General features: G+C 35.4%; 1 pseudogene; it reads right to left on the reverse strand.

Annotated features, from left to right (window-relative positions):
- Positions 1–14,313: 14,313 nt before the first annotated feature.
- On the reverse strand, positions 14,314–44,471 carry LOC120199263 (annotated as a pseudogene).
- Between the last annotated feature and the right edge of the window lie 27,618 nt (positions 44,472–72,089).

Below are 72,089 nucleotides of genomic sequence, written 5' to 3' on the forward strand. Positions count from 1 at the left end.
TTATTTTATTTCCATATTTTTTGAATTATCCTTTCACCTCACATTTATTGTTAAAGTTTACTTTTTTCCCACCTACCTATTTCACCCTATCCACTCACATCATTTTCAATCGTCTACTCACTATCTTTCCTGCGTTATTTCCTTTAACTTTTCATTTTCATCATCTTATTCTCTCATTTTCATCTATAGCCGATACCATTGTTACAAAGCAAAGCTCTCAACTTTTTTCTATTTCTTCCTTCAAACCGGTATAAAAATGGTACGAACGAGACCATTGAAAACTGATACCACTATTCATCAGTAGTTTATTAACGATGCGGTGAAAGGGAGGTTTCAAAATTCAAGAACCATAAACTCTTCTTTGAGTTGGGTTTCATCTTCACCGAGGAACACGATGGTGGCTTTACACCAGACTTTATGGATATTGTTGAGCCATTGAAATGGAAAAAGTTTGCAAGGCACCCGGGCCCCGTTAACGCATCCCTGGTTAAAGAATTTTATGTCAATATTTCCAAGATGAATCAACATGTAGTTTACATTTGAGGTAAATACATTTTTTTTATACCTTCTGTGATTAATCAATATTTTAGTTTGCAGAGAGTTATGGATCAGCATATGGATTTTGAGAAAGTTGTCGAACGTATAGCATACGATAGAGTCCTGGAGGATTTATGTTTCTTGAATACCACTTGGAATGGCTGACAGACCAGCCTTTACTCTGTTAATCGGGAACGCCTTCAACCATGCAAAGTTATGGAATCACTTCATGAAGCATAAACTCATGTCGACCGCCCACAATACAACGCACAGGGATGATGTGGTGGAATCCATTTTTCAAGAGATGCTCCCCCACATCGAACACAATTTCCTAGGTTTCCTAGATGAAAATCTACCAGTATTTGATGCAGAGGCATTCTCTGAGTTCCATGATATAGACCCCTCTGTTGTTGAGCCAGTACTAAATCTTATACCCTATTCTCCTACTCCTGATTCTCATATGGCACCACCCGAACCAGCTCCCAGTCCAATTATAGTACATGGACCTCCTTCTTCCCGATGAACTAACTGTCATATTAAGATATTGACGGGGAGTTTTAATGTTGCTCACTATTATTCAACGCCTTTAGATTCCAGTCCCACACCACTTTGAAAGAGAACAAGGCGTGGAGCTACCAACACCTCCACCGAGACACTGCCACCACCATAAAAAAAGTTGAGGTACCTCATTTTGTATTCATTTATGCATTACATAACATTGCATTTAGTTTTAGTAATTAATTAGTTTTCTTAAGCATTTAGGTTAATGTTTCCCTTAATTTTGGGGGAGGTAGTGTTCTTTGTAGAACATAGGCATGATAGTGTTAGCATAATATTATGTCATCATTAGTAAATGATAAGATAGTTAGACAAAATGTTTTGGTGATACCCGATGATGATGAACTTTTTAGACTAAAAATTGAATATAAATGAATGTTGAGAATGATATAACTAACCCTAGGGTTTTATGCTTTGTGAATTATTCTTACATGATTTGTTTGTTCTCTATACTTAAGGAATTTAGGAAATTTTAATGAAAGAACTCTGGTTAGCCTTGGCATTGAAATTTGGTAGTATACTAAAATTATAAATCAATGGGAACTCTCCTTATGCCTGAATTATGTTTAATTATGAATAAATGCTTAGGCATAGTTGTAGAGGGACACTCCTCTTTGTTGTGGCATTGCCTGGAACTCTCTTTAATAAATGACAGCCATGTGCGTCTAAGTGAATGAAAGCAATCACGGTATGACTCTACTTGACTAGCTTGGGGGTGGAAGGTATGCTCCCTTTCACCTAGAGTGTGGGATGGTAGGTGTGATGAGCTGACTCCTTTCGTAGCAGCATAAAAAAGAGTGTGTACTTAGTAAAAAGGGAGTATAAATGTGCTTAATAAATGAGTAAATGTCAGGGCAAAACTAGGGGACTCAATTAGAAATTGCCTAGATTTGTTAATTATTGGATACAATCACGCACACACACAACCACAAAGAATCTTGACTTAGGGTTGAAATTCTATTTTTTTCTTGATCGTCTTATTCTTGAAAATTGTCATGACATTTTGAATGTGATAATTATTATCTATTGCTTGCGGATAGGCAATAGTTTAAGTTTGGGGTATGATAACTCCGTAAAAATACTACTTTTAAGGCCTTTTTCACTTAAGTTATTATTTATTTAAGGGTTTATTTAGGTCATTTTAGATGCATGTAGTCTCATATAATTATATTTGTGGTTGTGTTATTTTATTTTGTTAAGGTGATGTATGAGGAGGAAGTTATGGTTGTTAGTAATGTGCAGGAAATAACGAGCAAAAGGGTGAGTTGGGAAAGAATGCCCTGCCATCACATGTTGCTGAAGAAGACTTCAAGGCCTTGGTATTTATGGCATAGAAAAGTACGAAAAGATATTTTTGCAAAAGGAAAAATGGCAAGGCATGTGTCTGATACTTGTAACACGCCTGGTGGGGACCACTACTACCTGTGGAGATATACCTAACACACAAGAAATGACTCTAGGGATATGATGGGTATTTTAAGTGCAAAATCCCAAGAATACCCTTAGATATTTTTTATTATTAAAAGATATCATAAAGGAGAGAGAAAAAAGAGGGTTACACCAACTTAGAAATCATCTTCTTCTTCATCCTCTCCACTCTTCTTCTTCCTCCATCTTTTCATGGTGATCTTCTATTAACAAGATCTAAGGAGTGGCGAGATAGGTGTCTGAGAGGAGCTAGCTAGCTAAGGCGGTTTGTGGTGGCCAAGGAAAGCTTCGCTAGTGCACGTTGAAGCCTTTTTCCTCCTTCCCTTTGCTATTTTTTCTTACTTATCATTTTTGAGTTGCAAGGAACGAATGCATTTTATGATTTATTTCATGGATTATCCAAACCCCACCATGAACTAACTTTATTTGGTTGGAGTTCACTATGGATATTTAATTTTTTTCTTTAATGAATGATGATTCTTTTTCAATGATTTTTTTATAGTGCTTAATGACTTAAGGCTGTATGAGCTCTAAGAGTAGCCATTCCTTAGGAAAATACTTAGTTCAAGAAAAACTAAGTAGCTCGTCTTTAGTGTTCGAGAGAAACTAAGAAGGATCAACATAAGTAATGGGTTTTAGATAGTAACTAGACCTAATCCACCCTTAAAACATAAGGCTAGTATTTCAATCAACTAAAAGTAGTAGTGCTTGGTCGAGAGGTTAGATGCTAGAGCAAATGTTGAGTGGTATTGTCATGACATATTATGTTGAACTGATGGGATCCTTGCACCTGCTAACACCAAGAGGTATTGCAATGGCATTTTCATCCTGTCGAGTCCCTTGACTAGAGATAACATATGCACCTTTAGTAAACTCTGTCGGGCAAGTAAAACATAGAAGTGAGACCATCCTAAGAAGATAGAATTAAGTTTCCTAAGTGATTGTTATCATTTATTCAAATCCAGTGTGTACATTTTGTTTTGTCTTTACATTTTCATTTTATTACACTACAGACAATCTATTTTGCCACGACATTTGCTTCCACATCAAACTATCATTCCATCCCCACCAACATAAATTTTACCTTGCCTCAGCATTTACATTAGTATATGCCATCGCTAACTATACTTAGATAAAGTAGTTCTTTACTTTGATTGAACTGATAAATTTCCTCCAATTCCTATGGATACGATACTCACTTATCATTGTATTACTTGTTCAAATTTGTATACTTGCATATATTTCTCGTCCATATTTAGTACTAACAAAATGCGAATAAGGACAACTTTATGTTGTCGTATATTTAAGATACTCACGATTCTCCTTACCATTCATTTGCTCGACCTAGTTCTTCTCAATCCGCTAGACCTTGAAAGCCTATGATTAATCTTATAGTTCTGTAACCCAATTAAATACTCAGTTTAGTGTACTACTTTGATAATAACTTTGTTTCGATATAACCTAGGTTCGCATATAGTCGAAGAGCATAGTGAAGCTAGTGCTCGATAGATCTCCCGAACTGATTCTTTTTCGAGGTGTGTTTTTTGTGTGTCATATACCTGTTTTAAATATATATATGAAATATCATGTGCACATGACTGTTTTGTCTAATTTTCAATGTGACTATCTGTTTTGACTTGATTTCGTATGATTTATATGTTTCAAGTCCGATTTATGATTTACTAAAGTTTTTAAGCATGTTTGTCTGATTATATTCTCTGTCAACTATTTTTATTATCTGAACTCTGATTTTTCTACTACTATTAATTATTTTCTGAAATTTATTTTCTTCAGGGTACTCTGAGATCTGGTATAAAGTCTCTCCAGGTTCAGCTCCGATCAAGCTGGTAATTCCTTATATAGGTTTAACACCGATCAGCTGGTAATTCCTTATGGACCTAAGACGACCCTTGGGTGTGCTCTTGGGCCCAGTGGGCATAGTGGTAAGACTTTATAGACCATAAGGTACTCCCTTAGGGTGGCACCTATGCTATGTGCATTGGGTAAGTCCTTACGGGCCTGAAGGCACACCCCTCAAGTGGGGAACCTACGCTTCCGCTAGGGTAAGACCTTATGGACCTAAAGTACTCCTTTAGGTTTACTCCGATGCCTTTGGGCCCAGGTAAGTCATTATGGATGCAATTATGGGGAACTGTATATGGTGTTTAATTAGTGGTGATTCTGTATTTTAAGGTAAAAACACTACTGACATTTTCATAACTTGTAAATGAAATAATTTTGGAAACTGAACTGTATTTTTTATTTATGCACTATTGGAACACAGTAAGTTCCCTAGTTCACTCCCCTAAACTCTTCCTTTTAAATACTTTTTGATAGGCGACCCAGACCTAGCACTTGGAGGATCGACTCATTCGTACAGTACATTTTGTTATAATGTTTTTATCTTTCGATTTGCCATTACTTTTGGGTTACATCTGCCTAAATATTTTGAAATACTTGTCTTACGAAGTATATTGCTTTTGTGATTGATGTTAGAATTTCAGTAATTTTGTGAAAGATGTGGTTTTACTTAGTCACTTATGGTTTTATATATTACTTGAATTAGAACTCATTATTAATAACTATGTTTTTAAAAGGTGTTTATTCATAATATGGATTTAAATTATTGAAAAATGTTTTGGAAAATTTTACTGTAATTCACTAGATCTGGTTATAACACATAGGTTAGGTCTAGGGGTTATATTCTTACCAAGGGGAATGAAAATTTAGATGAGGAAAAATACCCACTACCACCACCGGTAGAGACCGAGCAGCCCATAGCAGCTCTTCAAAAGTAGCGCGTGAAGCATATGGCAACGAAAACACCATTAAGACCAAAGTGAGGTACTTTCATTCCCATTTGCATTGCATGTAGTTCAGTTTAGCTTAGTTTTCTTGCATTGAGGACACTGCATCCTTCAAGTTTGAGGGAAGTAGTGTTCATAGTTAAGCATTTACATTTGTAGTTATCAAAGATTTTTTCTATAGCATTTTTTTTATTTAAGAACAATTTTTGGAATAAATGAATGATGCACAATGATGATAATTTTTTATGGTTGTGATCGATTGAATATATATGACTGTTGAGATTAATAAAACCAACACTAGGAATTGGTTGTTTGTACTTAATTTGATACACTATTGTATACTTTTTTTCTTAAGAATGTTATAATTTTTTATGAAAGAACTCTTGCATGCCTTAGTATGAATTTATGTTAATGAACTTAAATGATAAATGATAGCTTGAAAGTCTTAAATTAAGCTCCTTTTTGCTTATTGAATGTGTTGAATTGAGAATAAATGCTTCGGCATAACTGTAGAAGGACACTCCTCTTTCCTATAACATTGGCTAGAAACTTATTTAATAAATGGCAGCTAAAGCATATGAGCGAATGAAAGAAGTCACAGGATGACTCTACCTACTAGCTTGGTGACGAAATGTTTGCTTCAATTCGTCTAGAGTTAAGGATGGTAGTTGTGATAGGTTAACTCCCCTTGTAGTAGTTTAAAAAAATAAATAAATTTTAAGAAAATGGAAATAAACATGTGCTTAAAGGTTGAATAAAGGCTAAGGTAGAATAAAGAACTTGCCTACAATTTTTCTAACTTTGTTAAGCATAGATTGGATACAATCACGCACACACATGCAAATGACCTTGTCCTAGGGAATAGTTCTTGAACTTTTAACTCGTCTAGCATATTGAAGCCTATGTTTCTAAAGGTTGAATTTTATATCATACAATTGTTTGTGACTAAACTTTTCCATAACATTCCTTTTGTTGATTATTGATCATTGCTTGAGGACAAAAAATAGCTTAAGTTTGGGGTGTGTTAATCCTGCAAAAAGGGTATATTTCATGCCTTTTTACTTGGGTTATTAGTTGTCTCAAATCACATTTAGTTACATATAGTTTCATGTAGACCATTTATTTGCATATTGTGGTATTTGCTTGCTTGATTTTATATATTTGAGAATTGGTGTTGCTTGAGAAAGGCTTGTTTTGGTGTGGTGACATGCATGTGATTTAAGGTAACTACTTAGAGAGGACAGTTATTCTACAGCATAGTGGACGTTATTTTTGGACACACTAGAAGACAAAAGAAGAATATATTTTCAACAACCCATATTTAACACCTTGATAATTGTACCCCACACGTGAAAGGAATACTCCCTTAGGGCAGCACAAAGAATTAGGACACAAAGACCTAGGAGTTCCCACTATATAATACTAAGGACACCATATTTATGAAGAGAATAGAAAGTGTGAGATAAGAAAGAGAAAAGTGAGAGGCGGCCACTCTTCATTCTTCTATTTTTCATCGTGGTGGCCTCCATTGTTAGAGCTTTAAGTCGATAAAGGTTATTGGCCTTTGAAAGAAGCGACAGTGGTTGGGGTGGCTCATGAGAGTCCACGGTAGCTCACGACTTGGGAGTATTCTTCCTCCTTTTTTTTTGCTTGTTATTTTCGTCATCTTTTTCTGAAAATAGGTTGTATTAAACGAATGATTATGAATGTTTTCACCCAACTGTGAACTAAATTAAGTGGACTTGGGTTTATTTTGGATGAATATGTTTTACTTTAATGAATGTTGCATCATTTCTAGTGTATATACATGTTTTGTTCACTGTTTTATTACTTAGATTTGTAAGAGTTGTCGAGAGATAGCCTTTCTATTTGTTTGATGATTAATTTCAAGAAAGTTAGGCCTAGATATACGTGAATAATAGGGTGAAGTTAGGAAGTAAAACCCTAACTCGCCTCTAAGATAAGGAAAAAGTTTTCAATTATTAAAAGGAGTAGAGCTTAATCGATTTTGACTTGCTAGGGTTCAAGTTGAGAGGTATTGCTCTAGCATTATCACTGTCAAGTTAATTTCTTATTAGTGATAGCTTATAAAACTCTGTCGAGCATCAAATAAATTATAAATCATTAACATTCATGCAAGGCAAGACATAAGACTCCAAGATAAACCTAGTCGTTTAGCCTTATTGAGAGTTTCACACTTGTGAGGTATGTCGTTGTCTTATCTTGTGCATCATTTCTCAACACACAATTTTCTTACAATATTTCTTACTTTAATTGTTTATATTTTAGGTGTATTCACTTTAATTAGTTTCCCTCCAATCCCTATAGAGATGATACTCACTCACTACTATATTAATTGTTTGATGTGTATACTTGCATAGTTTGTGAACTAATTTATAGCACACCCACACACGTAACAATTCTATATGATCACCACCCCTATGACCAAACTTTATCAAAAGGATGTACCTTTTGTTTGGGATAAAAAGCATCATTGGAACTTCAAGAAGTTGAGAAAGATCTTAACTCAAGCATCAATTTTGACTCAAGCATAGTCTGGTAACGATTAGACCATGTTCAGCGATGCTTCATTGCATATGTTGGGATGTGTTCTTATAAAAGAAGGGAGAGTAGTGGCTTATTTATCCCGATAGCTCAAACTGCATAAGTTCAACTACCCCACCCATGACTTGGAGTTCGTTGTCGTGGTATTTTCTTTGAAGATTTAGAACTACCTCTTCAAAGAGAAGTGTTATATCTTCACTGACCACAAAAGCCTTAAGAATTTACTTTCATACAAGGAACTGAATCTAATACAACGTCATTTGGTTGAGCTATTAAAGGATTATGATTGTGTTATTGATTATCATCTTGGTAAAGCTAATGTAATGGTCAACACTTTGAGTCACAAGTCGATGATAGACCTTTGAGCAATGTTCGTACGATTGAGTATGACCTAAGATAGAGGACTGTTATAGGAGTTACGAGTTGAACTAGAGTTATTTAGGGAAATAAAAGAGCTACAAAGGACTGATAGATACTTAATGGCTAGAGTAGAACGAGTTCACCAATGTGAGTTACCAGATTTGAGTTAAAAGGTGGAGATGTTTGGTACTTCAAAAATTGATTACGTGTGTCGTTGAATAACCAATTTAAGGAAAGAATGCTAAGTAAGGCTCATTGTAGTCCACTCTTAGTGAACCCTAGGGGTGACAAGATGTACCAAGAACTCTGATAGTTGTATTGGTGGTCAAGCATAAAGAGAGATGTATTCGAGTTTGTGTTTATGTGTTTGATTTGCCAACAAGTTAATGTGTAACAACAAGTTCCATCAAGTTTTCTTCAGCCAATTTAGATACCACAATGGAAATGGGATAGAGTAACCATGGACTTTGTAACTGGCTTACCAATGGCGCACCAAACATACGATGCAGTCTGGGTAGTAGTGGACTGGTAGACCAAGATTGCTCATTTTGTTCTTGTGTGGATGGATTTCACCAGAGAAAGGCTAGTTTAGTTTTACATTAAGGAAATATTAAGACTTCATTGAGTATCGACATCGATTACTTATGATAGATATATGTGCTTTATTTCGATGTTTCGGAAAGTGTTTCATTAAGCTTTGAGTATGTGGTTACACTTTAGTATTGCCTTCTATACGCAAACAAATGGACATTTTGAGAGAGTGGTCTAGATTTTAGAAAATATGTTTTGGTATTGCGTTATAAATTTCATGGGTAATTGGGATGACACTCTTTTGTTGTTCAAGTTTTCGTATAATAACAGTTATCAAATCCAGTATTCATATGGATCCTTATAAAGCGTTGTATGGGTGGAAATGTAGGACTCTCTTATGCTAGACGGAGCTCAGCGAGAGGAAGTTAGTTATAGAATTTGATCCGAGAGACAAAAAAAGTTCTACTTGATTCAAGTTCGGTTAAGAGAAACGTTTCATATGTAGATGTCTTATCTAAATCTAAAGCAAAAAAGACATAGAGTTCACCATGGGCGACAAAGTGTTTTTTAAGGTATCACCTTGGAGAAAAGTTATTCATTTCAAGGAAAATTATCCCCCACGCTTCATTGAACCCTATGAATTTCTCGAGAGAGTTTGTCTCGTAGCTTACCGTTTTGATCTACCGCCTGAGATGGAACGTATCCACAACATATTTCATGTGTCCATGCTTAGGAGACATCATTTTGACCCATATCATGTCATCCTGCTAGAACATATTGCAGTGATTCATGATATTTCCTACATTAAAACATTAAGGATTTTTTTCTCGATAGGCCAAGGAGTTGAGAAATAAGAGTATTATGTTAGTTAATGTCCAATATAGGGATCATAACATCGAGGAAACAACGTGGGAAACCAAAGAATCTATATAATTTTAGTATACGTACTTATTCAGTTTAGTTAAATTTTGAGGATGAAATTCTTTTTAGGAGGGGAGAGTTATAACACCCTAAAAAAATGGGTTAGTAGCTTTAAGTAAACCTTTTGGGCTTAAAGTGTTATGGTAAACTTTTGGGAAATAATTGGGTTAAGTGTGCTTCAGAATGGGTATAAATTTAGGCCCAAATGATTATAAAAAGGATAATTTTGAATTGGGATCAAACTAAGAACCAAGGGAACAATTTATCCATAGTTTGAAACAAAAGTTGATTCCCTCTAATAGTGTATATGTTACAATTGGGGAAGGCTCTTTTCTTTGTCTTCTTTTTCATCTTTTACTTACTCTCCAAGTTGTTCAAGGTGTGAACTTTGTTATCCCTTTAACCTAGTTTGTGCTTGAATAGGTAAGAACCATATTTTACTCACCTATATCTTCACTTTAAGCCTTTAATCTTGAGGTATAGTCATGGTGGCTATGATGGGATTTTAGATGAGTTTTGTGTTTTAAAGTTAGAGAGTTCTTCCAATTTATTTCTAAGGTTTAGAAAACATGTTTCTTCTCAGATCAAGTGTGTAAGTAAGTTAGTAATCCACCTCATTGCTTTTGGTTAGTGAGAGAAGTTAAAGAAAGATCCAAGGAAAAGAACAAAGAGAAGTTGGTGCTTGAGTGATCTTGTGAACATTTTCCCAGCAGCTATAAGTAAGGTAACACACACTTAACTCACATCTACCACCTGTAGATCATTATACGTAATTTGCTTTCTTGTATGTATTCTATGAAATATTTGGGTGCATTTGGGTTTATGACGTGAACTTGGGTATTTGATGTTATTCATTCATAAAGTATTGACCTTTTATGATCCTTTAGACCCACATTAGATTTAAATAAAAAGTATAGACCTAGGGATTGTCTTAGGAGTGTTTTAAAAGGTCTTACTCGTGTGAAATAGGGTTTTTTAGGTTTAAGGCATTGGTATTATATGAACAGAACCAACACTATTAATTGATATGCTAAAAACAAGGGGTTTTATATATTGGTATCGATACCCTATTTTAGAGGTATCGGTACTAATAGTAAGGTATCAATACTCGATGTCTAGCATCAATACTAGGAGACTTTTGTGAATTCAAGTGACCTAAATTGATATTGGTACTCAGGGCAATACTGATACCATAAGGTGAGGTATCGATACTCTAACTAAGGACATTGATACTAGGGTATTTTTACGAACATTGAATATAGGTTAGTATTGATACTCCAAATAGGGGCATCAATACCGAGAAATGTTTCAAATTCCAGTGAGCCAAAATGGTACCGATACTCAGAGCAGTATTGATACCATAGTGAGAATTAGTACCGATGCTACACGAATCAGTACTGATACTTTAGAGACAGCAATAGTTGTAAACCTTATTAAAGACTAAGGGTTCGAAGGGTAGATTAAGTACAATTATGATACCTTACTAAAAGTTTACAAGTGGAACATTAATTTTGTATCAAAACGTAAGATTAGTATAAGTAAGATTCGATAAGACTTATTTCTTTGCTTAATACTCGGAAAAACAATAAGGACACCCGAGACACTTGAATTTTTTACGATCATCTAATGAATATGTATAAGATATCTAGATATACTCCCATCAGTGCTAAGGCACTTTAGTATTAGTACAAATGCACTTCCATATCAGTGCAAATGCACTTTAATACTAGTGCCAATGCACTTTAATACTAGTGCCAATGCACTTTCGTTAGTAGTTGGCAATGCCACTATATATACATACACACACATATTATTTCACTTGTGTTTGATATTTTTCTATGGCTTATACTTGACGCATTTTGGTTGCCTCAGAACTATACTTGCTAGCATACACCTTTGTTGAATGCATTTAGTATAGTTGCATTATTTGTGTGGCACTAAGTGCGTAGCTAAGCATTCAGAATTTGTTTCTATTCGCAGGTCAATAGATGCCAATTGAGGAGCTTATTTGAAAAGCGTCATAATTCTCAAATAAATATTTCTTATTCTCAAATGAAATAAATGAAATAAAATGTAATAAATAGAAGAAGGGTCAGCCCGAAGGGACTGCGGAGCTTCCAATGTTGAATTGTTTTGATCCTGTTTGAAAAGGAAAAAATAAAGAAAAGAGGAGGGTGATGAAATCAAAAGAAAAAAAGATTTCAAAGATGATGAAAAAGTAATAAAACAAGTTAAATCTTTAAAAGAAAATTAATAAGCTGAAAATAGCCTCAAATTCCAATTGATCATCGAAAGAGATTTTACTAAGGATACATGTCGGTTGCAATCTACAAGGCTCATCCCATGTAACTTACTTTTCTCTCCGGTAAACCAATATTCCCAAGTCAATCTTTGGAATTCAATAAATACTTGGACTAATCATGGATATCTTCGTTAGTACCAATACATCTTTAAGCACTGAAAAGCCCATGCTCTTATTATGGTGTCTTAATGAGAGTCAAATTCGATCTTGATTCACCTTAGCAGACCATCGGTAAGTTTGTTCATAGGAAGCTGAATTACAACCAATTGATTCTTCCTCCCAAACTGTAAATCCAAACAACATTCAAAAAAACGTAAACTTTTTAAAATAAAAGTGTAAAGAATTTTAAAGATAAGGTCGATTTAGAGTTTAGAAAATCAAGAACGTAATCCAAATATGTTAACTGCTTTTCAATTCTCACAAACATAATTGAGGGCCTTTGGCTAATAAAAAGTTTTTTTAAGAATGATAGAAATCATACTTAGCATTTTTTGAAAGAAAGTAAAAAAAACTAAAGTAAAAGAAAGAAAAAGAAATTTAATATAAACTCGAAAGGATTTTATAAAATCAAAAAGAAAATGCACATTTTCAAGTTTCACCCTAAGGGGGTATTTACAACTTAGAGAAATTACAAGAGATAAACTTCCTAAAGATAAAAGAAATATTTGGAATAAAATATCCTAAAAATAATCAAAAGTTAAATCCATAATATTTGTTTCAAATTCAAACTTAATCCCTAAATGATTTTCACTCGTCTCCCTTTTAGATAATGTTGACTGGACTACCTTCTAGAACTTATTGCTGACTAGACTGCCATAATCTGGCACAGCAGAAATAATCATGCCATATGGCATGCTCATGATTCCAAAAAATAAATAAAAAAAACTAAAAAAGTCACTCCTTTTAACGTTTTTTTAGAAAATAAGATCTTGCATGAAAATAAGCAAAAATAAACCATATCAATAACATCAAATGAATAAAGAGGAATAATTATCAATAAAATATATGCAAATCTAACCACTCATCAAATTCCCCTCATGTATTCAATGCTTGCCCTTAAGTATGCTTCAATCAAACATATTAAAAATTTTGTTTACCTTTCTTCGTCTTGCACTGTATCTAAGAAAACCATCCAATTCAAGTTCACAACAATTATCCAAATTGAAACCAAGTGAAGGCACATATATGATAAAGTTAAGAAAAATCATGACATCTCATTAATTTATCAATCTCAATACAACAAGTCTCAACACCCTCACAAGGATTCACTCATGATATTACCATAGGCCTGTAAAAAATCAAGTTTCCACCACTAAAAATGAACAAGATGCAATAATTAAAGGATCTTTAAAAAGGGTTGTATGGGGCTTAGGGAAAGGTAGGGAAAAAGACAAAAATATGGGTTTTATGAACAAAAAAAGAGGAATGCATATAATAAGTTCAATTCCACAAAATAAAAAAGGTAAGTAATGTAATCAACTAAATGTAACAAACATCAAACAATTTTTTTGTTCGAACCATAAAAGTTTTTTTCAAACTTGGTTTTTCCTTTTTTTTTTCTCTTTTTTTAAATTTTTTCTCTATTCGAACATATTTTCTTTTTTTGTTTGAACCTATTTTTTTGTGGATCATGAACATACATCAGGTAAATCATTCTCTTGTCCTGGCAACGGCAGAAAAGAGAGATACATAAGAAGGCTCAGGGTTTAAAAATGTGGTAAAAACAAAGAAGGGAAAAGGCTCAAAAATGGCTAACTAGGGGAATGAATGGGTAGGAAATTTTCTTGGGTAGAGAAGTGGGTAAATCCTAAGTGCCCCTATCATGTTAAAGCATTGAGTTCAATATGCTATCTTAATATGCATTTAATCACAAGTTCTAGAATATCAATGTAAAGTTTGGCACACTCAACCAAACAGATGATAAAAAATGTAATAATTGCTCATTTAAGCTCAAATCTCACAAGAAATTTGCATTGAGTCAATTGCATTTAAATAAATAAATTCATGGGATATTAAAAAATGTTAAAGAGAATACTAATAATGTCATTCACTATCATGTATCCTAATTCAAATAAAAGCGTGAACAAAACTCACAAAGCATTCAAGAATATTCAGCTAGACTTAGGATGTTCAACAAAAAATTTCAACATATTCAACCAAAACATACTCAATTCCAAACATATAAATAACTAAGGGAAATTTTGAATTAACTCTCTATCCCCATCACTTAAATTTTATTGTCCCAATACAAAAATTAAAGTACAAGAGAAGGAATAAAGATACTCCCCATATTTAACGACGACCTCAGTCGCACCCTCCGAGAGAGGTGCTCGGGCGGAGGTAAGAGAGGATCTTGGTTATATTGGCCTCGATCATTTGGAGACGGCTATGGAGTTTACCCATTTCTGTGTGCATATCTAGGCGAGGTACTTTCGGTGCCAATTTTGGTGCATTCCGATGGATAAAGAATCCTTCTCCTCGAAGGGTCATAATGCCAGAAGAAACGAAATACGGTGCAATAGAGGTTCCAACAAGCAATCCCATCATGTCTAAGCACTGCTCATCTAAGACATCCATAGAAAATGCATAAGTGTATTGTGTAACATCATAATTATATATACAAGAAGCAAGATGGGTAATTTAAGGTCCGAGAATAAGAGGATTGTTAGATCGGATAACGATCTCGAAAGCTCGGGCAAACCAAAAGCCCAAGTTTACCTTCCTACCAGTTAACATACATCATACAAAGAAAAGTTCAACCTTGCTCAGGGAAGAATAAGAATAGTTTCTTCCTCAGTAATTATAAGCCAAAGATTGGTGTATGTAACACAATGTCGAATAATGAATATGGAGAGCTTTATTTGTACGGGCCTTGAAGGGTTGATCAACCAAACCGATAAGTTTCGTATAAGCGGAACTCACATCAAGGTCCTATGGTATCTCAAGAAAAGCAATTAGATTATCATGATTCTTGACATTCGACACAAATCCAATAGCAAGATTCAACTTAGAAATAGACATGCAAAAATAATGTACACATAATTGGAAAGAAACAACATCAGGAGATAGTACATTAATAAAATGATGTTGTGAAAAAGTAAATGTAGCATAAAATTTAAAACAAGTTCATAAAATGTGCCACATTTAATTTGAGAATATAACATCCAACCAATGGTAGCATCTCTTAAATGTAATGTTTCTAAAGTCTGAATCGGGATATACTTACATGTCAACACTCGATTTTTCGTCCCATTATTATTATTATTATTATTATTATTATTATTATTATTATTATTATTATTATTATTATAAACACATTTTTTTCTGCAGGCCTAAGTCTAAAAAAACGTGGCCCAATTACATAACCCAAAACTCAGAGCCCAGAGACAGATCTAGCCCCGGTTCGACCTGACCTAAGACACATTTTGAAGCCTAAACTTGTTAGGATTTTCCATCTTTAGCTCCAGTCGCCTCCTCATCTCAGTCGTCGAATCTGGACCCATCCAACGGTCCAGATCAAGCAAGCTATTGCCACCGTTTTACCCACTCCCCATTCACCGTCGTTGCCACCAATTGAAGGCCCTGCAAGTGTCAAAAATCCAGGATCAATACACCAAGCAACCACAAACCAAATCAACATGAAAATCACAAATCATTTCCATTTTACAATCGTTTTGTTTCAGCAGAAAAACGACAAAGCAAAAAAATAAAACAAAATATGTAAATCGGGGCATATAAAGCCCTGAGCAAATCTGTAACAGGGCTAAAGGCTCCTTTCAAAATAAATCAATAAAAAGGAAAAAAAAAGTAGAAAGTTTTTGGCAAGGTATATATTTTTTATGTTTACAGTTTCGAAACAAGAAAAATAGCAAGGTAACCATCTCGCATTTAATAAAATTGTAACCTAGGGAGTTGAGTAGTTTACATGAGTCACCGGTTCGTCTTAGCGGCAGTCGGAACGCGAGGGAGTCGGGGAGTCGAAGGGTGTTATCGGGGTTCTTAGGGACGTTTAATTGGTTTTTTCAGCTAGGAGGGGTGTCTAGGGTTATATATCTAGATTCGGGGGTCATTTTGGGTGAGTTTGGGATTTTCGGCCACCGTGTGTGGTGGTCAAAGCTTCGGCCGGACGGCGACCAAATGAGGATTAGAGTGGTCGACAGTTGGCCGGTCGATTTGCTGAGAGAGAAAAAAGAAGGTTTTTTTAGAAAACTCAGATGAAATGAAAAAAAAGGATTTAATTGGTATATATGGAGTAAGTTAGGGGAAATTGCACTTAGATCCCCCTAACTTACGCGTGATTTTACAGAAAGGTCATCGAAGAGGACCTTTTTCATAATTTACCCTTTTATATTCATGCTTTAAAATTTTGGTTTAATCACAGTTTAGTCTATTTTTAGAGTGGTTTTCATGTTAGTTACCTGTAAGGACTATTTTTTATAATTTACCCATTTTATACGTGATATTTATTTTTGATATATTTTGTTTAGCCCATGTATGTTAGTTTTGTTTTACATTTTAATCATGTGTAGTGATTATTTAATTTTTAAAAAAATAGTTAGGGACCAATTTAGTAATTTGCAAAAATTTTACATGTTTGTACTTCTAACCCGAATATATGTTTACATGTTTGTAAAATAGTAAATTTTAGGCTAAAATTTGGAAAATTTGCGAAATAACCCCTGTATTTTTACATGTTTGTACTTCAAATCCGAATATATGTTTTTATTTATTTTAATACGGCCGTAAAATTTTAATTTAGCCCGTGTTTTATTTATTTTTCATTCCTTGTAATTTTAGCATTTAGTATTGAAACTGTTTATTTTAGTCACTTGTATATTTTATTTTGTTTTAATTTTAGCATGATTGTTTGATTATTTATGTTTTAGTCCTACTTTTATTTTAATTTTTGCATGTTGTTTGCCTATTAGTTCATTTTAGTCCTAATTAATTTCGCGTGATACCCTCATAAACATCACTTGACTCGAATCAAAATAAATTGACTAAGGGTAATATTCGATCATTTTAATAATGTTGTACAGTGATTGTCTTAACATATAAGAAAGTTCCTTTTGATAATTTTAAAATGAAAGTCTATCCCATTTAGTGACACGAATTAAATCAATTTCACTTTTAAAATTCGGGGATTGAGAAAATAACAATGCTCTTTTAATTAAATTCATCGAGAAAAAACTGTTAGATCGAATCTAAGGTCTCGTCTACTGATATTTAAATAATTGAATATCCTTATTCTCATTAAATATTGGTAAAGTAAATAATTAATTACTTGTTTATTTTGTTTTTATTTTTTTATTTTTGTATGTGTTTTCCGATAGATTTTTAAAACAATAACATTCGAATCGATATTGAGAATAGTAATATATTTTCATTTAGGTCTGACTTATAAATGGTTGCTTTAAGGTATGAGATGTCATTTATTCTCGATTGGACATCATTGGATATTATTGTTTTCACTCGAATCGTTGTTGAATTTTAAGACGAAATATTAATATCTCTTTATTTTAATTGGGGTAAAAATGATTGTTTTAATGCACAAAAGGTCATTTATTCTCGATTGAAAATAATTGGAGATGTTCTTACTTTCAATAACACCTAGACTATAACAGGTTCTTCTTGACAAGCTTAAGAAATTGAATTTGTATACCCAGAATGTAATCATATATGTATACAATAAAGCTTGAGATATCCCTCTAGAGCAATTGGTTAAACGCCCAGGCTTTATGGATATGATTCAGCTAGCCCGATAAAGGAGATTATAATATATATATATATATATATATATATATATATATATATATATAATAAAGTTGAATTCAGCTAGCTAAGTAATGGAAAATTAAATCAAATTTATTAAATAAGGAGTTTCGGTATAGATGGACTAAGGGAGTTAAGGAACACCAGTTATAGTCAATTTCACACGAGCACTCGAGAATTTCATTTTTAGATCGATATTTCTGCATTGTCTTTCTTAGAGGAGTCTAAAAAGCTTGAACAAATGGAAGATTTCAGAGAATTAAAATGGGAGTGTTCCATAAAGTCTAGCAATTGAATATGCTAGTTGCTTCATTTTGTCTGCATCCACTTAATATACCAAGATGAGAAAGAAGGGAATGTCACAAGGTTCACACGGGCGTATAAACAAATGATGATGTCTCAATGGTCGAAACCTTAGAAACTAGGAAGCCAACCTGAAGCCAACTCATCAATTTTGATACTTGTCAAAGAGCTATGACTTTGAAATATTAAAGAGATGTTAATTCTTTTGATATTCTGTGAACTCAAGTTTATGATTTGATTCAATTGTGAGCTTGAATTAAGGGGCAATATTTTACAAAAAAAATTCATTCTTTGATTTCTAAAATAAAAGAAATGAGAAAAACATTTTCAAACAGGACAGTCTCAAATGCGAAAGGTCCTTGAAGCATGTGAGGCTCATTCTACCTCTATTGGACAAAATGAATAAGTGATGTCAGAATAATGAAGCACTCCACAATCTTAAGAGCAAATGGTCCAAGAGATCAGAAGGACTAGAGGGTAAAACTTGTAACACTTCCTCATGACGTTGTCGGTAACCCATCGAGAAGTAAATGATCACCTTGTTCGAAATGGGCACATATCCAAGCGTATAGTAAAAAGGCAAGAATGTGACCAGTCAAGGATGAATTTTGGCACCCAAGTAGGGAGAAGCCATGAAAGTACCCACTTCGGGGCATGACCTGTAACACCCATAACCCGTATAATTATACCTATACAGATTATAGATGTCACTCGAATTTCTAAAACCATTTCCACTTCAAAAGTGATTTAAAATTAATTTTCTTTAAAATGGTAAATGATATTATAAAAATATCATATCATATGAATTATAATTCTTTATAAAAAAAATTAGGACAAAATACATATTTATGAACAGTATCGTGTACCGATGCATAAAAACTTCGAATAAAAAATGTGTATCGATGCACTGTGCAGTGCATCGATGTACTACTACAGTATTGCTACAGTAACTGCTATAGTAATTTCAGCAAAATATATAAAACTCATAAAATTACCATTTTGTTTCCAAATTTGTTCAACAAAAAAATTTGAACATTATTAATTACATGCCACTATCTAAGTCAACATTACATCTTAGGATGTCTTACTGATATTGAAATATACTCCTTGATGATTGATGTCGCTTTAAAGTCTTTATTCCACTACTAGCTTTTTACCTACACATGAACATCATCACACGCTAAGTATATACTTAGTGAGACAATTTAAAATAATAAATAGTGCAATACAATTCATGCATGAATTTAAAAGTCAAAAACAAATGCCATAAGATCATTTTACATGCCTATCCAATATTTTACCATGATCAAAATGATATAAAAATTTCTTACGATTTATCCCATAAGCTTATAAGCTTATTTTACCAATATACTTGCCATTATTCCATAAGCTCATAAGTTTATTTACAGGCTTACCATTTATTAAGCAATAAACCATAACCTAAAGCATTGTATGAGGAACTCGGAATAGGAGTCAAATATTGCACCGAAGTGCTAAGGTCGAGCATCGCTCACCTAATGATGCACCGTAGTGCTAAGGTCGGGTTTTACCCACCTGACGTGTATTATGTATCTTATTTGACACTATAGTACTACTTATTTCTACAGCTGCTAAACTCTATGGCATGCCATTAATACCACTGATCCACAATAACATACTTCGGCATATACTCAATTTTATTTGATTCATCCATGGCAAAGTATATTATCATAATTTAACAATGGGGCAGTTTATACCCAAAATCATTCATAGTAAAATATCATATTTTTCATAATCAATGCATTCTGATTTTATACCGTGACATTTCAATGTCATGTCAAAGTTATAAAAATGACATTTATCATGCTGATATAAACAAGGTCGACTTATCGCAAGTCTTCCTAATGATGTATACAACATCCATGTATAATGTCATGCATGTATTGCACTCACCTTGATACTTTATAATTTCCAAATATTTGTGCCTCACTATTGTCCACAATAAACCCACTTGACTTGCTTCAATCGCAAATCAATCATAATCTGTATAATTCACAAATTTATAATGATAAATATGTTAGTATTGTACTAACATAAACATATCCCAAAATAACTCCATAATATACTTGGAAATCATTATCTATCAAAATACTTATCTCTTAATAATTCCTTTTAACATTGGAAAACAACTTTTTCAATTTACACAAAATGATCCTTCACCATTTAATCACTTAGCTTCTTAATACCAAAAATTCCAACATTGAAATTATTACCATTCAAATTCTTTTACAAAGGCATAATTACATTTAAGTACCCCAACTATGTGAATGTTGTACTTAAATCACCAATTTTTTCAAACTTCCAAAATAGTCATATTTCACATCTAACACTCATTTCAATTCCAAAAAAGTATTTTCCAGTGTAGTACATCAACTATTAGACAGTTATACAACCATTCACAACTTTTTCTAAAATTATGAATTGATCCCTTAACTTTTTGAAAATTACAAAATGGTCTTCAATTTTTTTTAAGGCCTGTAGAATACTTTCTACATCAAATCCAGACCTTATATAATTTTTCCATAATTTTTTCTCATCCTTTAAGAGGAAGGCCTAATGGTTTAAAGATCAAAACTAGGTTTTCCATGATTTTGCTCGATTTTGATTCGATTCAAGCATGAAATAACTTTCAATCAACCTTATAACATTTCTACAATCAAATCCTTAATTAACTCTCATAAAAACACAAATTTCTCCAACTTATGATTTGGCCGAATTTTGAAGAATTAATTCTAGGAAGATTGAACATGTTATAACCATCAACCAAGCTTGAAAATGAATCTACAACCTCTAAATCATCAAGATTTATCATCAATTTCATGATCCCTTATATGAACACAAACCCTTAGATTTGGGATCTTTGAAATCCAGCAAGAATAGAAGAAATATTGGTACCAAATGATAGCGTTTTTCGCTTAGATCACTTTCTTATCTCACGACATAACTCCAATTCCAAAGGAATTAGCTTAAAATTAAAAATAAAATATTTTCTTACCTTCAAGCTTTCTCGCATGAAGATGCTGGAGAAGATGAACATTTAGCATGATATTTTAGATTCATACCATGCTTATCATCTTTTAAAAACATTATTTAAATAATTAACTTGAGAAAATAGCAATATACCCTTAATATAACTTCATAATTACCATAAAACTTAGATACTTATCCTTATCATCATCCAAATCAGATAAATATCAGCCTTATCATCTTTCAATAGTCAAAGATGAACAAATTAATTTTCCACTTTACCTTTTTACCCTTGTAATTTCCAAAAATTATAATTCAATCACTTTAATCAAACAGTTCAAAATAAACATGGAATTAAACCATTAAATATTATTTTCCAAAATTTTAAAAATGTGAAAATAATATTTTTATTTTCTTATTTTCGTGACTCATTTGTAATTTTCCAAAATTACATTTTGGTCCCATAACTTTTCAAAGTTTATACTTTGGTCACCAAACTTTACCAAATTATAATTTGGTAACTAAATAAATTCATTATGGAATAACATTATTTTTGGTAAAATCACTACTTAATTCCTTAAACTTTTCCAAATTTTCTACTTTGACCATCAAACTTTCAAAATTTGCATTTTCCCCATTATCTAAATTTTTGGGGTATTACATTACCAAGAACCCATATCATGTTGAGATAACCAATTTCAGACCAAGAAAACATTGAGAATGAGTCTCACAACTTGAAGTGTCAGAGGTAGACCATGAATTTGAGCAAAGCTTACCAGATGAAAGGTAAAGAAGACACAAAGACAAGATGATTTGGCAGATCTTCAGAAATTACAAGCTGCTACACCGATATCTGAGTAAACCCTAGAGAAGTGTGATCAAGGGAAAGAAGACATGTTTCTCCACTTTGGAGTCAATATAAAATTGAATCAACATTTGTGCATGCATGAGAACATCATTTGCATAAAAGAAAATGCATTACATTGCATTCGTATTTCACACATAAACATATGGTTTTTAAATATCTTCCAATGAAAGTAGAAGTTTCATGATATCAAAATCCCAACAAATGAAATATAGAATTCAAACCTCAAATATAACGAATCATATTTAGGGATGTAGAGTTTAGGGAGGCAAACTCTCATACTCAGTGGCTGCAAGATAAGTTTCCACAAGAAAAAATTGATTTTCAAATATTATCTTGAAATCCAAATCTTAAGTATGATTTTTCAATTTTTCAAACATTTACTAACAAGTTATAATGTTTAATTTGCATATTTGATATTCCATGAGTGACAGTGGAACAAGTCTGCCTCAATTCAATCTTTCCTGAGTGATAACGGAATGGATAACATCCTCAGATCTGATATTCCCTCCAGAAGAAGCGTAACATATCCCTCTCTTCCAAGATTTGATATACCATGAGTGACAGTGGAACAAGTCTGCACCGATTCAATATTCCCTGAGTGACAGAGGAATAGATCAACTCCCTCATATCTGATATTCCCTTCAGAAAAAGCGGAATAGATCATTTTCTTCCAAGATTTGATATTCCCTGAGTGACAGCAGAATAAGTCTGTCTGGATTCAATCATCCTTGAGTGACAGTGGAATGGCTCAACATCCCCAGATCTGATATTTCCTCTAGAAAAAGCAGAACAGATCCCTCTCTTCCAAGATTTTTTATTCCCTGAGTAACAGCGGAACAAGACTGCCCAATTCAATCTTCCCTAAGTGACAGCTGAATGGATCAACATCCCTAGATCTGATATTCCCTCTAGAAGAAGTGTAACATATCACTCTCTTTCAAGATTTGATATTCCCTGAGTGATAGCGGAACAAGTCTACCCTGATTCAATCTTCTCTGAGTGACAGCGGAATGGATCAACATCCCCAGATCTAATATTCCCTGAGTGACAGCGGAATATATCCCTTACAATATTTCAAACCATGAAATTGACCGGACAAAAAATGCATTGTCTCTTCCTCTTTGCCCTATTCTTGTTCACAGAAGAATGAGCAAAGAGGGGCAGCTGTCGACACTTAATTTTACGTACAATTATTATTATTATTATTATTATTATTATTATTATTATTATTATTACATTTTTCTGCAGGTCTAAGTCCAAAAAACAAGCTTGACCCAATTATATAACCCAAAACCAGGAGCCCAAAGACAGATCCAACCCCGGTTCTACCCAACCTGAGATACGTTTTGAAGCCCAACCCTATTAAGGTTTTCCATCTTAGCTCCAGTCACCTCCTCATCTCAGCCGTCGGATCTGGAAACGATCTAGATCGAGTAAGTTGTTGTCACCGTTTCACCCACTCCCCAGCCACCACTATAACCACCAATCGAAGGTCGTGTAAGTATCAGAAATCTAGGATCAACACACCAAACAACTACATACCAAATCAACACGTAAATCAAAAAATCATTTCCATTTTGCAATCATTTCATTTCAGTAGAAAAACAAAAAAAAAAAAAGAAAACAAAATATGTAAATCGAGGCTTATAAAGCCCCGAGAAAATCTGTAACAGAGCGAGAGGCTCCTTTCGAAAGAAATCAATAAAAAGAAAAGAAAGTAGAAAGCTTTTGGCAAGGTATATATTTTTTTTATGTTTACAGTTTTGAAACAAGAAAAATAGCAAGGCAACCATCTCGCATGTAACAAACTCATAACCTAGGAAGTCGAGTAGTTTACCAGAGTCACCGGTTCGTCTTAGCAGCGGTCGTAACGCGAGGGAGCCAGGGAGTCGAGGGGTGTTATCAGGGTTCTTAGGGACGTTTGGGTGGTTTTTAGGCTAAGAGGGGTGTCTACGGTTGTAGATCTAGATTCGGAGGTCATTTTTTATGAGTTTGGGTTTTCAACCACCGTGTGCGGTGATCGGAGCGTCGACCAGTCGACGGCCGGACGAGGATTAAGATGGCCGGTAGCGGGTAGGCCAATTTGTTGAGAGAGAAAAAAAGAAGGTTTTTTTAGAAAACTCAGATGAAATAAAAAGAGGATTTAGTTGGTATATATAGAATAAGTTAGGGAGAAATTAAACTTAGATCCCCAAACTTACGCGCGCTTTTACAGAAAGGTCACCGGAGAAGACCTTTTTCATAATTTACCCTTTTATATTCATGCTTTACAAATTTTGGTTTAATCACAGTTTAGTCCCCTACTTTTAGCGTGTTTTTTCATATTTGTCACATGTAGGGATTGTTTTGTAATTTACCCATTTTATGTATGATATTTATTTTTAGGGATATTTTTTGTTTAGCCTCAGTATGTTTAGCGTGTTTTTACATTTTAATCATGTGTAGTGATTGTTTAATTTTTTAAAAAAATATTTAGGGATCGATTTAGTAATTTTACTTTTATTCATTCGAATATGTAAAATTTAGGGTAAAAATTTGGAATATTTTCGAAATAACCCCTGTATTTTTGCATGTTTGTACTTCAAACCCGAATATATGTTTTTATTTATTTTATTGTGGCCATAAAATTTTAATTTATTTTAATTTAACCCGTGTTTTTTTATTCCTTGTAATTTTAACATTTAGTATGGAAATTGTTTATTTTAGTCACTTGTATATTTTATTTTATTTCAATTTTGGCATGATAGTTTGATTATTTATGTTTTAGTCCTACTTTTATTTTATTTTAATTTTTGCATGTTGATTGCATATTAGTTCATTTTAGTCCTAAGCATCACTTGACTCGAATCAAAATAAATTGACTAAGGGTAATATTCTATCATTTTAATATTTTCGTAAAGTCACAATGTTCTTTTAATTAAATCGATTTCATTTTGAAAATTCGAAGATTAAGAAAATTACAATGTTCTTTTAATTAAATTTATCGAGAAAAGATTGTTCGATCGAATCTAAGGTATCTTCTTGAGATATTTAAATAATTGAACATCCTTATTCTCATTAAATATTGGTAAAGTAAATAATTAATTACTTGTTTATTATGCTTTTATTTGTTTTATTTTTGCATGTGTTTTCCGATAGATTTTCAAAACAATAACATTCGAATCTATATTGAGAATGGTAATATCTTTTTTATTTCGGTCTGAGTGATAAATGGTTGCTTTAAGGTATGAGAAGTCATTTATTCTCGATTGGAAATCATTGGAAATTATTGTTTTCACTCGAATCGTTGTTAAATTTTAAGACAAAATAGTAATATATCTTTATTTCAATTGGGATAATAAATGATTGTTTTAATGCACAAAAAGTCATTTATTCTCAATTTGAAATAATTAGATATTATCATTTTCACTCTTAAAATTATTTTGGGTGTTATTATTTTGAACTTAATAGTGATATTTAGAATAAAATTTTAATATTTCTTTATTTCGATTGGAGTAAGAATCAATTGCTTCAAGGTATGAGAGATAAATTCTTCTTGATATGAAATGATTAAATATTATTATCTTTCATCAAGAATATTAAAGAACGCTATTTTAGGGGATATTAAATTAAAATATACTCGAACTTGTAAATTTTATTGCAAAGACAATTAATTAATTGACTAGGTATCGATTTAGGGCGTTTTGGGGGTGTTAATCGTTCCCGGCACGTAACCAACTCCTGAACTCGAATTTTGGTAACACATACCACAAGTTTATCGTTTTAATTAAAATTGATATTTTATTAAAATGGCAAATCTGTTAAGACCGTCTGCGAACCCCATGGCGCAACGGAAACAAAACTCGACGGTCTCACCAGCGATCCAAGTATGAAAAAACGAAATTGAGAGGAAGAGATGCGAATACTTATAGCGGGTTCCTGAAAACAACAAGAACAGTAGTGAATACTGGTGGTGTAGATCGATTCGAATCAAAAGCCTCAACGAAATCACGTCTCGGCCTCTACTCAGTTCACCTGATTGAGAGCAATATTTACTTTCCCCAAAACTATTTTGCAAGAAAACGACTGAAGGGTTTGTGTGTGTGTTGCAAAAATGGCTGCTAGACCTAACACACCCTTTTATATCTATTACCCTAACATCTTAGGGTTTTTAAAGTTGTTTTGAATTAATAAATAAAAAATTATTTAATTAATTCAACTTAAATATACATTAAAGACTTATAATCAGAATTACAATCTTTAATGTTTACTTAAAACATTTATTTAATTATTCTGAATTATATATATATCAATTAAAAGAGTTGTAATATAAATTAAATTCTTTTAATACTTACTTAATATATTCAGGATAATTAAATTCATATGTATAACAATATACATATCTTAACTTTAGATATATTTTAGTAACGTACAACAAATTGTACAACTTTGCTCATTTCAATCCTAGGGTGTGACCCTGTAGGTTATTGTAACATTAGTAGTAATTATTAGAACAATTCTAAAATTACATACAACGAGTAACATCTAGCAATATATCATTGTCACCTAAGTTACAAGAAAATATTATTCGACGTATCATCTTGGTGATTAACTCTTTTATGTATTACATCCTTATGTCCTTTATATCTAGAATAGGCACGAGTCTTGGAATAGTCACACTTGTAAAGCCCATCTATTGTTTCTTGATATCTAGAGTAGACTTTAATTAACAAATAGTTTGTGATATCTCATATCAACTTATTCGAGCATGGCCATACGTTTCTAGTCTCACTCAATCAAGTGGCCTGTGATATATTTCCTATTATGTAGAAAGGAAAAATCTTATCTTAATCATACACACCCACTACATATATTGAGATATATTCAATACCAGTCTTTATAGAGCAACCAGTTACGGAGCTTGTTTAACTGCATCAAAACATACAACAATGTATGTTGGGATAGTATTGTTCTCAAGTCTGAGGATCATACATATAGTTATCACCATGAGAAATGTTATGATTGTCACATAATAATCCAAGACATATGCTCATGGTGGGTCAATCCAATACATTGTTCTCTAACAATATAATCATGTATCAATTCTGACATCTCTATGTCAATGACAACTCATTGTCATCAATCAATAACATGTTAGTCTTAAGTGTATTATTATTATTCTGCCCATAATAGTACTTGACTAGGGATCTTTTAATAATAACAATTATGTCATTACATGGACTTTATTATCTTTCAGTTTATGTTAAACACATATATATAACTGAAAATAATAGCGGCAATGCCTTTATTCAATAAAATCGGTAAATAAAAGTATTATTACAATCATCATATGATTGGTCTTTGGGCATACTCTAACAATCTCCCACTAGGACTAAGACCAATCACTCACATATCTAATATTGAGTGACTCAGTGTGACGATCATGCCTCTGCTGTGTAAGAGGCTTCGTCAAGGGATCAGCAATGTTGTCATCCATGTGTACTCTACATATTTCCACATCTCCTCGATCAATGATCTCTCGAATGAGATGAAAGCGCCTAAGAATATGTTTGGATCGTTGATGAGATATGGGTTCCTTTGCTTGTGCAATGGCTCCATTATTGTCACAACGGAGTTCTATAGCATATGATATGTTGGGAACAACCCCTAATTCCATTATAAATTTCTTGATCTAAACAGCCTCTTTTGCTGCTTCACTGGTTGCAATGTATTCAGCCTCTGTTGTAGAATCAGCTACTGTGTCTTGCTTTGAACCTTTCCAGCTCACAGCACTTCCATTAAGATAAAACACAAAACCCGGTTGCGATCGTGAGTCATCCTTGTTAGTTTGGAAGCTGGCATCAATATAACCTTTTATACAAAGCTCTTCATCCCCTCCATAGACAAGAAATTTATCTTTAGTTCTTCTTAAGTACTTAAGGATATTTTTAATCGTAACTCAATGATTTTCACCAGGGTTCACTTGATACCGACTCATCATGCTTAAAGCATATGATACATCTGGTCGAGTACATATCATGGCATACATAATATAACCAATAGCCGAAGCATATGGAATCTTATTCATCCGTTCTCTTTCTTGTGGAGTTGAAGGACACATTTCCTTCGAAAGAGAAATGCCATGTCTCATAGGCAAAAATCCTTTCTTGGATTCTTCCATACTAAACGTTTTCAGCACTTTGTCTATATATGTACTTTGACTTAGACCTAAAAGTCATCTTGATCTATCTCTATAGATCTTAACTCCTAAGATATACGCTGACTCACCCAATTCTTTCATAGAAAAACAACTACTTAACCAAGTCTTAACAGACTATAAAGTAGATATATCATTTCCTATGATGAGTATGTCGCCTACATACAAGATTAGGAAAGAAACAATGCTCCCACTAGCCTTCTTATAAACACAAGGCTCATCTTCATTTCTGATAAAACCAAACTCTTTGATTGCATCATTGAAACGAAGATACCAGCTTCGAGAAGCTTGCTTTAGTCCATAAATAGACCTTTGTAGCTTAGAAACCTTTCCAATATTTCCTAGAAACACAAAACCTTCTTGTTGTGTCATATACACATCCTCTTTAAGTTTTCCATTAAAAAAGGAGGTTTTGATGTCCATTTGCCATATTTCATAATCATGGAATGCAGATATTGCGAGCAAGATTCAGATGTACTTAAACATAGCTATAGGGGAGAATGTTTCGTCATAGTCTACACCATGAACTTTTCGAAAACTTGTAGCGACTAATCGCCCCTTGTATGTTTGTACATTACCATCTATGTCAGTTTTCTTCTTGAAAACCCATTTACACCCTGTAGGTTTGACCCCTTGAGGTGGTTCAACCAAAGTCCATACTTGGTTTACTGACATGGAATCCATCTCAGATCTCATGGTTTCAAGCCATTTCTAAGAGTTTGGGCTAGACACTTCCTCTTGATAAGTCATGGGCTCATTTTGATCCATAAGAAGAACATTTCCATGTGTTGTAACGAGAAATCCAAATCTCTCAGGTGCACGATGTTCTCTTGTGGATCTACGCAGTGATTGTGTTTCTAAATCTGTTGAATGCTCCTCAACAACTTGTGAAACATGCTCAACTTTAGGCTCATTAATCTGTTGCTCTTGAACTTCTCCAAGTTCAATATTTCTACCCTTCCCTTTCTTTGAGAGAAATTCTCTTTCGAGAAAAACTCATGTTCGAGAAACAAACACTTTGTTCTTGTTAGGGTTAAAGAAATAATATCCCTTAGTTTCTTTAGGATATCTAATAAATATACACGTATGAGATTTAGGTTCGAGCTTTGTAAACATCTAATGTTTTATATAAGCTTCATAACCCCAAATCTTCATAAAATACATACTAGGACATTTCCCAGTCCATATCTCGTATGGTGTCTTTTGAACCGATTTAGATGGAACACGATTTAGTGTGAAAGTAGCTATTTCAAGTGCATGTCCCCAAAAAGAAGTCAAAATATCACTATGACTCATCATCGATCGAACCATGTCTAACAATATTCGATTCTTTCTTTCAGAAACTCCATTCCACTGTGGTGTACCAGGTGGTGTAAGCTGTGAGACAATCTCATATTCTTTTAGGAGTTCATCAAACCCTATGCTTAAGTATTCTACACCTCGATCTAATCTAAGTGCCTTAATACTCTTGCCTAATTGATTTTTTACTTCATTTTTAAATTCCTTAAACTTTTCAAGGGCTTCATATTTATGGCGCATAAGATAAATATACCCATACCGACTGAAGTCATCGGTAAAAGTAATGAAGTAATGGAATCCACCTCTGGCTTTTGTATTCATTGGTCCACATACATCACTATGTATTAACCCCAATAGATCACTTGCTTGCTCACCTTTACTATTAAAGGAGCTTTAGTCATTTTTCCCAACAAGCAAGATTTGCATACATCATATGGTTCGAAAACAAAAGAATCTAAGAATCCATCTTTATGGAGTTTTGATATGCGTTTCTCACTTATATGGCCTAAACGACAATGTCAAAGATAAGTTTGATTCGAGTCATTTATTTTTGATCTCTTAGTATTTATGTTATAAATGGTGTTTTATTGATCCAAAATATAGAGATCATTAACCAATTGTGTCGAACCATAAAAAACACTATCGAGATAAAAAGAACAACAATTATTCTTAATAATAATCTCAAAACCAATCTTGTCCAGACAAGAAATAGAAATAATGTTCTTAGTCAAACTAGGAACATAATAACAATCCTCTAAATTTAAATCAAGTCCACTAGGCAAAGATAAAACATGTCCCTATAGCTAATGTAGCAACTCTTGCTCCATTTCCCACTCGTATGTCCACATCTCCTTTAGCCAGATTCCTTCTCTTTTGCAATCTCTGTACAGAAGTACAAATATGAGAACCATAATTGGTATCTAATACCCAAGAAGTAGATGTTGACAAATTAACATCAATAACATAAATACCTGAAACAAACATTCTGTTTGCTTTTGCCTTCATGACCTCTTCAAGGTAAATAGGGCAGTTTCTCTTCCAATGTTCGATCTTATCGTAATGGAAACATTTTCCTTCTTTGCTAACTCCTTCTTTGGGTTTCAATGCATTTTTCCCTTTTGGCTTGGTCTTACCATTTCCCTTAGACTTTGTCACTACCTTTTTCTTTCCCTTTCCTTTGTCCTTGTGAACCATTAGAATGGGCTTAGGTCCAACCTTTTTCATATTACTTTCAGCAGTTCGTAACATGCCAAGTAACTGTGGCAAAGTCTTGTTAATTTCATTCATGTTGAAATTAAGGACAAATTGGCTAAAACTATCTGGCAACGATTGCAGGATAACATCGGTAGACAATTCATCTTTAAGAGGAAATCCCAGTTTTTCCAACGTTTGGATGTAGCCTATCATCTTGCTGACATGAGCTCCTACAGGAGTTCCCTCTGCCAGTTTGCATTGAAATAGAGCTTTAGAGGTCTCATATCTCTCTTGACGTGCTTGTCCTTCATATATTTCTTTGAGATTTTGAATCATCTCATATGCAACCATGTCCTCATGTTGCTTCTGAAGCTCAGGAGTCATGGTAGCAAGCATTAGACATCCAACATCTAACATATCATCCATATGTTTCTTGAATTTGACTTTGTCAGCTTTTGAAGCATTAGTTGCCGGTTCATCAAGAACAGGTTCCTCAATGACATATTCCTTCATTTCCTGTTTGAGAACAATTATCAAATTATAAAACCAGTCAAGGAAGTTTATTCCATTAAGTTTATCCTTCTCAAGGAGTGATCGCAGTATTAAATCTACAACAATTGAAATATTAAAGTAAGTGAATTTACCGAATTAAAATTTATAAATAGGACTTTATTTACAAATTACTCCCACTATTTTATTCAAAATTAAAAATCCTCTTTGTTTTAATTTCGGAAAGATTCAACGAAAATTTTTCTAGTGGGTGAGGATCCATAATACATCAATTTCCTAAATCAGCTTTGGCTTTTCTTTTAGGATAATGATTATTTAGGTAAGTTACACTTTACTAGTTACATCTTATGTAACTCCTCATTTTGGTGAACAACTTTTGTTCAAGTTATCTCATGACTTATCCAGATATTTAACCTATAGGTTTCTAATCCTATTAGAATAACCTAGCTAAGTTATTACCAATATTTCAACCAGTGAATATCACTTGCTTATTCTTTGCATTTAACCAAGATAGATTTATATGCCAATGCTTTGGCAAAGCCCACACAATATCGATTAAAGCCTTAACGAGGGTATATATTGGACTGTTAAGTTAACTTAGATTATAAAGAGGGATTTGCGTAATTATCTCATCATTATTCGTTTTAATATTAGGCCCTTATTGATCTCATCAATATTTATTCTTATTTTATCATTTGATGCATTGCATACATAACAAATATATCAATAAATAAGATGCAATGGTTATAGCCCAAAATAATGACTAAGGTGGCCCATCCCAAGCCAATGGGAGAACCACGAACCTTAAAGCCTAAGACTGCCCTCTAGGCATCTTCTCGCCATTCTTCTGCTCCTTGTGAATCTTCATAGGTTTAGAACTTTAAAAGAAACTCATTTTACATACGAGGGAGTAAGATGAGAAGAGAAATAGAACATAGATATAGAAAGGCACGGCTCGCAGACCGTATTTCAAAATAAACCATTGTAAATTGAACAAGGGCTATAACCATGCATATCAAATACCATTGTTTCACTGCCAAACGCGATCTGCTATCTCACTCCCACAGATCATCCAACAACAAATCGATTGAAAAACATATTAACAAATTAACATATTAATCGTTGTGGTTATTGATTTGATCAATGATATCAGCATATTTACCGAAATCGATAAAACTAGAACATGCATCTCATACATATCGCATCAACCAAAAATTTAATCCAATTTCATATCGTACAAGTGGCTCTGATGCCACTGTTAGGACCGTCGTCGCACCCCATGGCGCAGCGGAAACAAAATTCGACGGTCTCACCAGCGATCCAAGTACGAAAAACCAAAATCGCGAGGAAGTTATGGGAATACTTACAGCGGGTTCCTTGAAAACAGCAAGAACGGTAGTGAATACTGGTGGTGTAGATCGATTCGAATCGAAAGCCTCTATGAAATCACGTCTCGGCCTCTACTCAGTTCACCCGATTGAGAGCAATATTTGTTTTCCCCAAAACTATTTTGAGAGAAAACGGCTGAACGGTTTGTGTGTGTGTTGCAAAAACGGTTGCTAGACCTAACACACCCTTTTATATCCATTACCCTAACATCTTAGGGGTTTTAAAGTTGTTTTGAATTAATAAATAAAATATTATTTATTAATTCAACTTAAATATACATTAAAGACTTATAATCAGAATTATAATCTTTAATGTTTACTTAAAACATTTATTTAATTATTCCGAATTATATATATATATCAATTAAAAGAGTTGTAATATAAATTACATTCTTTTAATGCTTACTTAATATATTGGATAATTAAATTCATATGTATATCAAATATACATATCTTAACTTTAGATATATTTTAGTAACGTACAACAAATTGTACATCTTTGCTCATTTCAATCCTAGGGTGTGACCCTGTAGGTTCTTATAACGTTAGTAGTAATTATTAGAACAATTCTAAAATTACATACAATGAGTAACATCTAGCAATATATCATTGTCACCTAAGTTACAAGAAAATATGATTCGACATATCATCTTGGTGATTAACTCTTTTATGTTTTACATCCTTATGTCCTTTATATCTAGAATAGGCACAAGTCTTGGAATAGTCACACTTGTATAGCACATCTATTGTTTCTTCATATCTAGAGTAGACTTTAATTAAAGAATAGTTTGTGATATCTCATATCAACTTATTCGAGCATGGCCATGAGTTTCTAGTCTCACTCAATCAAGTGGTCTGTGATATATTTCCTATTATATAGGAAGGAGAAATCCTATCTTAATCATACACACCCACTACATATATATATTCAATAACAGCGGTCATGAAGAAGAATGTCAACGTTCAACCAAAGGGGAAGCAGCGGTCAAGGTAGAAAACGAAATGTTAAATAGCTTGGGTTCGATTGGTGGAGGGACAACTGCTTATTGCAAATGCCCACCACGGTGAAAAGGGGTATTGGTGTTGGATTGGAGTCGCTTGGAACCTCTACGAACACCAAAGCAGTAAATCAACGACGGCTGTGGATAACCGATGGTAAAGAATCACCATTCCCCTGGTGCGTGCTCTGACCATGGTGATGTTTGAGAGTAGAAGCGACGGTGCGAGCGATGTAGAATCGGTACAAGTCGGACCGATATTGAGGTTGAACAATGGGCAGCGGGAGTGGAAGGATGAAGCCAGTTTGGGTGAAAACAAAATAAAAAAGAAGGAAATAGGGTGAGCCGAGCAGAAGAAAAGAATGAAAAGTTGGGGAGTTTGAATTAGGTCAAGTGGGAGGAAAAAATAATGGATAAGAGTTTGAGTTAGAAAAGGATTGAAAATAAGTACGGGTCCCATAGTGTTGATTGGTCGGCCAAAAAGGTTAGCAAGGTGTTTGAATCGTAGGAAAAAATGTATAAAAGTGTGGGCGGCAGAAAATATTTGTGTAATGCTAACCTGTGCCGGCCTAGAGTGGGGTTTTCTATTGCGCATCGTTTAATGAAACGGTGTGTATGATAAATGGGAGTTTGTTTATTTGCTGACCGCGCGTCCTGCTATCCTTATAGACAAAACATACACACTACTCGAATGAAAATACACGATCTGACTCCATTTAAGTTTGATCAAAAATATTAGGTACCTGAAAATTCAAGAAAAAAAATAATAAATACTAAATAAAAATAAATAAATTAAAATCAAAATAAATCTAATAAACAAAAAAATAAAGTAGGTTATCTCCTATTAAAGTTCTGAGCTCGACGACTTGATTCAGACTATAAGTTCCGCAAGAGACATTTTCATTTCATACGCTTTTTCCAATTAAGAAATTCCTTATGAGAAATTTTGTGATCATAGAATTTGTTCCTCTTATCCTTCTAGATTCTATCATTCTCATAGGCTTTTCTTCGGATCTTTTTCACCTTTAGAAGTTTTTTCAAAATAGATAAATTATCTCCTTACCCAAAAATATGTTCTTTAAATGTTCCGAAAGTGATTTTAATTCCAACTTTGATGCCTGCAAAATAGATAGAAAAAATTTAGATTAAGAAGGAATCAAATTTAAATGTTTACTTAGCTCTTTGCTAGATTATCGTAAGTCCACACTATAAGCGACATTCACTTTTGTTGCCTTATCAGTTCTAACATTCCTGTACAACTCATCAAAAAATTATGTTCAACATATTCATCCACAGAAGACTCAATTGTATCGACAAAGCTAACATTAGCCATAGAGTTAGGATGCTTCATTTCTTTGTAAACGTCGAATTTTACTACTTCATCATCAAACTACATGGTAAGAGTTATGTTTCTAACGTCGATTTTAGATTGAACCATGCTTAGAAATGGTCTTATGAGTAGAATTTTAGAAGATTTATTGGAATGGTCATATTTCATGTTATTGACGTAAAAATCCACCATAAAAATCAAATCTTTTACCTTTACAAATAGATTTTCAAGAACTCCTTCGAGATACACCATAGACCTATTGGCGAGCTATATCGTCACACTTGTTTCCTTCAAAGGCTCAACACTTAGTATAAATCAAAAGAGGCATAACATTTATAGATGATCACAAATCACACATGTGTTATTTTATACCTACCTTGCCAATTTTATAAGGAATAGCAAACATACCTTGGTCCTTGTACTTAGGTGAAATTTTATGTTGAATGACAATATAAATGTTTTCACATAAGTTTACCTTTTCGTTCTAGGTAAGCTTTCTTTTTTCGTGCAAAGATCCTTCAAAAATTTGGCATACCATGGAACTTTTTTTATAACATCAAGGAGGGGTATGTTTATCTCAACCTTTCGAAAAACATCAAGTATCTCCTTCTCCTTGACTTGTTTGTGACGTTTAACCAATCTTGCCAAAAATGGAGGTGGAACGGTATAAGGCGATCGAGTAGGGGTTTCTATATGAGTTTTTGGTTCTTTCTTCTTCTTCTAGGACTTTGCGCCTACCTTATCTATATCAATTTCGACAACAGTGCCACTTCAAAGGGTGATGGAACTAACGTTTTCCCTCAGATTTAGCTTAGTCTACGATGGCAGCTTCCCCTGGGCCTCCAATCGACTCACAACTTGTGCTAGTTTGCTCTTTTCCTTGTCAATCTCTTGAAAGTGAGCTTCAGTCCTATTCTTAAATTTCTCCTAGGATATCACCAAATGTTCAATAATCGACTCTAATGATGATTTTTGTGGTTGATATTACTGAAGAGGTGATCTCATTTTATAGGATTGATTTAGTTTGGAATTTGGTCTATAATTGAAATTCGGATGATCTCTCCACCCCGGATTATAGGTGTTGGCATGAGGGTTATATGGCCTTTGGAGAGGTCTCAAAAAATTTCCTTCAACATCCACGTGGGCTATAGTATCTTCTTGAAACTTCATACAATAGTCCATAAGATGATCTGACATCATGCAAATTCCACATAATCTAGTTGGTCACGTTTTACCTTCAATAAGATATTAAACCATATTAGTTAATTTATCAATTTTGTCTTCTAAGGAGTGAGTATTTATCTCGTTAACTCGTTGAGTGAGTTCACTGAGTAGGCAAAAAATCTGAGAATTTGTGACCATAGCTAAAATTAGATTTCTAGCCGTAGCAAGAGTCATGTTAACAAGAGATCCTTACTCACTGCGTCAATCATCTTCATCTCTATATGAAGCAAGCCTTTATAGAAATACTGGAGAAGAGTCTATTAGGTTAAACCGTGCTATGGACAGCTAGCGTAGAGCTTGGTTGTAAAATGCGGGATGCGCTCTGATGCGTTTAGTGTCCCGGGAGCTGAGCGCATCACGAACCTGATGCGCCAATTTTCACCAAAAAAATATTTTGAACTAATTTTATACCTTGTAAATACTTATATATCAAATATACTTCAATTAATACCAAAAGTAGTTTAATAGTACTTCATAAATGTTGAATAACATAATAGACAAGTACGCGTAGGAAAATCAAAACAACCAAAAGACAAATCAACTCTAATTCATTTTGTATTTTGTTTAAATAGTGGTCAAAATCCCATCAATATATATAAAATATAAGGGTAAATTATGTAATTTTTTTAATTTTTTAGAAAATAACAGTTAAAATAATATTTAGAAAAAAATATTTTTATACATGAAATAAAGATATATTATTCGAGTTGTATTTTTCAAAAGACATATTTAGTATAATGTATCTTGCTGATGTGATAAAATGTTCAAGCAAAGTTTTTAATATTGTAGTGGTCATTAAAAAATAAATTAAAAGAAAAAATTAAAAAATATATTAATATTAGGGTAAATTACATATTTAGAACCTAAAATATTTGTTTCATTTTAGTATTATGCCTTTAAAAATTTAACACATTTAGTACCTAAACTATTAGTTTTGGACGTTTTAATACTTAAACTTTCAAAAAGAATTTCAAAATTTAACGTTAAATTTTAAACGGAGTATTAAATGAAATAAAAACTAAACTCTAGATATGATTTTAAAAAAATTAAAAATTTAAGTACTAAAATAGACCAAAACTTATAGTTAATTACTAAACGTGTAGTTTACCCTTAATATTATACAGATATTTGTACCAATACGAACACAACAAGAACATAAAAGGATATTTTTGTAAATCTCGAAGCGAATCATATCATCAACCGATGTAATATTCGTCTCTTATGCTTCACCATTTTCAATATTCGCAGCCAACTTTGTTCGGTATTCCTATTCTACCCCTGAACATTTCCATTTTCTTCTACCTCCAGGAAAGCATATCATCCCTGACCAATCATCTATGACAAAGCACAATCTTTGGATCTTCTCTTTCTCAATAAAAAAAGGACATGTTTTCTCTATCAAGAAACCCCATTGTATCTCTCAGAACTTTCCTTTTCCTTGAGGCACTTCGAACCCTATTTTGGTTTTCTAGAGTGAGCTATCTTCACAACCCAAATGTCAAAATATGTTCCTTTTTTGGAATTTCCATGAAAGATTTGCTTTTTCACCTTCAAAGATCTGTTTTTTAACAATGAAATATTCAACTCGACTTAACTTAGTGGTGTTCCAACTCACACCAACTCGAACCAGGTCAGGGTTTTATCTGTATTTGTTGATGCTAATCTTTAGCTCACACCAAATCATAATCGCATCAGACCGCATTATGTATCCCCTACCGCATTAGGCTTCCAGATGCGCTTTGACCATCGCAACGGCTGCATCACGCATCATGCACGCCTGATGTGCACTTTTTTAAACCCAGGCGCAAAGATTGTAAATCATTCTCAATAGTCATATAATGACTCATTGTCTTTTTGATGAACTCCTAAGATTTTTTTCTTTAATTCACTCACTTTCACCACAGGAAAAAACCTATCAAGAAACGATTGAGTCATATTAGTCCATATAGTAAGGAAAATAGGCGATAAATAAAATAACCAATTCTTATCCAAATTGACTAATAAAAAAGGGAAATGCAAAGTTTAATCTGATCCTAAAGTACTCCCTGTGGTTTCATGGTTGAGTAAACCATGTGAAATTTTGTGAGATGCTTGTACGGGTTTTTATTTGGCAAACCATGAAAGGTCGATATAAGATAGATTAGTCTCATCTTAAGTTTGAATGGATTTTTTCCATTCGGAAATGCGATGCATATCGACTATTGTACGATAGGTGTCGCAGTTAGTTCTTGGATTTTTTATCAGCCACTGGAACTTGTCCTTCTTATGCGAATTGTGTTTTGGCATCAAAGATAACTTCCATATCTAGTTATGGTTGTTGTTGTCGTCATTGTTGTCTCATTTCCTGAAATGTCTTTCCACGTATGTTCTTAGAAAGTGCTTTGATCTCAGGTTCTTAATATGCTAAATCCATTATAAATCTCCTAGTAATAAATCAAAAAAAATTATATTAGTAACTTTACTGAAGTCTCTGGCAACGAAAACAATTTGAAAAGCATCATAATTGTTAAATAAATATTCCTTATTCTCAAATAAAATAAATAAAATAAAATATAGTAAAGAGAGAAGATGGGTCGATTCGCAGGGACTAAGAAGCTTCCAATGTTGAATTGTTCTGATCTTATTTGAAAAGAAAAAATAAAGAAGACAGGGGTGATGAAATCAAAAGAAAAAGAAAACAAGATTTGAAAGATGATGAAAAAGAAATAAAAATAAGGTAAATCTTTGAAAGAAAATTAATAAGATGAAAATAGCATCAAGCCGGCGGAAGAAGTTAATCGGCACCGGTGGCAATCGGTAGTGAAATCTCGGGTGTCTCATCGCATAGAACCCTGCCAAGGTTGCTATCACCTGAAATGATGTCACGAACAACACAATGGCAGGTACGAGGCAGAATGTAATAAAGATGGCAGTAGCACGAGGGTCTCACCAGCTTAGCAGTGCTTGAAATCGCTCCCCCTGCGTTGCAATATCGCCTATCACAGTCTGAATTCTACCGGCCACACTCCTCAACCGGTCATACCTCATTTTGACCAGCTCTGGACTCTTGCTTGTTGGAAAAGTATCGAATTCCTCGTCAAGCTCATCAGGGTGCACTGCTTCAGCTTGGGAAATCTTTGTGTTCATGTGAGGAGGATACCTTGGCCGATACCGGTAGTTCCACACCCCTATCATAAACATGTAAAGAAAAACTGTAGGCAATATCAGTTCGGGGAGGCAAGCAAGCATTAGAAAGAGCACATGAACCAGAATTGTTGTGATGGGATTCTTCCACATGCAGATATCTCCAAACCACTTCCCGACAGCAAACAATACGGAGAATATTGTCATTAGTCGGAAGAAATTTGCTTTGCTTTTACGCATGCTCCAAAGGTACGAGTCCACATCTGTTGACGAAAACGGGTAAAGAAAAATAAAAGAACACGAGAATTTTACGAGGTTCGGCAATGTGCTTACGTCTTCGGTGCCTAGGCGGCGCTAGAAGTTTTATTCAATGATATTTTAGGTCTAGGTTACATCTCTATTTATAATAGAAAACACTGGTACATAATTACAAAATCAACCCTGTACCGTACCGCGGGGCTACGCCCCCGCACCCCCAACCCACATAATTCGTAACCCCACAACGAGACTTTCTTTGTAAGGAGAGTTGATGTTCGCTTCGCTCACTCCGCTCCATCTTCTGTCCTCTTTACTGGTATATTTATGAGCCATACGTAACAAATCTCCACCTTGGCAAATATCATGCCCCTTGGAAACTTCAATATGGGTTGGGTTACCTTGCTTCTTTAACAACTCGAAACATTCAACAAGTCCAAGCAATGCTTGAACTTGTCTGTCGTAACTGGCCTGGTGAACATATCAGCGGCATTCTCATCAGTATGTACCTTCTGAAACAAAACCTCTCCAGATGCAACCAACTCTCTGATCTTGTGGAACCTTACATCAATATGTTTAGTTTTAGCACGATACACCTGATTCTTAGCCAAGTGAATAGCACTTTGATTATCACAAAGCAACTGAACTCCACCTTGTTGAACACCCAACTCCTTCACTAAACCAGTAAGCCATAAAGCTTCTTTTGTAGCTTCAGCCGCTGCCATGTACTCAGCTTCAGTTGTAGATAGAGCCACAACAGATTGAACAATAGACTTCCAACAAATAGGCCCTCCACCAAGAGTAAAGACATACCCTGTCGTAGATCTTCTATTATCCAAGTCACCTGCATAGTCTGAATCCATATATCCTACAACCAAAGGATTATCCCGCTGACTCCCAAAAACAATTTCATGTCCCACAGTACCCTTTAAGTACCGAAAGATCCACTTGACTACTTCCCAATGTTGCTTACCAGGTTTAGACATGTATTTACAAACTTGATTAACAGCATGAGCTAAATCAGGACGAGTACATACCATCGCATACATCAAGCAGCCAACAGTATTAGAATACGGAACCTTTGCCATATCTTCAGCTTCCTTATCTGTCTTAGGGCACTGTTCTGATGAGAGCTTAAAGTGATTCACCAATGGAGTGCTAACTGGTTTCGCGCTGCTCATCGCAAACCTTTCTAGCATTTTCTCAACATAACCCCGTTGAGATAGCCGTAGTTTCCTTGAGTCTCTGTCCCTGCAAATTTCCATTCCAAGAATTTTCTTTGCAGCACCTAAATCTTTTATATCAAATTCCTGACTCAATAAAGTTTTCAAATTGATAACATCATCCATGTTCTTCGCAGCAATCAACATATCATCAACATACAGTAATAGAAAAATAAAAGAACCATCATCAAGGCTCTTAACATAGACACAACAATCATACTCACATCGGTTGTAGCCAATCTTGATCATATAGGAGTCAAACCGTTTATATCACTGTCTCGGAGACTGTTTCAACCCGTACAAAGATTTCTTCAATCTGCAAACTAAATGCTCGTTTCTAGGTTGAGTGAAACCTTCAGGTTGCCGCATGTAGACCTGCTCCTCTAAATCACCATGCAAAAAAGCAGTTTTAACATCCATCTGCTCTAAATACAAATCCCAACTAGCCACCAATGCAAGTACTGCTCAGATTGAAGTGTGCCTGACCACAGGAGAAAAGATTTCATCATAATCAACTCCTTTCTGCTGTGAAAAACCCTTCGCTACCAAACGAGCCTTGAACTTCTCCCCCTCTTTTTCTGTTACTGCTGGTTTCTTCTTATACACCCATTTGCAACCAATCGGCTTCTTACCCTCAGGAAGGGGAACTAACTCCCATGTGCGATTGTGATTCAAAGACTCCATCTCCTTAACCATGGCTGCCATCCACTTGTCGTTTTCCTGACTAGTAACGGCATCATGAAAAGTAACCGGATCATCACTGCTAACAATAAGTGCAAAAGATACCAAGTCTTCAAAACCCAATCTGTTCGGAGGCTTTATATTCGTCCGTCTCACCCTGTCTCTGGAGAGACTATAATCCTGCAAATCATTAGTAGTGGAACCACCAGAAGTCGGTTAAGAAGTTTCTGGTTTCTCAACTGGAAACTGCTCGAAATCCACCACTGTCGTGTCTTGCTTCTGCTGTAACATGGACTGTTCATCAAAAACGACATCTCTACTAATCACAACTTTCTTCGCAACTAGATCCCAGAACTTGAATCCTTTGACACCTTTCTTGTAACCCAGAAAAATGCACTCCTTCGATTTTGCATCAAGTTTGGATCTCTCATCAGCAGGTGCATGCACATAAGCAGGACAACCAAAAATCCGTAAGTTATCAAAACTAACATCATGACCAGTCCATACCTCTTCTGCAACTTTCCTAGCCAGCGATGCCCTTGGTGATCTGTTGATAAGGTAGCACGCCATGTTAACAACCTCAGCCCAGAAGTGTTTGGGAAGCCCCGTATTCAACCGCAAACATCTGGCTCTTTCATTCAATGACCTATTCATTCGTTCCGCAACACCATTCTGTTGTGGTATCTTGCGCACTGTAAAATGCCTCTGAATCCCATGCTCCTTACAGAATTGTAGGAACTGTGAATCTGTGTACTCCGTACCATTGTCAGACCGCAAACACTTGATTTTTCGTCCTGTTTGGTTTTCTACCTCAGCTTTCCACAGCTTGAACTTCTCAAAAACTTGAGATTTCTGTTTCAAAAAATACACCCAAACTTTCCGTAAAAAATCATCAATAAAAGTAACATAGTACCTAGATCCACCCAAAGACGATGTCGTGGAAGGCCCCCATACATCAGAATGCACATAATCAAGAATCCCTTGAGTTGTGTGCTTCGCAGTCTTAAAACGGACTTTAGTCTGTTTACCAAGAACACAATACTTGCAAAAATCGAGCTTACAGCTTTTGACACCATGCAACAAGTTTCTCTTGTGTAATTCTGCCATACCACGTTCACTAAGATGAGCAAGGCGCATATGCCACAATTTTGTCGTATCATCACAGGACTCAACAGAGTGAACTCCACTTGTAACGGTACTCCCTAACAATCTGTAGATATTCCCTGCAGTCATCTTGCCTTTCATCACAGTCAATGCTCCTTTAACAATCCGAATGGTTTCCCTATCCTCGTCAGCCTTAGGGATAAAACCATTCTTGTGCAAAGTGCCCAAGGAAATCAAATTCTTCTTCAAGTCTGGGATATGTCGAACACCACTCAACGTCCGAACGGAGCCATCGTGCATCTTAATTCTGACATCGCCAATACCAACAATATTGCAACATCGATCATCACCCAAATAAACAGAACCAGAATTAACCAATCTGTATGTCGAAAAACATTCCCTATTTGACGTGATGTGATAAGAACATCCAGAATCAAGAATCCAAGCATCCGTCAATTGTGTCGTTGAAATAGAAAGCATATCACCCTCACTGCAATCAGAATTATCATCCTCGATCACGTTCACAGACTTGGATGAGCCATCACGCTTCTCATCAGTATGCTTTTTCAACTTCGGACAGTCTCGCTTCATATGTCCAACCTCCTTGCACTTGTAACAGTGAATCGTCTTTTTATCCCTGGATTTGGATCTGGAATTCTGCTTCCCGGACCCTGCCTTCTCTGGCTTCCGTCCACGATCTCGATTACCCTTGACATATAAGCTATCGGCTTGAGAGCTTTCCCCTGCATTCTGCTTCCGCTGGTTGTGAGCCAACAAGGCTGCAGTAATCTCCTCAACGTTGATAGTCTCTTTCCCATATGTAAGAGTAGTCACCATGTGTTCGTAAGAGGGAGGCAACGAACACAACAGAATCATCGCTCTGTCTTCATCCTCAATTTTCACATCAAGCCGAGCCAGATCAGAAACGATTTGATTGAAGACATTCACGTGTTGCGCCAAATCGTGATCGTCCTGCATCTTCAGCCCATACACCCGCTGCTTCAGATACAGTTTTTTCGTTAAGGATTTGGACATAAACTGACTTTCCAACTTCCTCCAAATTTCGTCTGGAGACGATAGATGCATGACATGATACATGACCTCGTCTGCCAAACATAATTGTATGGTTCCTGCCGCTCGCTGTTGCAATTCTTCCCAATCTTCCTCATCCATCGACGCCGGCTTTGAAGGTCGCAAAGCCTTCAAGATCCCTTGCTGGGCCAATAGATCCTTCACCCTCGTTTGCCATAATCCGAAGTTACCCTGACCATCGAATTTCGCGACTTCAAATTTTGCTCCTGACATCTGATACCAATTGTTGACGAAAACAGGTAAAGAAAAACAAAAGAACACGAGAATTTTACGAGGTTCGGCAATGTGCTTACGTCCTCAGTGCCTAGGCGGCGCTAGAAGTTTTATTCAATGATATTTTAGGTCTAGGTTATATCTCTATTTATAATAGAAAACCCTGGTACATAATTACAAAATCAACCCTGTACCAAACCGCGGGGGCTACGCCCCCGCACCCCCAACCCACATAATTTGTAACCCCACAACGAGACTTTCTTTGTAAGGACAGTTGATGTTCGCTCACTCCGCTCCATCTCCTGCCCTCTTTACTGGTATATTTATGAGCCATACCTAACAACATCGGACATACACTCAATTACCTCCTTCCGAAGTGGAGGCTCTGCTCGGCCTAAACGTGCTGCCATTATATTGACAGCTTGGTGGCGGAGCATGTCAAGCTGCATCACACTGAATGGCCTTACGTAGTGCATTTTGGGTAATAGTGCTTTAGAATATTGGTACAACAGGTTTACAAAAGATGTACATGTAAACCGTATTGCTAAATGCAACTCTCCCATCTTCTTAATTCCAGTAGGATGAAGAACCAACAAAGGATAAGAATGCGTGTACACGTGACCTGCTTCCAATGTGGAGATACGAATCCTAACTTTCCCGATCTTCATGTCCTTGTTTCCATTAGAACCCTTTTCTCCAAGCTGGCTGTTGTCAAATACACCGACGGTGAGCTGGTCGATTGGTCGACTATTGTGATCGCTCCTGATCACTGGTCTCCTGTTTTGCTGTTTTTCAACAGCAAGTGCACGCTGGTATGCTTCCGAAACACTCCACAATGAATGAAGGCTGAGGACATCTTGCAAGGGCTGGCGTAAACCCCCCAAATATCGCGCCACCATCTGCTCCTCCGTCTCAGATAAATCGTTCCGGGCGACCAATTGGTAAAACTCCTCCGTGTAATCATCGACTGATCGCGCGCCCTGCCTCAACGCATGAAGTCGCTGAAATAAGGTTTGCGTGTAGCCGAAGGGAAGGAAGTGGCCCTTCATCTTCTTTTTCATCTTCTCCCAATCAGTGATCTTGGCTTTGCCCTGTCTTTCTCGTGAACGTAGTAACTGTTCCCACCACGCAGATGCTCTGCCCTTGAGTTTGATGGCGATCAGTTTCACTTTCACACGATCGGGGACTTCCTTATATTCAAAAATACGCTCCACTTCATTAATCCAATCCACGAATCCCTCGGCCTGTAATGTACCAGAAAACTCAGGGAGATCGACCCGAAAACCGAGGTCTCCATGACGCTCCTCCCGACCACGGTGCTCCCGGAATCCTGCGCCCCGGAATCCTGCGCGATTGTGATATGGGTTTTCGAAAGTGGAATTGGTATCGTGATCAGAGGCCTCACGATCCTCGAAATCCTGCGCCGCCAGGCGCTGGGTTAATTCTGCGACTTGCCTCTGCAAATCCGCAATCATCACATCCTGAACGCTACGATCACGGCATTGGGCTTCCTCATTCGGAACCTGTTCACGACGACCACGACCTCCAGCCATTGAAACTAATGAAATTTCCCAAGAAGATGTTGAAGCTCTGATACCAACTGACGCCAGACAGAATAGTGATTATCCTGTAGGCTAGTTCCGACAGACGATTCACAAGAGAAAATTTGCCCAAAAACCAGAGAAAAAAAAGTCTCTAGGGTTTAATAAAATATTATAAAAGCAAAACAATCCCAAAAAGCAGTCCACAAGCCGGACTGTTATAGCAAAAAAAATCGTCTTTATTCAAATTTTTCCAAAAATAGCAAAATCCCGAAAATCACTCTAAATTGAAATTCGAAATAAAATAAGCAATCTCCCAAAAATCCGGCCTAAATCAGATTTAAATTGACTTCCTAATTAACAATCGAAATATTACCATAAATAGTAAAAAAAATAACTAAATCTAGTGATTCGGAGGGGAAAACGGCAGAATTTGAGGTTGAAAAAAAGGCCACATCATGCTCTATGTGGAGAGCGTGCGCGTCGAAAAGAGCTTTTCGGATTGGGGTCTTATGCGCGATTCTGACACCTGTAGCCAAAGTTATGGCCAAAAGACTGAAACTCAAAACGACCCCAATGAGGAACATGTCACAATCAATTCCCGCCTTTGCGCTGATCTGCCAACTCATGGTATCTCAGCGCCATCAACGTGCAATCTGACAGCTCAACATCATCTGTCTCGGATCCCCCTGCATCAGTCACCCCAGGTTGGAAAGAACTCGTCCTCGAGTTCAGAGTAGTGTCATCAGGATCCACAAAACAATGACTCAGGTGCTTCACATTAAAGACATCAGAAGTCTTCAAGTGACTGGGAAGTCGCAACCTGTAAGCATTATCATTGATCTTCTGCACGACCTCACAAGGTCCAATCTTCCGATCCTTAAGCTTATTATACTCACCAACAGGAAAACGATCACGAGTTAATACAGCCCAAACAAAATCACCAACATCAAAAAGTACCTGACGACGATGATTGTCGACCCGAGTCTTGTACTTGGTATTGCTCTCATGAATGGTCTGTTTCACCTGCTCATGGATACCCTGAAGATACTTTGCCATCTCATCTGCTTTAGGACTAAAACGTCCTATACGTGGAATAGGGGCTAAGTCCAACACCCCGGATTGGTTCTGACCATAGACAATCTCAAATGGGCTTAAACCTGTGGTTCTGTTTTTTGATCTGTTGTAGGCAAATTCTGCCTGAGGCAATGCCAAATCCCACTGCTTCGGCTTCGTTCCTGCCAAACACCTTAAAAGGTTTCCCAAACTTCGGTTCACCACCTCAGTCTGGCCATCCGTCTGGGGGTGGTAGGCGCTACTGAAATTCAACTGCGTTCCCAGTTTCCCCCACAGGCTCTTCCAGAAATGACTGATGAACTTAGTATCACGATCTGAAGTGATGGATAGAGGAACACCATGTAAACGCACAATCTCCTTGAAATAGAGATGGGCAATCCGGTCATCATCCATAGTCTTTCTGCAAGCTACAAAATGAGCCATCTTGGAAAACCTGTCAACCACAACAAAGATAGAATCAGAGGCCCTTTGGGTGCGGGGTAAGCCTAGTACAAAATCCATGCTGACATCGAACCAAGGAGCTTCAGGAACAGGTAAGGGAGTGTACAATCCCGCATTGGTGAGAACTCCCTTAGACCGCTGGCACACATAACAACGGTCCACATAATGGGCCACATCACTAGTCAACTTGGGCCAATAAAATTCAGAAGAGATAAGGGCCAATGTCTTATCTCGGCCAAAGTGTCCCTCATTATGGAGTTCACTTATAATTTGCTGCCTCAATAAACAATCTGGAATGCACAATTGTAATCCACGAAATAGATATCCATTATGCAAAACAAAGTCATGACGGTGACCCTCAGTTACCTCCTGAAATATCCTTCCAAAGGAAGGATCAGCTGCATACATATCTGTGAACGTCTCAAATCCTGCAACTTTAGTACTCATGGTGGTGAGAAGTAAGGTACGACGGCTCAGGGCATCTGCGACGCGGTTCAAACTCCCTGCTTGGTGCCTCAGCGTAAAAGTGAATTCTTGCAAGTATGTTACCCACTTGGCATGACGTCTACTCAGCTTGTGTTGGCCATTGATGTACTTCAAGGCCTCATGATCGGTAAACAGAATAAACTCCTTCTGTACTAGGTAGTGACGCCAATGCTTCAGGGACTGAACTATGGCATAGAACTCCAGATCATAAGTGGAATAATTTTTCTTTGATCCCGATAGCTTTTCACTGAAAAAAGCAACCAGACGACCTGCCTGACTCAGAACACCACCAATGCCAACGCCAGATACATCACAATTTACCTCGAACACTTTGTCAAAATCTGGAAGTGCCAAAACTGGAGCCTTGGTCATCTTCTGCTTGACCAGTTGAAAACTGGCCTCTGCCTCCTCAGACCACTGGAAATCACGCCCCTTGAGGCACTCTGTGATAGGGGCGATCAAAGTACTGAAATTTCTATTGAATCGACGGTAAAAAGACGCCAAGCCATGGAAACTTCGGATGTCATGTAAGGTTCTTGGTCTGGGCCACTCCAAGACTGCATCTATCTTTGACTGATCTGCATGAACACCATCAGTAGACACAACAAAACCAAGAAAAGTCACAGAAGTAGTGAAGAAAGAACACTTCTTTTGATTGACAAACAAGCACTCCGTTTTCAGCATCTCAAAAATAGCACGGAGGTGATCGAAGTGTGAAGTCCATGTCGGACTATAAACGAGGATATCATCGAAGTAAACTACAACAAATTTCCCCATAAAAGGCCGCAAGACCTGATGCATAAATCTCATGAATGTACTGGGCGCATTGGATAACCCAAAAGGCATGACCATCCACTCATACAACCCTTGTGGCGTTTTAAACGCCGTCTTCCACTCATCTCCAGGCCTTATTCTGATTTGGTGGTAACCGCTCTTAAGGTCAATTTTTGAGAAGATCTTAGAACCAGATAGCTGATCCAACATATCATCTAGACGGGGAATTGGAAACCGGTACTTCACTGTAATTCTGTTGATCGCTCGGCTGTCAACACACATACACCAAGAACCATCTTTCTTTGGCACTAACAGAGCAGGGACTGCACATGGGCTCATACTCTCTCGGATATAGCCCCTCTCCAACAACTCTTCCACCTGTCGCTGCAACTCTTCGGCCTCCTTGGGACTGAGGTGATATGCTGATCGATTTGGCAAACTTGACCCAGGAACAAGGTCAATTTGATGCTGAATATCCCTCATAGGTGGTAGTTCAGGAGGAAGATCCTCTGGCATCAAGTTAGAGAATTCTGCTAGCAGCCGCTGCACCTCTACTGGTAAATATGTATCCACGTCTACTGCATTGTTCTCGCAAGTTAGCAAGGCATAGACCACGCCGCCATGCTCAATCTCATCTAAAAACTTGGACATAGAAAGCAGATTAGTATTATGGGTTACTGGGGTAGGAGTAAGTCCTTCCCGCCGGGGTGCCAACACAATCTTTTTTCCCTTGATGCTAAGGGAATATGTATTCTTCCGTCCATCATGAATGACACTGCGATCATACTGCTAAGGTCGACCCAACAATATATGACACGCATCCATAGACACAACATCACACCAGGCATTATCAAAATATTTTCTACCAATTGAAAAAGACACGAGGCATCGCCTATCAACTGTTACCTTACTGTCTTTATTTAGCCATGACAACTTGTATGGCTTAGGATGACGGTCCGTCTTCAACTGCAATTTATGGACAACCTCCTCGGACACTACATTCTCACAACTGCCGCTGTCAATGATCATTTTGCAGACTTTATCTGCAACTGTGCAAGTCGTGTGGAAAATATTGGTTCTCAACCAATCGTCCCCTGAATCGCCCTTGGGGGTAAGTAGACTCTTGCGAACTACCAGAGTCTCATGACCATCTCCATACAGCACATCATCAGTCTCATCATCGTCATACACGGGTTCGCCAATCTCCTCAGTCTCGTCTTCCACGTTTTCCTCAATCAACAAATTTTTGCCCTTTTGACTAGCAGGCTTCCTGCAATCAGTCGCCCTATGCCCTTGTTCACCACAACGAAAACATCTAATAGTAGGGTTAGAATAACCCTGCGGTGGCTGCTGAGCAGGACGGGACTCTTGAGGGTGAACTAGTCGACTGTTGTGATCGCTCCTGATCACTGGTCTCCTGTTTTGTTGTTTTTCAACAGCAAGTGCACGCTGGTATTCTTCCGAAACACTCCACAATGAATGAAGGCTGAGGACATCTTGCAAGGGCTAGTGTAAACCCCCCAAATATCGCGCCACCATCTGCTCCTCCTTCTCAGATAAATCGTTCTGGGCGACCAATTGGTAAAACTCCTCCGTGTAATCATCGACTGATCGCGCGCCCTGCCTCAACGCATGAAGTCGCTGAAATAAGGTTTGTGTGTAGCCGAAGGGAAGGAAGTGGCCCTTCATCTTCTTTTTCATCTTCTCCCAATCAGTGATCTTGGCTTTACCCTGTCTTTCTCGTGAACGTCGTAACTGTTCCCACTACGCAGATGCTCTGCCCTTGAGTTTGATGGCGATCAGTTTCACTTTCACACGATCGGGGACTTCCTTATATTCAAAAATACGCTCCACTTCATTAATCAAATCCACGAATCCCTCGGCCTGTAATGTACCAGAAAACTCAGGGAGATCGACCCGAAAACCGAGGTCTCCATGACGCTCCTTCCGACCCGAGTCTTGTACTTGGTATTGCTCTCATGAATGGTCTGTTTCACCTGCTCATGGATACCCCGAAGATACTTTTCCTTCTCATCTTCTTTAGGACTGAAACGTCCTATACGTGGAATAGGGGCTAAGTCCAACACCCCGGATGGGTTCTGACCATAGACAATCTCAAATGGGCTTAAACCTGTGGTTCTGTTTTTTGATCTGTTGTAGGCAAATTCTGCCTGAGGCAATGCCAAATCCCACTGCTTCGGCTTCGTTCCTGCCAAACACCTTAAAAGGTTTCCCAAACTTCGGTTCACCACCTCAGTCTGGCCATCCGTCTGGGGGTGGTAGGCGCTACTGAAATTTAACTGCGTTCCCAGTTTCCCCCACAGGCTCTTCCAGAAATGACTGATGAACTTAGTATCACGATCTGAAGTGATGGATCGAGGAACACCATGTAAACGCACAATCTCCTTGAAATAGATATGGGCAATCCGGTCAGCATCCATAGTCTTTCTGCAAGCTACAAAATGAGCCATCTTGGAAAACTTGTCAACCACAACAAAGATAGAATCAAAGGCCCTTTGGGTGAGGGGTAAGCCTAGTACAAAATCCATGCTGACATCGAACCAAGGAGCTTCAGGAACAGGTAAGGGAGTGTACAATCCCGCATTGGTGAGAACTCCCTTAGACCGCTGGCACACATAACAACAGTCCACATAATGGGCCACATCACTAGTCAACTTGGGCCAATAAAATTCAGAAGAGATAAGGGCCAATGTCTTATCTCGGCCAAAGTGTCCCTCATTATGGAGTTCACTTATAATTTGCTGCCTCAATAAACAATCTGGAATGCACAATTGTAATCCACGAAATAGATATCCATTATGCAAAACAAAATCATGACGGTGACCCTCAGTTACCTCCTGAAATATCCTTCCAAAGGAAGGATCAGCTGCATACATATCTGTGAACGTCTCAAATCCTGCAACTTTAGTACTCATGGTGGTGAGAAGTAAGGTACGACGGCTCACGGCATCTGCGACGCGGTTCAAACTCCCTGCTTGGTGCCTCAGCGTAAAAGTGAATTCTTGCAAGTATGCTACCCACTTGGCATGACGTCTACTCAGCTTGTGTTGGCCATTGATGTACTTCAAGGCCTCATGATCGGTAAACATAATAAACTCCTTCTGTACTAGGTAGTGACGCCAATGCTTCAGGGACTGAACTATGGCATAGAACTCCAGATCATAAGTGGAATAATTTTTCTTTGATCCCGATAGCTTTTCACTGAAAAAAGCAACCAGACGACCTACCTGACTCAAAACACCACCAATGCCAACGCAAGATGCATCATAATTTACCTCGAACACTTTGTCAAAATCTGGAAGTGCCAAAACTGGAGCCTTGGTCATCTTCTGCTTGACCAGTTGAAAACTGGCCTCTGCCTCCTCAGACCACTGGAAATCACGCCCCTTGAGGCACTCTGTGATAGGGGCGATCAGAGTACTGAAATTTCTAATGAATCGACGGTAAAAAGACGCCAAGCCATGGAAACTTCGGATGTCATGTAAGGTTCTTGGTCTGGGCCACTCCAATACTGCATCTATCTTTGACTGATCTGCATGAACACCATCAATAGACACAACAAAACCAAGAAAAGTCACAGAAGTAGTGAAGAAAGAACACTTCTTTTGATTGACAAACAAGCACTCCGTTTTGAGCATCTCAAAAACAGCACGGAGGTGATCGAAGTGTGAAGTCCATGTCGGACTATAAACGAGGATATCATCGAAGTAAACTACAACAAATTTCCCCATAAAAGGCCGCAAGACCTGATGCATAAATCTCATGAATGTACTGGGCGCATTGGATAACCCAAAAGGCATGACCATCCACTCATACAACCCTTATGGCGTTTTAAACGCCGTCTTCCACTCATCTCCAGGCCTTATTCTGATTTGGTGGTAACCGCTCTTAAGGTCAATTTTTGAGAAGATCTTAGAACCAGAAAGCTGATCCAATATATCATCTAGACGGGGAATTGGAAACCAGTACTTCACTGTAATTCTGTTGATCGCTCGGCTGTCAACACACATACGCCAAGAACCATCTTTCTTTGGCACTAACAGAGCAGGGACTGCACATGGGCTCATACTCTCTCGGATATAGCCCCTCTCCAACAACTCTTCCACCTGTCGCTGCAACTCTTCGGCCTCCTTGGGACTGAAGCGATATGCTGATCGATTTGGCAAACTTGACCCAGGAACAAGGTCAATTTGATGCTGAATATCCCTCATAGGTGGTAGTCCAGGAGGAAGATCCTCTGGCATCAAGTTAGAGAATTCTGCTAGCAGCCGCTGCACCTCTACTGGTAAATCTGTATCCACGTCTACTGCATTGTTCTCGCAAGGTAGCAAGGCATAGACCACACCGCCATGCTCAATCTTATCTAAAAACTTGGACATAGAAAGCAGATTAGTATTATGGGTTACTGGGGTAGGAGTAAGTCCTTCCCGCCGGGGTGCCAACACAATCTTTTTTCCCTTGATGCTAAGGGAATATGTATTCTTTCGTCCATCATGAATGACACTGCGATCATACTGCCAAGGTCGACCCAACAATATATGACACGCATCCATAGACACAACATCACACCAGGCATGATCAAAATATTTTCTACCAATTGAAAAAGACACGAGGCATCGCCTATCAACTGTTACCTTACTGTCTTTATTTAGCCATGACAACTTGTATGGCTTAGGATGACGGTCCGTCTTCAACTTCAATTTCTGGACAACCTCCTTGGACACTACATTCTCACAACTGCCGCTGTCAATGATCATTTTGCAGACTTTATCTGCAACTGTGCAAGTCGTGTGGAAAATATTGGTTCTCAACCAATCGTCCCCTGAATCGCCCTTGGGGTAAGTAGACTCTTGCGAACGACCAGAGTCTCATGACCATCTCCATACAGCACATCATCAGTCTCATCATCGTCATACACGGGTTCGCCAATCTCCTCAGTCTCGTCTTCCACGTTTTCCTCAATCAACAAATTTTTGCCCTTTTGACTAGCAGGCTTCCTGCAATCAGTCGCCCTATGCCCTTGTTCACCACAACGAAAACATCTAATAGTAGGGTTAGAATTACCCTGCGGTGGCTGCTGAGCAGGACGGGACTCTTGAGGGCGAACTGGTCGACTGTTGTGATCGCTCCTGATCACTGGTCTCCTGTTTTGCTGTTTTTCAACAGTAAGTGCACGCTGGTATGCTTCCGAAACACTCCACAATGAATGAAGGCTGAGGACATCTTGCAAGGGCTGGCGTAAACCCCCCAAATATCGCGCCACCATCTGCTCCTCCGTCTCAGATAAATCGTTCCGGGCGACCAATTGGTAAAACTCCTCCGTGTAATCATCGACTGATCGCGCGCCCTGCCTCAACGCATGAAGTCGCTGAAATAAGGTTTGCGTGTAGCCGAAGGGAAGGAAGTGGCCCTTCATCTTCTTTTTTGTGGACTTCGAAACCTCCTATGCATACCATAATGATCGAGTTCTCCGCGATCGATGCTAATTCTACCGGGTTTTTTGGACTTACCCACAGTGCGTTAATGCTGTCAAATATTACATGTCTGTGGTCCAGATCGACGAGACTTTCTTGTATGGAAAATACAAGCAAGTTTTATTATTGGCAGTTGTCCAAGATGGAAATCGCAACATTCTTCCAGTGGTTTTTGCTCTTGTCGAATGAGAAGATACAGATTCTTGGGCTTTTTTCCTCTGAAATTTACGTGCACATGTTATCACGAGGGAAAAAATCTATTTCATTTCTGATCGCGGAGCTGGGATCAAAGCAGCAATGGAGTCTTTGGGTCCAATGTGGCAACCAGCCTTTGTCCAACATAGGTATTGTCTCCCACACATTGCTGCGAACTACCATGGAAGATACAAGAAGAATGATGAGCGTTAATTACTTGTGCGCATGGGTAAGTGAAACTGATGTGGTTTGTTTTATTTCGATCCTTTTGATTAGGTTAGTAAGTTATACATTTTTTGATCAGGTTACGAACTTCTTCCTCGAACGTTTGAATCAATGCTTCAAGAATTGTGGGCGAAGAACGAGGAAGGATACGATTACATTAGCCTCATCGATAAAGAAATGTGGATGAACGCATATGATGGTGGATATCGATATGGACACATGACGACCAACTTGGCTGAGGCAATCAATTTAACCCTAAAGGGTGTACGTCACTTACCTGTAGCGGCTTTGGTAAAAACTACATATTTTTGTTTGGGGGTGCTTTTTGCGAAGCTCGGGGGACAAGCTCAAACCTAGATGCAAGGCGGTCATGTCTATCACCCTAGATTAGTTGCAGATCTACAGAAAAAAAATTGATGCATCAAATGGAATGTCTGTAACAAGCTTCTCTAGAAGGCATGAAATGTTTCGTGTCACATAGTTACCGCGACCTCTTCAAGGGATTGAAGTTGTGTCGTTAAGAGTAAATCTAAGGAACAGAACGTGCAACTGCGGGTTTTTCAAGTTCTGAAGTATCCATGCTCTCATGTGATAGTAGCTTGTTCGCATACACGTCAAGACTATAACCATTTTTGTGGATCCCGTATACCTACTATCTGAAGTTTTTATGGTATACGAATTTGAGTTTCCCCCCATAGGTAATGACAAAGACCCTGATGAGCTTCAAGATTGGCTTTCGATTGAACCAAATCCTAGTTTAATGAGGGAGCGTGGTCATCCAAAATCCAATCGAATTCATTGTGATATGGATATTCGAGAAAGATATAGACAAGACAGAAGATGTGGGCATTGTAGAAACCCAGGACACACTAGAAAAATATGTCCACTTCTATTGTCATCAAGTAACAATTGATGAGGAAATGATGTATTTGTTTATCAAATAGTAATTCTTGTACTTTAATTTGCATTTACTTCAAGTTAATGTCATTCGATAATCGATAATGAAGATTAAAAAAACGAACACAGTCATTAAATTTTATTAAACTAATAACAATTTGGTATTTGAATATAATTTTAAATACAACAAACTTACAATAAGTATTAAATGGTAAATGATAACCAAATTACAATAACTGATATTAAATTGTAATAAACAAAATGAACTGAAATACATTTAAAAAAAGTCCAACAAATTTAACAAAATAAAGTAAGTATTAAATGATAAATAATAAAAAATTACAATTTAACAAAATAAAGTAAATACAAATATAATAAAAAAACAAAATCTATCGATGACTGCGACGTGAATGTGTTCCGCAAGGCGGTGGCTGTCAGTCTCGAGGAGGATTTCTTCATATCACTGGTTCTGACTCCTCGTTGTCATCATCATCACCATCACCATCATTGTCGTCATCGTCGTCGTCGTCCTGAGCAGGTACATTAGTTGATGAGGAGCTAATGATGATGAAACACCTCCATAGAATAAGAACCCTGGAGGTGTATGACTGACTTCCCACCGGCCTGCGAAAACTGGGAAAACTCATAAAACCCAGACATCGCTAAGTGTGAAAACTGTACAAGAGGTGTTTGTGTTGCGGCCATGGGTGATGAGGCTGAACCCGCCAAATATCTAGCATATGAACCCCAAGTCAGATCTGCAAACATAGACCCATAATAGCCTCAATGAGGGGTCATCTGTGACGGTGGCGGCGACGGGGTCATAAAACCAAGTGAAGGCGGCGGCATCTGGTAATGGAAAGGCGATGGCGGCATCATATATGGCTGCGGTGGTTGCTGTTAAGGTCCTTCTGGTGCAGCTGAGGATGAACCGAAAGCACCTGCTCTCCGTCCACGAGTCGGGGGACAATGGTGCTGTGTCAGATCACGTCTCTATCGACGTCATGGAAAGGTCTGCCCTCGTGCATCCTCGAGAAGCAGAAACGGTTTCCCGTTACTGTTGAACCACTCATAATAACCATCAGCATACATCAAGAGGTCATCAAAAATGGGCTCTCTTCGGGGAAGGGACCGATGTCGATCCTCCCACAACACAACCCACTCATGATGCCTCACCAGCCAATCTGTATATGTCTTGTCGCATCTATCTAAGCTATGCAACTCGTCCATATTGCGAGATGCTTCCGGAATTGGTTGAAAACAACCAAATTGCCGGAGCATGCGATCAGTAGAGTGCCACTCGACGGTCGCATAACAGATCAGAGGGACCATCGCCATCCAAACATTTGATGGGCCCCTCAACTCAGGTGGGATCACTGTCTTCACATCATCAGTACAATATGGCACCCATTCAAACTAAACAAATATTATATAATTTTTTATCAAAATAATAATCTAATTATATAACTATAATCTAAAATCAATTTTTAAACATTAAAATTCATACGTGTGTGCCAGCCTGCTGATCGATGAGCACCCTAATTTTTTCTAAATCATCAGGTAGCTCCTGATGATTTTTCCTATCAGTAGACCACCTATTCAAGGAAAAAAATTATTATTCGCTATATAAAATTATTAATATACAAAATCAGTTTTATAATTACCTCAGAAGTAGTGGAAATACGAATGGGTTCTTCACAACGAGACATAAAAAGTGCAATCGATACCATGCCCAAGACTGCAGCAGCAGGAGACATCCGCCAATAGCATTACTCCTGTAGTCAGTGGCTCCACACATCTCCCTGTACAGTAAAGCCAAAACTGCCGAGCCCCAACTGAATGATTCGGCGAGACGAAAGTCGCTAAGATGTCGCAACCACATGCAGTGAACTAGGTTGCACGGTTTGTCCGGCATCAACAACCCTTCTATCAACTGAAATATGCATGTCTGTTCATACATCTTAACCTCATCCTTAGAGGCGTCTATGCTCAACTCCCGAAAATTGGCATCTAACCTATTTAACGGTATCCTACCTCCGATAAAACTTTCCGGGACACGTCCTAGATTTTCCCGGCACAAAGTAGTCTAATAATCGGAAGCTATCCCTGATATCACATCTCCATCCACCGGAAGCCCCAGATGCATAGAAACATCCTCAAGCGTGATCGTGCACTCTCTGCACGGAAGATAGAATGTGTAGGTCTCCGGCCACCGCTCTACTAAGGCAGAAATAAGGTATGGTTCTATCTTACAGTGACCTTGATATCTACCTATGTAACCAAATCCAGCCTCTACTAAATACGACAAGACACGGCTAGGTATCACTATCTTAAGATTCCTAATAAAAGGATCTAATATACGGTCCTTCTCCTAAAAATAAATAATTACAAAAATTAATTCTTAATCTAATAATCATGCATTAAATAAATCAACAAATTATTACTAATAATTTAAATTAAATTAAAACGTTAAAATGTTACCGTATCAGCAAATTGTCGAGATATATGATTTCCATCTAAGCGAAGTAGATCGCCTTCCATTATATATATCTGAAAAAAATTTATATTAGTAAAATATTAAATAAAGTAAAATACTTAAATAAATTAAATACAGAATATTAAAAATACTATAAAAATATACCTTAAACGAGAGAGTATTTAAGAGAATTTGATAGAATTTGGTGTGATGAAAGTGATTGAGGATGAGGTATTTATAGGGAAGGGTGGGGGTGTGAACGACAGGGTAATTAAAGCTATAGCGCGCCCCCTGCACCGTGTTATACCCCACGTGTCAGATAAATAGGTATAGCGCGGAGCAGGGGGCGCGCTATAGCCACGTGTAACCCAATCAGCGTATAGCACGGTGCAGGGGCGTGCTATACCCCACGTGACGCCAAATCAGCATATAACGCGGGTTAGGGGGCGCGCTTTATTGCTACAAGTGTTAGATCGGGAAATATAATCTGACCGGTGTTTGATCGATAAATATACCGATCACCGGTGATATTTTGGGAAAAACGTCAACTATATTAATCTATAAAACTTATTAAAATGTATGAAAATATAAAAAAAATTATTAAAAGAGTTATGTTAACTTAATTAGCACTGGCGGATGTCAATTATATGTAACGAGGGATGTCAATTGACAATCTTAGAACTTTTTTTTAAAAATAATTATTCATATAAATTATATATATAATATAAAAAATTAATATCCTTTAAAAAAGTTTTGACACACTTAAAAAGAAATTGATTCTATATTTTAAAATATTTAACAAAAAAAATAAATTAATTTTTTAATTTAAAAATATCTTTATATAATTTTTAAATTTGACACTCAAATAATTTTTCTACTTAGACCCCATTCATTAGAATAATTTTTTAACACGAGTTGAAATTTTCTCAATCTTTCCTCTGCAAGTGCACATGGTTATTTTATATAATTTTTTTTTTGTAAGTTCCATAGTTTTTATAATTTTTGTATATTATTTTTAATAAAAATTATAGCTTTTAATATTTTATAAGTTTTAACAAAATTTTATAATGTTAATATAAATTTTATTATTTTTAATAGAAGTAGTTAGTTTATTAAAAAAATTATCAATAATTACAACAAATGTTTATATCTGTAATCGTAAACTAAACACATAATTATAATATTTTACTATAATCATTAACACAACAAACTAAAACTAATTACTTGAGATCATTTACAAAGCCCATATAAGGAAAATGTTAAAAATTCAACTAAATACAAGAATAAAGATAGATACAAATATATCTGATTGCGTAAGTAAATGAACCACAAAATAATATGAAAACTAATTAAAGATCATCGAAAAACCACATTTAGAGTCGAAAAACGCGAGAAAACCATCCACAAACGCAATCGTGTATCCCAATCCAACCAGAAGGTCCAAAGCAGGGAGATCATCACAATAACAAATAAACATCATCTTGATCAATCGATGCATCGTCAAATTCAACCCTGAGAAAAATATAAAAATAAAAAGAAGAACTAAACGACTAAAAACGTGCCAAAAGACAAAAGAAAATGTGTCATAAAGACATATAAAACGTGTCAAAAGGCAGAACGTGTCATAAAGATAGAGAAAACGTGTAATAACAACGAAGTTATTAAAAACTAAAAATCAAAATGGAAGTAAATATGTAATATAACAAAATAAGAGAAAAACAGAATGTATCGGCATTCCACAATCAACATTAGGGATAGTGTCATCGTTGATCAAGTAAAAAAAGGAAGTGAGCAACGCAAAGGGAAAAAACCTTATTATTTTTAATATTTTTTAATTTTGTAATTTAATGACATATGCTTTTTATTAAGCAAAGATGATTTCAAAGTATTATATATTTTAAATACTCTCAATCCTTTGACAATAATTGTTCAATCATTTATGTTGCAGCCGTTTGTCTCAAACCTGAGACATTTAGGAATAGCAATTATTCATTTAACCACAAAAGTAATTTGGTTAGTGTATGACCTTCACTTTTTAGAGTGTACCAATGTCGTTATCTCATTTATTATTTATTAATTAATCATCAAAATTACTAACTGTAGACACCCATTTTCTTAAAAGATAGAACTATCAAGAATTTCTCTCATAGGAGGACTCTTCCACCACCATATATTTTAAAGCAACAACCATACCAACAAACGGTGCAACAACCGAGCAATGAGTCTAGTTGCATTAGGATTCTATTGTTAATAGGATTATAAAAATAGTTAGTTTTTTTTCACTATAAATACATGTAATCCTCCCCATTTGTAAAACACGATTTACATACAAAATATAGAGGAAAGCACGGAAAATACAAAGGCAAAGTTATTGTAAACGATTCGAAAAGGAAATAAAAGGTAGCATCTCTTTTACATTTGATTCGGTCTCTTACATTTACGTTTTAATTATTATTATTTTATTTATTTAACTTTATTTATACGTACATTTCCCTTGTTACTCATTTTATTTAATTGTTTTGTTATTTTTCTTTTCTTTTTTTTCATGTAATGTTTTTTTTACATTATATGCATTTTCTTTTTTACTTTAGTATATATTTTTATTTTTTAGATTATATATATATATATATATTATTTTATTATTATCAGTTTTATTAATTTTTATATATATATATATTTACTATTTTTATTATATATATATATATATATATTATTTTTACTTTTTTATTATTATTTTTTTATTATTTTTTTTATATATTTTTTCTTCTTTTTCTTCTTTTTTTTATTTTTTATATTTATTTTACTTACTATTTTATCTTTACTTTTTTTTATCTTATCTTTTATTTAATTTGTTTTTCTTCATTTTAATTTTATTTATTTATTTATTTCTTATCTAACATGGTTATTTGACCTTCTTAAGACCACACCTTTAAAACTATCTAAGGTAAGTAATTGTGATCATAATTTTACCTTTTAATTTTAAATTACAATTTTCTTAATTTAAGACAACCGGCAAATTAATTGGTACCGAAAGGGTTGTTCAAGGGTGCTAATCCTTCCTTGACCGTAACCGACACCCGAACCTGACACTTTTTTGGTAAAAACGCAGACCAGGTAAGATGGTGACCGACCCACCTAAATTCATTTAAAAGTGGTCGGTGGCGACTCCCAACCCAATTATTTTAAGTCGACACCCAATTCCGGGGCCTAACCGAAAGACGATTCCGACAGCTTGGCGACTCCGCTGTGGAAAGGTAAGTGAGTCAAACTGAAATTAATTTCTGGTTGTCTTTTTTAGCGAAAATTACAAGTTTAAATTTTAATTTATTTATTCGATTCTAATTGTTTATCTTTGATTATTTTTCAAATAAATAGTTGTACTGACGTTTTTTAATGATTTCAGATTTTTCAAAATTTTCATCTCAGGCTCTATACCCGAGCACCAAACCCTTTTAAGTGGGGGCGAAAGCGACGCCTTCGTGAGAATTTATTCTCCGTATGGGCCTAGCAAGTAACCTTCGAGATTCATATACCTTATGCCTTCGTGTGAATTTATTCTCCGTATGGGTATAAAGGAATGTTTCCTCTCGAGTTTAACTTAGTCAACACGAGCTTGTAATGGGCTTAGGACTAAAGGTCTGGTAAGCCCAAGGGAGCATCGGCAAGGAGAACTCAGGTACTGTTTTTTTGAACCTAAACCGAGAGGCTATGGAGAATCTACCCACCCCAAAACCTCATTCCAAATCCTAGGTTGTTTTGTTTCATGCTTTACTTTCTGTTCAAAGCATGTGAACTAGAAATTTATGCAGTTAGGACTTGTTTAAAATCAACTTGCGGGATAGAGATCATGTCCGGGTAGGAATAATAAGCATGTGGGGTAGATATCATGTAGGGTAGGACTTTTATTTTCATGATTGTTTTGATTATTATCTTTACCTTACTAACTCTTTTCATTTTTTTCTCTCTTTTATTTTTATTTCAATCATCTGTATCATTCAAAAGAGGTGTTGATCCACCAAAAAACGTGTTCGTTAACCATAAATAATTTGCATTAATAGACAAAGGGGTTGTAATACAAGAGATAAGAATGCAGGGGTCCGACTATGGTTAGAAAAGACTTAGAAAGAAAAGGAGAACAATCTGCAAGGCAACAATGTGTCACATTCGATCAAGAAGACGTGGTTCCCACAATCAAATACATCAAAAGTTAACTTTTCAAAAATGGGTTAACAAAGGTGGTAGGGGAAAGACGAGAAAAAGATTACTAGCCTCGAGAATCCATTCAAAGACAACAAGAACAAGATGGCAAGTCATTGTCGACAAATTCAAGAAACAAGCTAATGAACTTCGGATAATCCCTTTGATGGAGGATTTCAATGGAGTTTCCGATTCAGCAAAGGATGAAAGCCAAAGATGCAGTCATTCGATACTATTGGGAACCAGTACAAAACAACAACTCAACATTTTCACGGTTCATCCAGAGAGGTCGGAGCGGTTCAACAGGTTATTCAACCGGCGAAAGACGAAGACAAATGACTAGTCAACCTATTCTGGGTCTAGAGGATTTAGTCCGGATGTACCTTTAAATATGTTTATTGTCTCTTAAAAGATAAAACACTTTTGTCCCAATAAATATTATTTATAATAACAGACATGTTTTTGGATCAATGCCTCGAACATTTCATCTATTTTTGCATTTTGCATCTACATTTCATTTTTTAAGCATTTTCATAAACATGAAATTTCTTCATGGAGAATTCGATGAAGTGGTTTTAACCACATGACACCACATGGAAGCAAGATTGTAACATCAAAAGAAAAAAACTGAAATCACAACAAATGAGACCGATCAGCTGGTTGTACGACTAAGCCTGCCAGGATGATCTGAGAAAAGAGTCCACATATCCTAAGGGCTACGATGTTGAAGCTGTTTGCAGTTGCCACATAGGATGCTCCATACATTCATCTGAAAACTATAAGGCGCTGAAACGCGAGATCCAAAACCTAATGGATTTAGGGGCATGAACAGCCGAAGAAGGGGACATTGCATATATCATTTGCACTTAGAGGATTGTTTTGTTTGAACACGTCTTTGATATTTCATGTTTGCTTAATCTTTTAAACGATTAAATTTATGCTACTTTCTAAGGTGGAGCAATTGAACAAATTTTAATCTTTAGTTCTTCGAATATTAAATGAATTAAGGATCCTTTTAATTCTTCAAGAATTATATATTTTTGATATATAGCATGATTATATCGTTCTTATCCTGTCTCAAACCCCAAAATAAAATACCTTGATTCTTTACCCAAAATAACTCATGGTCATTACCAAAAAGACCAAATTTTGACATTACCTCTCTTTGAAACTTTTGAACATTGCCTTTATCTTTTGATACACCCATACCTTTCTTTGAGTCAAATAGAGTCACACCATTGTCTTTTTAGACTCAAAATTGACATTGTTATGCCATTAAAACCCAAGGCATTGAGTTTTTCATTTGAACATGAGCCTTTTTCTAAGACACAACTTGGGGCATCTCGCAGGAAGCATGAACATTAAAACATGTTGGGGGAAAGAAGCAGAAAGAAGAATTCACTTGGAATAATTCTACCATGCATTAATTGCATTGTTTTCATGTGAATAAAATTAATCCTGAAAATCTATCCCCCTGGGGATACCTCTTCTGTGAGGACTTACATGTATGAAATGATGAACGACTTTCTTTCTTCACCCCTTCACAACAGGAGAAAATATATATCTCTTGTGTCCCCTTTTGAGCCTATAATATTTTTCTTCTGATTCAACCCTAACCAAGGATCACCCTCCACATTGGGGGGAAGGTGGAGAAACTCTGTTCGCATGAGTGAAGACATTGATTCAGATGAGATACTGAAAAGTGAACCAAATGTCAAGTGCAAAGATTTAATCAAAGCAAAAAGAGAAAAAGAGAAAAAAACAAAGAGAAAATAAAAAGAGAAAAAAACAAAGGAAATTGAAGAAAAAAGAAGACAAGATGCATATACAAAGATTCTCTCGATTCAAATGACGCATCGAGATTCAAACTATGAGATTGATCAAGCAAAATCATTTCTGAATCACTGAACCACTTCACTCGAAGATCATAGAGCATCAAATGGGATTGATCAAGCACAATCATTTCTGAATCACTAAATCACTTCACTCGAAGATCATAGAGCATCAAGAGAGAGACACATACGAGTAGATTCAAATTGAGCAAGATATGATTGAAGACATCAGAATAAATTGATCCTTGGTTCAATCACCCTTAAACACTTGTTTGGGATTTTTATCCCTTTCTTTCATAACCATGAACCATGACCTACGTTATGTGCCTTAAAAGTCTCTTCTAATCATACATGGATTTCTAAACATAAGAGACTATCTTCAGATTTCATCCCGCCTATCAGGATTAATCTTTATTTATAAAAAACAATGTAATTAATGCATGATAGAGAAAAATAACAAAAGGGGGTTCAAGACGTAAATTACGAATGATATCTTGAAACCAAAGGAGGATTCGAGTTGAAAACCTGAAATGGCGGCTCGAATACAAAAATTGGGCAGTTGAGGAGATCGCACGAATTCCTTGATAAGGCATCACACAATCCGAGCTTAACCATGAAAGCTGAGAATCGGAGAACACTTCCAATAGAGGAGCATGCAAGATACCCCATCAAACCTTTGAGCATCAAATAAACAAAAATGCCAAACCTTTGACCAAACACAATAACCTGAGACATTTTTATCCTTTCCTTACTTAACCATTTCCCAAAAATAGATTTGATCTTGGCGCGTGTCAAACGGCTATAATTTATTAAAGGATTAACAATGTAATTAATTCTTTGATATCCAATGAACTCTAGTTTTATGATTTTTCTCAATTGTAAAACCGTGAAAGGGGTAATATTTTCAAAACTTTTGGTTAAACATTTTTCGAAACTCTTTTTTGAAGTTTTTAGAACTTTGAAAATAAAAAAGAAAGAAAAACATTTTTTTTAAAAACAATACACTCTCTCTAGAGTGGAACTTGGTAAATGACATGTGGCTCTCAAACACAAAACTCATGCTTAGAATCAATGCTAAAGTAAGAAGTCAGGAACAATTAGGGCATCTTTGAAGATTCAACATCAAATGTTGGGGCATTTTTTTAGATTTAACACCAAATGTTGGGGCATTTTTTGAGATTCAACATCGAATATTGGGGCATCTTTGGGAATTCGACATCCTGATGTAAATTATTAGACCTTTTGAAGGCATTTCCTCCATATGCAGGAACAAGCACATAAAGAACGAGACTCATCCAGGGGATAAAATAGAACTAATTTATGTTACATGCATCTTAGACATACTTAAGAGCATCACATTTATCATTTTTTGTATACATAAGTTTTTGTAGCTTTTAGAGTCAAGTTTCAACTTCAAGATAAAGGATGCTCGATTCAAAAGCACATGGTGGTTGCTCTACCTCACAGCGAAGGGGCGACTGTCTGACAACAAAACAACTTTCCAATTTCAGTCAGAGTCAATTTCAACTTCACGGCGAAGGATATTAAACTCAAAGCGACACAATTCGCTCGAGAGTATATTTCAACTTAACGATGAAAGATATCTAGCTCGAAGCCAAACTTCATAATAAAGGGGTCATCCACGGTTTCTACTTCACGTCGAAGGGAATCGTGTATACCCGCAACATACAATACTTGGATTTTAACTTCACAACAAAGGATATCCAAGTTAAGGCTCAACTTCACAACGAAAGGGCCACCTGCGATTTCAACTCCACGACGGAGGATATTGTGCCACTCGAAACAACATAAGTTCAACTCCACAATGAAGGGACGGCTGGTTGTCAACAAATAATTTCCCAATTTCAGAGCCAAATTCAACTTCACAACGAAGGATATTAGACTCGAGACAACAAAAGTTCAACTTCACAATGAAGGGACGGCTGGTTGTCAACAAACAATTTCCTAATTTCGGAGCCAATTTCAACTTCACAGCAAAGGATATTGGACTCGAGACAGCACAAGCTCAACTTCACAGTAAAGGGGCGACTGGCTGTCAACAAACAATTTCTTAGTTCCAGAGCCAATTTTAACTTCACGACTGAGGATATTGAACTCGGAACAATACAACTTAATTGGATTTCAACTTCACGACGAAGAATATCCAATTCCAAGGCTCAACTTCATAGCGAAGGGGTCATCCACGGTTTCAACTTCACGACGAAGGAAATTGTGCTCACCATTGTCTCTCTTGAGACAATTTCCAAGACTCCCTTGAAACAAAATATTTAAATCTGTTTTCATTGAAACTAATTTCGTCTCCCTTGAGACATTTTCTTTTGGAACTAAATTTTGTCTCCCTTGAGACAATTTCTCTTGAAACATAAACATTGAAAACATTTCCCTTGAAATGAATTTTGTATCTCTTGAGATAGTTTCTCTTGAAACAAAATCTTTGAATCTGTTTCCCTTGAAACAAATTTTGTCTCCCTTGAGACATTTTCTTTTGGAACTAAGTTTTGTCTCTCTTGAGATAGTTTCTATTGAAACATAAACATTGAAAATATTTCCCTTGAAATGAATTTTGTCTCTCTTGAGATAGTTTCTCTTGAAATAAAATCTTTGAATTTGTTTCCCTTGAAACAAATTTTGTCTCCCTTGAGACATTTTCTTTTGGAACTAAGTTTTGTCTCTCTTGAGATAGTTTCTCTTGAAACATAAACATTGAAAACAGTTCCCTTGAGATGAATTTTGTCTCTCTTGAGATAGGTTCCCTTGAAACAAATTTTTGTCTCCCTTGAGAGATTTTCTCTTGAAACATAAACATTGAAAACATTTCCCTTAAAATGAATTTTGTCACTTATGAGATAGTTTCCCTTGAAACAAATTTTGTCTCCCTTGAGACAGTTTCTCTTGACGCATAAACTTTGAAAATAGTTTCCTTTGAAACAAAATCTTTGAATATGTTTTACGTTAAACAAATATCGTCTCCCTTGAGATAGTTTCTTTTGGAAGTTTTTGTCTCTCTTAAGACAGTTTCTCTTGAAACAAATTTTGTCTCTCTTGAGACAGTTTCCCTTGAAACTTCAATCTTTGAATACAGTTTCTCTTGAAACACAAAAAACCTTTGAAGTAGTTTCTCTTGAAACAAAAAAAACCTTTGAAAATGTTTCTCTTGAAACACCAAACCCTCGAGTTCGATTACACTAAGCTTCGAGGGCACATCATTTACAGCATAACTCAAGGCTAGAAGGGTTATCTGTCACCAAAAGACCTTCGATTTCGACTATACTCAGCTCTAAGGCACATCATTTATAGTATAGCTCAAGGCAAGAAGGGCTATATGTCAATAAAATTGTCGAGTTTGATTCCATTCAGCTCGATGATACCTCAATCACACTATTGTCCGGCTACAATCGAGATTTTTCAAGCCGAGAAGAAGGTCTGGGTTAGCCGTGCCTTAGTAGCAAGAAGCCTTTTTTCCGTCAGCATAACTTAAGTCGAGAAAAGCTATCTGTCAGCGAAGACTTTTCGAGTTCGGTTTCATTCAGCTCGAGGGCATATCAACCACATTGTGGAGTCAATAGATTACTTTCCAGTCAAATTTTTAGCCAAGGTCTTTAAACCGAGAAGAAGACCAAAATGGACTACAATGAGAAGCCACATTCTGATTCAAATCATTTCAAGATGGACTCGACTTCGCGATGGAGGAGCCATCCGCAATTCAATTCAACAAGAAGTTATTCTTCAACTCCACTGAACGAAAATTTGTGTCTTTTTTATCTTTGTCCTATTTTTCGTTCCACGAAAAAGAACAAAGAGGGGCAGCTGTAGACACCCATTTTCTTAAAAGATAGAACTAGCAAGAGTTTCTCTCTAAGGAGGACTCTTCCACCACCATATCTTTTAAAGCAACAACCACACCAACAAACATGCAACAACCGAGCAAGGAGTCTAGTTGCATTAGGATTCTATTGTTAATAGGATTCTAAAAATAGTTAGTTTTTTCACTATAAATACATGTAATCCTCCACATTTGTAAGACACGATTTACATACAAAATACAGAGGAAAGCACGGAAAATACAAAGGCAAAGCTATTGTAAACGATTCGAAAAGGAAATAAAAGGTAGCATATTTTTTACTTTTGATTCGGTCTCTTACATTACGTTTTAATTATTATTATTTTATTTATTTAACTTTATTTATACGCACATTTCCCTTGTTACTCATTTTATTTAATTGTTTTGTTATTTTTTTTTTCTTTTTTTTCATGTAATATTTTTTTACATTTTATGCATTTTCTTTTTTACTTTAGTATATATTTTTATTTTTTTAGATTATATATATATATATATTATTTTTTATTATCATCTTTATTAATTTATATATATATATATTTACTATTTTTTATTTTTTATTTATTTCATATATATATATTATTTTTACTTTTTTATTATTTTTTATTTATTTTTTTTATTTATATATATATATATATATTTATTTATTTATTTTACATACTATTTTATCTTTATTTTCTTTATCTTATCTTTTATTTAATTTGTTTTTTCTTCATTTTAATTTAATTTATTTATTTCTTACCTTTTTATCTAATATGGTTTTTGACCTTCTTAAGACCATACCTTTAAAACTATCTAAGGTAAGTAATTGTGATCGTATTTTTACCTTTTAATTTTAAATTACAATTTTCTTAATTTAAGACAACCAGCAAATTAATTGGTACCGAAAGGGTAGTTCAAGGGTGCTAATCCTTCCTTGACCGTAACTGACTCCCGAACCCGACACGTTTCTGGTAAAAATGCAGATCAGGTAAGATGGTGTCCGACCCACCTAAATTCGTTTTAAAGTGATCGGTGGCGACTCCCAACCCAATTATTTCAAGTCGAAGCCCAATTCCGGGGCCCAACCGAAAGACGGTTCCGACACTAACTAATAAAAAATATTAACATAGAAGAATATTTATTTTCTTATTAATGAGAAGATTTAATTGAGTATAAGTTTTTCATAAGAAGTCAATTGATTTTGTACTTAGATATCCCTGCCTGTCTTACTAATTAATTTACCCTTTGGCCTAGCTCTTGAATTCTTGTATATTTAAAATTAGGGTAAATAATATTTTAGTATCTAAACTCTTAGTTTTGTTTCATTTTGATACCTAAATTTTATTTTCTTCAAAATCATACCTAATGTTTAGTTTATATTCATTCTGATACCCCATCGTTAGAAATTTAATGGTGATGTTGATGTATCATCATAAAGTAATGTTACATCATCTTGAAAATAAAATAAAATTATCAATCAACAGTTTTATTATTTTTTTAATGAAGAGTACTAAATTGAAACCTAAACTAAACATTAACTATAGTTTTAAAAATAAATAAATTTTAGATATCAAATCAGGAAAAAAAAAAGTTAAGTACTAAATATATAATTTATCGTTAAATTATTATTGAAATAAATAAATAAATAAACAAATAGAGGGCTCGTTCCCGTTTGGGAGTAAGAATGTAGTTGTAAAATTCGGACCACTTTGAATCTATTGTAAGCGCACATAAATGAAACGTTAAATTGCCTTTTATTTTTTACATACTAACCTAACTGTGACATTGTTAGTTGGCAAATGGATTTGGTTTCATTTCTTTTATGGAACACATTATCTTCTTCTTCTTTAGTTTATATAACACTTAATTATAAAATAAGTGTCTAAATTATATTGTATTTTCTCAATAGGTGTTCAAGCTTTTTTTTGAATCATCTAGGTGTCTAACGTTATAAGCGATATCATTTTAGATGTTCGGGACGTAACAACCATTGTTAAATTTCATTAAGTGACACGTGTCATACTTTGATAATTTTAAATTTTTTAAAAAAATAAAAAAAATTATTACAGTTATAAAAATTTATTCTTTCTAAAATTAAAAAAAATCCTCAAATCCTCAAATCCCTAACCCTAACCTCTCTTTTTATAAAAGACAATTGTGTGTAAACAAGAACAACTCACAAGATAGATATTTACAAGAATTAAGCTCATAAAATATGAATACAAAAGATATTCAATGAAGTACTATACATTATATAAAAGAGAAAATAGAAAATAAGAATGAGAAACTCTTTTTTCTTGATTTTTTAGCTTTGATAGTTGTAACCTTCTTCAATTGTTCTTGTATTTATTTTTATATGTTAGAATGTGTTCTAATTGTTTGTAACTTTGGGGTTGAATTATAGTTGTTGGGGTATTTTATTGCTGCAAAAATAAATTTATCCAGAACATGGAGTATCAATAATGTTTTTTAGAATATCGATACTTCTTTTGCTATATTTAAAAATCTAGTCATTATTTGTCCGTTGGGCTTGAACAATATCGATATTATGATTTATAGTATCAATACTACTATGTAGAGAAGTATCCATACTATTAGAGTATGGGTATCAATTTTACATATCGGAACTTGAACAACTTTAAAATCAATTATCTTACATATATTATCAGTATCACATGAACAATATTGATATTGTTCATGCAATATTAATATTGTAAAAACAGTATCAATACTACTTATTCAAAAAATTATTTTGTGTTCAAAATTTTTTTTTTATGGATTTTAAATAATTTTTGAAACATTTGAACAAATTTAATTAAGTCAGAAAAGCATTTTATCTTTATTTGCTATATTAAAATATATGTTCAACAATCAACAACTAGTTGGTCTAGTGAGATGAGGCACTAGGTTCCTTAAGTAAGGTCATCGGTTCGAAATCCTGGCGTTTGCGAATGGAGAAAACTGTGTTGGTAGAGTCGCCCTCACCTCTGCAGTACCCGATCTGCATTAGTCGATTAATAGATCGGATATCATTGACTAATTCAAAAAAAAATATTCAACGGAAAATATATTACAACAATAATTTTTCCTTTAATATTATTTAATTACAATCGAATAACTTAAAAAAAATTAAAAGAATTTATATACTATTCAAAATAATTATTCAAAGAGTTTAAAATAAAAAAAATAAATTTATTGAAAATATTATTTTAAAATAAAATAAAACATGTAAAAATATGAAGAAATGTTTAAGAGATTATAAAAGGAAAAACTTGTAAAATTTAAAATAGAAAAATTTGAAAATAAATAAAAATAAAAATAATCAGATAATGAAAAGAATACATCTTGAAAAGATTATATTTTATTTTTAAAATCTTTATTCGCTCTAATTTTAAAAATAGTATAATAGTTTTATATTCAAAAAAATATTTTTTCAATTTTTCAAAATTGTAGACCTTTTAGAAACAATTATTATCTTTCTTTTTATAGTTTCTTAATAATTCGTTTTGAAAATTTTTTAATTATTATTTTTACTAATTTTTAGATATTATATTAATTTAATAATTATTTTGAACATTTTATAAATCAATTGTTTCTAAAATAATTAAAATTTTATAAATTATAATTATACAATGTCATATACAAATGAAATAATTTGACTCCATCATTTATCATCATTATGTGTGCTCTATTGAAATGCATTTGAACTATATTAATCCTTTTTTTATAAATAATTTATAAATTGATAAATATTAAAATAGGTTAATAGACTTTGGTTTTAAAAGTCATTGCGTCTATAGTGAAGTGCTTGTGCTCAAAACCGAATTACCCACCAATCAGTTATTATTAGGGTTAAGCAATAAAACCCAAAAAATTGAAAAATTTATTCAAATTAAATTATGTGATTTAATTTGATTTGATTTTTATTTTTATTTTACAATTTGATTTTGATTCGATTTAAAAATATAATTATACAATTTATTTTGATTGTTCGCCTTGTTTTAAATTAAACTAAATTAAAAAAAGAGAATTATTCAAAACAAATGTATTTTAAATTTATTGCAAGATAAACTTAAACAATAAAATCATAAAATTAATGATTTTTTATAAATTTATTTTTTATATGTAGACTCGATTTAAGCTTTAAATTTTTCCTGTGAATGTTGATTTTGAAAAATATTAAACAATCAAAAACCACTTAAACTAAATCAAACCAATCAAACCTAAATCAAAATAAAAACCTTTATTTTTATATCATTTAATTTCAATTTCAATTTTAATTTTTAAAAATTCATAAAATACGATTCAGTTTATATTTTATTAAAAATTAAAATTGAATTGAATTCAACCGAATACGCTCCAAGTTATTATTACAAATGGGAAATAAGTTGGGAAACGGGGATTAAATGTGGAAGTGGTCAACTGAATCTGCTGTGCCATGTAAAGTTTGTCCACCATATTATTAATGCAGCCATGTGGTCCTTTCAATGTTCCTCACTTTCACAAAAAATAAATAAAAATTTTAATCTGCTGGAGTCGCCATTATCCAACTCCCCAATGATTAATCATCCATTGGATATGAAGATTACACGTGGAGAATCTTTGGTAGTGACGGTGATTGATGAAATTATGCACGGGCCACGAAAATCAAGGCAAGTTTCAGATTTACATGAATGGCATGTTGAGCTCCTCGAACAGAACGAAACCAAACACTACAAGACACAAGTAGGAGTTAGCAATACTTGATTCAATAAATTAGTTTTTTAGATTTAATTTGAATTAATTTCAAGTGTTAATTTTATAAATTTCATTGAATTCACCAGA

Source organism: Hibiscus syriacus, unplaced genomic scaffold, assembly GCF_006381635.1.
Source record: "Hibiscus syriacus cultivar Baekdansim isolate YM2019G1 unplaced genomic scaffold, ASM638163v2 tig00005406_pilon, whole genome shotgun sequence".
NCBI classification, from domain to species: domain Eukaryota; kingdom Viridiplantae; phylum Streptophyta; class Magnoliopsida; order Malvales; family Malvaceae; genus Hibiscus; species Hibiscus syriacus.